A 70,503-nucleotide genomic window follows, 5' to 3' on the forward strand; every position below is an offset into this window, starting at 1 on the left:
ACGCTAGCCACAACATCTCCGTAGATCAGGTCTGCAATTGAGCAGCAATCTTACCTCGATCACCTGCCCTTCACTCGGGAGGGGACACACTGCCAGCAGTGGATCACGCCGAGGGAGGAACCAGGTACATACTGTACGTGGCCGGACGGGTGGCCGGAACAAAACGATCAGGAGCTTGCGGGGCGATCATTGTCAGCTGTAATGACATATCGAGCGGAGCCAACTGGAGCGGGCACATGTCATACGCCAGCTCGTCACCGACGACCACGGAAGCGGAACACTTAGGGCTCCTCATGGGACTCAAGGCGTGCGAGAAGAAGCGGTACTGGCCGCTATGGGTGGTGAGCACGAACAAGATGCTGATTGCACAGCATCGGCAACGCAAGCCCCCAAAGGCACGGCATTTAACACAAGTCTACTGGAGGAGTCGGCGCATCGTGGATCGGCTCCGGGAAGTAGAATGGCTACACCACGCCAAAGAAGCCAATCGTATGGCGATGGAGCTGACAAACACAGCGCTCGAAAGCAGAACGAGCGTACAACAGTACACGGCTGACACGGGCACCGATTCAGGGAAATGGAGGAAAGTACTCCGCCACCTAGATGGAGACATGATACAATGGAAAACACACGAGGACAACGCGGCGCAAGCGGACGTCGTGGCCGACAGCCAGTTAGGACACCGGCACGTAACGGGGAAGCGTAAGCTAGGACCTGGAAAAGGCTAACTACCGACATAGGGGCGATGGTTAGAACGGACATAGGAAGTCGTTAGCACCACTAAGTGACATCAATGTACCTCACTGAAAAACGAAACTTACCTCGATCACCTACCTCAGTTCGCTCTGGAAACCCATAATGGAGCGAATCCCGCAGCCATTTGAACTGGTTCTGATCCAAGATTTACCCTACCCGATACAAAGAAAAACCATTCTATTCTTCATAAACATCAAATAGAAGGCCACTTAACCACCACAAGTGTTTAAAGGCAGCGGTTCAGACTCAAAATCTGAACGAGGGGGGGGGGGGGGGGGGCACTTTCAGATCATGGATCTGGGTTTTGGAGGAATAAACCTGCGAACATGGATAAAATGACCTTAATTAAGCGCTCTACCTGTCAATCTTGATAACTTCAACTAACAAGTCACACTCTTTTTCCGCATCAAGGTCTGTCCCGCATCAAGCTCAAGACCCCAGACTGCCCACCACGGACGCGGAGGTGGACACAGAGGCCGGGCGACAGCAGTGGAGCGAGCAGGAGCTGGGAATTCACAACTTGGAGGCGCGTAGACGAACCTATTCAAGCCTTTGAGCTGTTATCACCATGCGCAAGCATCATGACAAGGCGCGGGAGGGTCGCAGGTGTCGAGAATGACAGTCCCCAGGATGTGGTCGCCCTCCTGGAGTTCATTGGTGACGTTCTGCCGACGGGTGCGAATGAATGGGAGTCAGTGCGGCACAGATATGAAGACTATGCGGTCGAAACCGCTCAGAGCGCGAACTGGTGTCGCTCAAGAAGAAATTGCAAGCGTTGCTAAACATCAAGAAACCAACTGGGGATCCAAGGTGCCCTGAAAATGTTCGGGTGGCCCGTCAGATCCAGCGCTGGACTGAAGAAAAGGTGTCTATGGAGAACGACGTTGGAGACGAAAGAACTTTGAGCAATGAAGAGGACAGCCACTCGACAGCATCCCACACTCCTCCGGCGTTAGGTGAAAATGAAGGTGACAACTCATGACATTGCCTGTTTGCACCCTACCTGAGTTCATAGTGCGAAAGCAAGTAGTGAAAGCAGTTAACATCAAATCCGGTCGTGGTGATAAACGCTCAGTCATTTCCAGCACCGTAAATCGCCTCTCATGCCATTCCATATCATGGCTCAGGGTGGAGGTCGGCTCTCGTGAGGTAGTGTTGGCCGCGCTAACGATCACGCTTCTCTCTCTGGCCTTCGGCGGTGATTGCAAGTATCAGAATGAGCACAATGCTCTCGTCGTTGCCCTCGTAACTCATATTGCTATAGATGCGGAACAAAGTGCTGCGGGTGGGCACGTACTTTTCTAAATCTGTGCGCACCAGCTAAACCTATGTTTTGGCATCCCAGAATGGCTGCGGGAATCGCTCCAATTTGATACCTGCCAAAAGCTAAATCTGATAGCCCATTTGGCAGATTTAATACTGTCTAGTGAGGTCGCAAGATGCTCGTGATAGATGTCTGAGTAGCTTTCTCTCCTTTCTCGCAACGTATTTCCTCCCACTCACGATTTCATCTTTTGAAGATTTTTCAGCAGCTTTTCAGCAAGACCAGGGTGTTCTATTACCAGCAAAAAAATCACCTGCGTGTCATTTGTTCCAGGAAAACAATCTCGACGCTCTCATTCTCGTTGTCGAAGGAAAAATTGGTTGGTTGGGCACCTCCAACAGTCTCGATAAAAGCACAGTTACTCGCGTCTCTCACATTCTGTTTCGTTTTCGTTTTGGCTTCCTCAAGTGGTGGTTGTAGCTTTGGCTGGCGTTATCGTCTACTTCCCAACCTGATACTACTGCTATATCTGACATAACGCTTGTCCACGGATAAAATCAGACGTGCAAGGTCAATCTGTAATGAAAGATGCCCATTATTAGTAACATACATGTATTATAGTACTAGTAGCATTCAGTCGATGGTGCATAACCATTCAAGGCCCTACATTATCAATGGCGGTCTAATTAGTGTCACTCTGGTTTTAAGAGCATACATCCGCTCGTAACGCCTTGCCAAAGTGGTTCCCTCAAACGAAGTCCCCAGAAGTTTGGACAACTCTGCTGGGGATGTCTTCAAGGACAGCCATTTTCGGATGAGATCATCCTGCAACTCTCGAACAGTGCTGTTTATTCTCGTTTGTCTCGACGCAACGAGCTTCTGCACCAACGTTTTCTCTCCAAGAATCTTCCACAGCGCCTCAAACGAACTCGCCTTCCCTTCGCTGGAATTATCGACAAACTTGATCCACACAGCGAAATTCGGGTTCTCGAAGAGGTTGCCACTCGTGCGGTCAAGACGCAGCAACCGCCTAAAGACAAACTCGGCGTCCAGACCCATATCCTTCCAGAGATCGATCTCCTGGGCCTGCAGTCGCGTCGCCATAGCCTTGGTGTCGTCAACTTTCATTGCTGCTTCCAGCATCTCCCTTACTGACAAACCACCGTAGTGTCTGGTCAACGTCTCGACCATAGTCGTCGACTTTCCGGGGTTCCACGTGTTGAAATCGACCAGATACTTGTTGAACGTGAAAAACAGCGGGTTCGTCAGGATGTCATCTAGTCCGGTGTTGAGGCTCAATCTCCTGAAAACATCGTCGACAGATAGTCCGGCCTCTTTCCAACTCTTCAGCTGCTGAGCTTGCAAACTCTCTGCGAGCCGCTTGGTGCTTGGAGATCGCGCCGCGACTGCAAGTATTTTTGCTAGACTAGCGTCGCCGAACTGTTTCGTCAAAGTCGGAATCATCGACATCGCCTTGTCCGGGTCCTTCTGCTTCATGTTGAAATCGTCCACGTACTTGACCCAAGCGAGGAATTTCGGGCTCTCGAAGAGTTTGTCTCCTGTCTTGGCGAGGTTCAGCTTCGAGAAAACGTCATCGGCGCTCTTTTCTTTCTTCAGATACGCAGCGAGTTGTTGCTTGAGTAGCAACTTCTTAGCCTTGTCCACTCCAGGAAGCGACTTCAGAGCACTTGTGATTCCCCTCTCTTCATCTACTGCGGAGTCAGCTCGGAGAAGTCTTTTGTACCGGTCCGACGTAAGTGAACGAGCTCCCTCTGCGTCTGTAGTCATCGTCTTCACCGAACCAGCTCCGGCATTGGCAAAGAGCACGCCAACGACTAGTAATGCCGCAAAGTGGAGACGCATCTCTTAGTGTTGATAAACGTGAGTAGTAGGCGAAATGCAAAATGAGAGACTTCGCGAAGAGCTGGAAAATCGTTTGGCCGACCGTATGTGGTGCAGGATGGGTGAAATGTCGCCGTGTGCTCGATACAGTCTCCTACTTTATAACTACTCTTTAGACTGGCTAGAAGGTATCAGTATAGCATCGATAGATATCTATACCCACGACCGCATCATCTTGCGATTTGTCACCGTGAACAGTGACTCCCCACAATCAACACTGCTCGTTCGTGCACGAGAGTCTTGCGAGTGTAGGCGTACATATGGCTTGGGAGTCGATGTGAGAGGTAGGAAAGAAATCCGAAAGTGAGCTCCATTGAGTTAGGCGTCCTTGTCCTGCTTGCTCTCTCTTATACAGGTAGTTCTGAAGCGCGGTAGGGTCACGTAGATGAAAAGTTTTCGGTCGTGTATAATAAATATTTAAATAAAAACCCCAGTCGGGGGGACAGATTAGGTTAGGTTTGGAATGCTGTTGTGCATTACAAAAACAAGCAAGTCAAATGGCTACGAATGCAACTGAGGACAAGATATTGTAAATCTAACGTAATGCAACCAATGATATGGCCACTCAAGATCCACTCCACAACACCCGCCAACACTCCAGCTCAAACTTCGTCCTGTAGAGTTCCCACGAACCATCAGTGCTGATTATGGGGAGCCCCTGTTGACGGCGACAAAATCCCAAGATGAGGTGTCAAGTGCGGGTCACCAAACGGGTCAAGAACTGGTGACCAGTACTTGCCTCAGGTGCCGTCACCTTCCGTATGTTCGTGGACCAGCTTCGGACCCTTGCCACGTTAATGGCTCTTTCATTCTCAAATCTGCTGACCAGCACCCAAGTCGAACGATGCGCTACTGTTTGTTTATAGCGGTAGCTATATCCTCTGTGCTCCCAAGTCTCCATGTTAGTGCAGCCGTACAATATTCAGAAACAAGCCTCGGCAATTTTTCCAGTTCTCATAAATTCTCAGCTCTAAGAAAGGAAAACGAAGGCGACGAGAGAACGGGACTCTCCGTTTCCGCTATTGAGAAGGCCAAAACGTTGTTCTCCTCGTCGACAATCACCACCACAAAGCTCCAGAAATGGCTCAACAACGGCAAAAACGCAGATACCGTTTTCTCGCGCATGAAGCTTACCCAGGCTGGGGGTTATCTGTTTTATGACCCGCAGTTCGCCGTGTGGGTCAAGTACGTGGATGATTTGAGTGCCAAGCACCCGGCCAAAGCGACGTCGGCGATCTCGACGCTGACGACTCAATACGGCGACAAAGCACTGTATAAGTTGCTTGAATCCGGGAAGAGCGTCCCAGGACAAGGACACCTCGTGAAGAGGCTACAAACCGAGCAGATGCAGCATTGGGCTACCGTTGGGAAATCCCCCGACGACGTCTTTCGTCTGTTCAGTCTCCAAAAGGCAGGAAATTCCCTTCTGACAAACCCGAAGTTTATCTCATGGGCTACGTACGTGAACGACGTCAACGCACTGAACCCAACGAAAGCAAAACCGATGATCTCAACGTTGAGGAATCACTACGATGATGATATACTGTTCAAGATGCTTGATGCCGCCAAGAATTCGGACGCAACAAAGAGCATCGCCACTAAGTTAGAGGCCCAGCAGCTTCAGGGATGGCTGAGGAATGGGAAATCGCCGGACAATGCGTTCGTACAGATGAGGCTGGGCAGTGTGGCGGATGATTTGATGGCGAGACCGCTTTTCAGCACTTGGGTCAAGTACACGGATGAGTTCAATGCACAGTACCCCGCGGAGAAAACTACTCTGTTTCATGTTTTGACGAAGAGGGTCGAGGATGAAGATCTGGCAAGGATTATTGCTGTCGGAAAGACATTTGACAGTGCGAAGGCAATCGCAACAAAGTTGGAGACCCAACAGATGCAGGTATGGCTGGCCAGTGGTAAATCATCGGACAGGGTGTTCACGTTGCTGAAACTTAACAAAGCAGAGAAGAACTTCTTCGGTAATCGGCTGTATAAGACGTGGAGCTCGTACATGAACCTCTTCAACAAAGAAAACCCGGGGAAGGAAACGAACTTGTTCAAGACTTTGGCAGCCCACTACAGAGACAAGCCATTGATCAAAATCCTCGAAGAGGCGAAGAAATCCCCGCATCTTAAAAGCACTGCCAGCAAATTGCAGACGGAGAAGATCCAGAGTTATCTCGCCAGCAAGCAATCTCCCGGTGAAGTCTTCACGCTGCTCGGACTCGGCGACGCATGGGATAATGTTGTTGGCAACCCGCTGTTCAAGACTTGGCTCGACTACGTGAAGAAGTTCGACCGAGAGAGCCCAGGGAAGAAAACCGATTGGTACTTTACACTCCATAGGGCCTACGGTGATGATGGAGTCGAGGCGATGGTTCACAAGGGGCTGCAAAATCCAAGCACCACGCAAATCGCCAAAAGGGTGCAGGCGAGACTGCTGAAGTCAATGCGTGTCATGCCGAATCACCCGGCCTAGACAAGGAATCTCCGGGCTTTAAAATCCCCCAGGGATCTCGGGCTTCGACGCCCCCGGCGACACAGGAGTCTATAGCTAGCAATGACGAACGAAATAGATGGCCTTCTTCCCCCCCAGTTGTCGATGGACACGCCAGCTCGAACCATCAGTGGTGATGATGGGGACCGATGATGACGGGGCCGATATGACTTTTGTGCCTGCAGGGGCACGAGTAGTTTTGTGCTACGTGTAGTATGCACGCTCTCTCATTTCGCATTTCGCCTGATACACCACCTCAAGAACGTTTGCAAACACTAGGATATGCGTTTCTACTTCACGATTGTACTTCTCATTGGAGCGTTCTTCGCAAATGCTGGTGCTGATTCAGCGGCGATGAACGCGAAGGCAACGACTACCAACTACGCGGAGATGGCTCGTTCACTCACTGTGAACCAGTACAAAAGACTGCTCAGAGCCGACGATACAGTACATGAAGACGTGGAGGAGAGAGGAATCACAAGTGCTCTGAAGTCGCTTCCTGGAGTGGACAAGGCTAAGAAGTTGCTACTCAAGCAACAACTCGCTGCGTATCTGAAGAAAGAAAAGAGCGCCGACGACGTTTTCTCGAAGCTGAACCTCGCCAAGACAGGAGACAAACTCTTCGAGAGCCCGAAATTCCTCGCTTGGGTCAAGTACGTGGACGATTTCAACATGAAGCAGAAGGACCCGGACAAGGCGATGTCGATGATTCCGACTTTGACGAAACAGTTCGGCGATGCTAGTCTAGCAAAAATGCTTGCAGTCGCGGCGCGATCTCCAAGCACCAAGCGACTCGCAGAGAGTTTGCAAGCTCAGCAGCTGAAGAGTTGGAAAGAGGCCGGACTATCTGTTGACGATGTTTTCAGGAGATTGAGCCTCAACACCGGACTAGATGACATCCTGACGAACCCGCTGTTTTTCACGTTCAATAAGTATCTGGTCGATTTCAACACGTGGAACCCCGGAAAGTCGACGACTATGGTCGAGACGTTGGCCAGAAGTTACGGCGATATACCAGTGGCGAAGATGCTGGAAGCAGCAACGAAAGTTGACGACACCAAGGCTATGGCGACGCGACTGCAGGGTCAACAGAGGGACGTCTGGAAGGATATGGGCCTGAACGTCGACGACGTATATAGCCAGGTGCTGCGCCTTGACCGCACGACTGGCAACCTCTTCGAGAACCCGAATTTCGCCGTGTGGACCAAGTTTGTCGATGATTTCAGCGGTGGGCAGACGAGTTCATTTGAGGCGCTGTGGAAGATTCTTGGAGAGAAAACGTTGGTGCAGAAGCTCGTTGCGTCGAGACAAACGAGAAGAAACAGCACTGTTCGAGAGTTGCAGGACGATCTGATCCGGAAATGGCTGTCCTTGAAGACACCCCCAGCAGAGGTGTCCAAACTTCTGGGGACTTCGTTTGAGGGAACCACTTTGGCAAGTCGGTACAAATGGAACTTCTCGAACCAGTAGCTGAATCGTGGCGGTTAGTACGTCTGTAGTTGGTGGACTTTACTCACGTGGTCGAGATCAAAGTGCAATCTGGTTTAGCACTTGAGTAGTACATATCATACTTCGCGGTTTTCAACATGTGCATGTAGAAGTATACTTCACCCTAAGCAGCCAATGCACCTGTCCTGAATGGACGAACTTTGAAGTGAACTGGGCTGAAAACGACAGGATGTCGATGATATTGATGCTAGCAGTGTGAAAGCAGCGTTCGATTTGCCACTATCCGTGTCGACACCAAATTCGGCGTGATAATGTTTTCCCCCAGCAGAGACCAGCCTTTTCGCCATAGATTCCTCACAGTAACTCCTTGTCACTTTCAAACATACCCGTAATTGCGTCGTGGGCTCGCAAGGCGCAGATACAGGTTGTACTACCGTTGCACCATTGGAATACTCTAAGGTCAGGTTTTGCTTTACCTTAATGAGTCATGTGGATGACGGTTGGTCATTGCAACACAACCAAATGAAAGGACTATCCTACCGTAGAATAGTAGGATTCCTACGAATGCCACTGACCGTTCCTCTGGTTGTAAAACTAACGTTAGCTATACCCGTTGTGACTCACAACGCAAGAAGTTTATCTGTTCCACTCGTGAACTTTCCTCGCAGGGAACTGGCCCACGAGCCAACTCTCCAGCACGAACTTCCTCCTGTAGAGTTCCCACGAACCATCAGTGCTGATTATGGGAAGCCCCTGTTGACGGCGACAAAATCCCAAGATGAGGTGTCAAGTGCGGGTCACCAGACGGGTCCCAGCAAAAGACTCGGCTTCAAACTATTTTTTCCGAAGACGCTGATAGTAACAATTCTAACGCTCCACGCAAGCAGTTATAACTGAAACTCATTCATCTGACCGAGTTGTGCATGTTTCTTTTGCGCGAGCAGAATGCAACATCTTATAAATTCGGGTACGCGCACGTGCATCATACGTCGTAGTATTCAATGACAAACAGTATATTGAAGTAGCGCTTGTTGATTATAAGGGCTACAAGAGAACTAGTTGTGTGGGTATACGCATTGTAGTACACGCACCAGATGTTCGCGTTCGGGTTGCTGGCCGTGGTTGCCAAATCCGGCATCAGTTCGTTTTTGAAGAGATAATCCGGAGATTTTCAAATAGGAATGACCCCAGCGCTAAGCAACTATGCTTAATTAAAGAGGTATGGTGCGGAAGGTCTGTTCAAGTTTCCCGCTTCGGGACAAAATACCAAGAGATGAAAATAGTGGACGAGATGATAGAGGGCTGGTTGGAATTCTTCAAGTGTTTTCAAGGTGCTCAGCCTCGACAAGATTTATCACGCTTCTGAGCACCTGATTTACGTACAGGAACCAGTTCAACGAGAAACTACCCTCAAAAGAAACAAAACTGATCGAGACGTTCTTGAAGGGCTACCGTCTTCATTTTCTACCATCAAAGCGGGTACTTGTGGATTTATCAAAATCTGAGCTGATAATGCTTCAAGATCTTGTGAGGCTGCCGAAGGGGGCCAAAAGTGGCGAACAGGGAGAGTAACGAGGACGGCGAGGACAACAGACTGCAATCTTCGTCTTTTAGATTGATTGTAGAGCTCAAACAATCAGGAATTGCAATCTCGACAATCTATTGCAACCTCAACAATGACAATACCGTTATAGGTATATATTTCCACAGCTCTTCTATCACAGCCTCACGAAAGCCCTGCTCCGCTGGGGCCCCCGACGTCTGCGTCTGTAGATTTTATCTACTTCCAATCTGCAGTTTGTTGCTCACGTTGAGCCAGCCCCCGATACGCAGTGGTCAAGGAAGGTGGCGCTGTGAAACTTCACGAAAGTCTGTATTTAGGCAAAAATGTATGTACAAAACAAACGAGCTGCTGCCACGACAGTGTGGGAAGCTTGAAGACATACGCCCTACGAGCTTGGAATGTGCTTGTCCCTTTATGCGCGTGCGTGCGTGAGCGGCGGCGCAGCGTGCGCGGGTGTTTCGTACATTTGGTAGCCGGCACCGGGCGTCGCGTTGCCGCGCTGGCCGCCAGCGTTGGATTTGGACCGCACGCGGCTGAGGTTCCGCTGGCGCGCACCTGGCGTACGAGAAGCGCGAGTCGCGCGATCGGCCCGCATACGAGCAGCACGCTCGCGGTCACGCTCGCCTTCAGCCTTGGTCGAGATGACGCCGTTCTTCTTGGTACCAGCACCCAGCAGCAGGACGAGTACAACGACGCAGAGACCGGCGATCGCGTACAGGTACAAGTACTCGTTCGCCATCATCGAGTCGTGCGTGTGCATGTACACGTATCCCAGGTTGGGCAAGTAGAACATCGCGAACAGGAACGTTGTCGACGAGGCGCGACCTCGCGTCGTGAACATGCCGACGCACGCCGTCCAAGGGGGCGAGCTCGTACCCAGACCCATGAAGAAGTACATGAGCATGACAACCAGGCTGACGTACAGGCCCGAGCCCTCCGGGTTGCCGAGGAGATCCGACGACTCGTTGAAGCCAAGCAAGCCCGCGCAGCCTGCCACGGGGATCAGCGTTGCGAACAGGATCGACTTGTGGTCCAGCTTGTCGATGAAGAAGAAGGAAATGACCGCGCCGGAGATCTGCAGCGCCATGCCGTTCACGAACAACTGGTCCTGGTCGGTGTACTCGCTGGCACCCTTGTAGCTGATGAAGGCGTTCAAGAAGCCCGTCGTGAGCGCCGAAACCAGCATGAGGAACAGGCCGATCAGGAACTTGAACGGCCCCGAGCCACCTTCGTCAGCGGTCTCTTCCTCGCGCATGATCTTGAGCTCGTCGTGCACGTCAGGCTTACGACGCAGAATGACCAGGCAGGCCTCGCACGCGTCCCAGCCCTTGCGGTCCAGCACCCAGTACGGACTCTCGGGGAACACGTTCACCACCGGAGTGACCAACGCAATGACGATGCAGGCAGCGAACGTCTGCCAGATCCATCCCAACTGGTTCACAGTCGCGAAAATGCCACCAAGCAGACTACCGGCAATGAAGCCGATGCCCAGCAGCAAGATAGCCTTGCCACGCATCTCCTTGGTCGAGATCTCGTAGATGTAGATGGCCAGTGACGGCAGCAGGATACCGCAAGACGCGCCGAGCAGACCAATGCCAGGCATGAGCAGAGTTGAACGAAGGTCGTCGTTGGCACTGACAGCCACCATACCGAGCGTGCTGAACAGACCACCGGCAACGATGGACAAGCGGCGGCCGAGGAAGTAGTTCAAGAAGCCAGCAATAATCGTGCCGACAACGCAGGCGCCGTACAGCATGAAGGTGGTCGTGCCGTCGCCAACATTGCCACTGAGCACGCCGTCGTACGTCACCACATAACTCGCAAAACTTGCCGACTGCTCCAGCGTCGAGAGCAGGTTGAACAGCCAGCCAACACCAATACCACCCAGAATGCCCATGAAGGCGGCCAGCGAGAACGCGTACTGCGACGATGCCGACATGACCTTCGAGAAGCCTTCGTTGTACATCATACGCGTCTGAATAACGTTCAAGAACGGGATGCAGGACAAGATCACCAGCGGGATGATCATACCCGTGCAGAAGATAAAGTCGAACAGGAACTGCAGCTGCTGGAACATCGGGATGCTGGCGATCGAGGAGCCTGGGAAGCTCCACATGCGGAAGCACTCGTTGATGCCGTACAAGGCAGCCACGTAGGCGAAGAACAACGAAATTGCGTACGTGAAGCTCCAGTCCAAGACAATCTTAGTGGCCAAGAAGTACGCCGTGACCCAGATGGTCATAGTACCTAAGTAAATCATCGCGCGAGTTACAGGGCTCATGGAGCGCATGCCCACACCGATGCCATGGAAAACACCCAGCAGAACGACAGTCGCAACGGCAGCACCGAATGAGTAGGCGACATACATCACGTCAGACGTCTCGAGTGTAGCCACGTAGAACATCAGCAGGAAGTGCCGGCACTCTCGGAGGATGACGGTGACACGAGAAATCATGTTCGAGGCGTGCAGCTGCTCCAGGTCGCCCTTCCACCAGCCTACCCAGCCACCCTTGTTTGCCGGATCGTCGTCCTGGAAGTCTTCGGGAGCGAACATCCACATACACCACTGCTGGATATCCACCTTCGTTTTCCTGTAGTCAAGACCATCACTGTTGAACAGGAAGGGACCGACAACCCACAGAATGGAAATGAACCACACCGAGAACGTCTGCACACCGTAAGCCTGGGAAGTATCACAGTAGTCGGACGCGAAGGTGTTGTCGTTGGCCGAGGCATCCGTCTGACAGATGTAGAAGTTACCAAACGTCAAGTACACGAGACACAAGCCAATAAGCTCCCAAGCTTTTCGGTAATGTGAGCTTGCGTACGCCTTGTACAGCAACACCAGTGTTTCACGAGAGATCTTGAAACCACGACCCGTGGCCTGGTACTTGGCACCACCGTGGACGATGTTGTTGTCGAAGTAGTGCATCGTCGTACCGACTTGGAACACGAAGAACGCAGGGCCGAGCGTGATGATCATGTCGATGAAGCGCGTCATACCACGGACCAGACCACCTTCACCGAAGTACACGCACATCAGCGGAAGCATCAAGAAGGTACCGGCTTGGATGTAGAACTGAGTGTTCAACACAGCCTTCAGGTCCGTGAACACACGTTCGTCGAAGTTGTTGGCAATGTTCTCGGTAATCACGGAAGTTGTGTTCATGTCGTATACAATCTGCTGCTGCACACCAGCCAGAGCCAGGTACACCTTGCAGTACATGTACACGAAGGTCGTCACAATCGTCATCCACGTTGCGAAGTAGAAACCCGTGTGCGAGTAGTACATCGAGTTCAGACGGAAGAAATCCATGAACTGGCCCATACGGTGAGCCTCGCGCGCCAGCGCAGTTTCACCGGCACCGTTAGCCAGCTTACCCTCGAACATCGAAATCTGAGAGAGCGCCACATCACGACCCTTGCCACACTGCATGAACTCCACGTGGGTCACCACACCACCTCGAAGCGTGGCATTGAATCCGGCAAACACATCCTCGGACAAGTTGATACCCTTACTAGCCTTGGACACGCCACCACGAGGCATGGCGATAATCTTGTCGAAAATATCAGGGTGACCGTAGTGCATACGGACGTACAGCGGGTCGGCCAGCACACGCTGCGACAGCGTCACGAACACCAGCTCCTGCCACGACTTGAATTTCGACAGCGACGAAGCGTTACCCGTGAAAATGTGCTCACGCATACCAATAATCGACACAGGTTTCTTCGAAGGGTGCAGGTCAGCGGTCACCAGAAGCTGCGGCATCTTCAGACACTCCTCAAAGTAATGCTGCTGGTTCATATCAATTGTCTGCAGGTACTCGCCACGTGTGAACGGAAGTGCATTGTTCTGGTTCTCGGGCTTACCCTCACCAAGAATCGGATCGCCGGGCAGCTCGTAACGGTACACCTCAGCAATTTCGTTGCCCTCGCTCTTGATCAACACACTGTCGAACTGCTTGCCTCCGTCAGACGCAATGGTGTCGACGTACGCCACACGCAGGTTCGGGTACGTCTTCAGAAGATAGTCAATGTCATCGGCCTGAGGTTTGTTGTCAGCACGGTGTTTACCGTACACTTGACAGGCACAGATGTACGAGAATTTCAGGCGCACCATGTCCTCCAGTTGAGCCTGCTTCTGCTCGGCCGTCTTGCCGGGGCTCGAGCCAATCTCCAGCCAGTGCAGAATCTTGATGGCATCTTCGTACAGCATCATACCCTGGACGGTACGCGCCAGCGTCTGACCACGGTACGAAGCCCAGAGACGAATCTCCAGCGGGTAGTTTGCCTGCGCTTCTTCAGCCGAGCCCACATCAATACGCTCCAAGAAGTTCTCCCACTCCTCCGGGTGAATCGTAATAAGGTACTTGAGAATCGTAATGTTCTTGCCCTTCTCTTCGACCTTCTTGAAGACTGGGTGGTTCACTAGCGGATCGTTCAGCTCCGACAGCGAGATCAGCACACTTTCACTGTAGTAAGGGGTCACGACAGAGAACGAATGCATCTCCTTCACCGAAGTCAGCTGCGGGATGTCCATCAGAAGCGACTTCATGAAGAAACCAAGACGACGCTGAGCCTCAGGGACGCGCGGCATCGCATCAGCCTTCTCAAGTGACATCAGCAGGTACGCGCGGGTAGCAGCACCCATGGCCGTGTCGTTGTGGAACAGGTTCACCAGACCACGGGCAGCAAACACGTAGCCGTTCGCGCTCGAGCAGAACTTGGAGTTGCTGAACTTGGCAGCAAGTTCAGGGCGGTTGGCTAGAATGCGGATGGCGTTGAGCAAGTTCTCCATCTTCGTCACGAAGTTACGCACGACACCCATTGTGTGCACCCTGGATGTCGTCAAGTGCGAGGACTGAGCATCCGGGTCAGGCAGATCCATCACGGCCTCCAAGAACTCCATGGACACAGTGCGCAGTTGCACAAGGCTCTTGGCATCGAACGTGCTCATGAAGCTACCGTTGGCAGCAATCGCCTCCATTTGGCGAAGCGCGTCGAGGATGTCCGCATCGTCGCTGCCGAGCAAAGCCTCCATCACGTACATGCTGGCCGTGAAGAAGCTGCGCACCGCAGACAGGCAATCCTTCTGCACCATGTACACCTGAAGCTGCGAGTCACCCTTGCCCTCCTTAGCCAACTTGACTGTGTAGTCGAGGGCCTCCACCAGTTTTCCAGCAGACAGGAATACAGGCTCGAACACATCGCCGGAGCTCTGAATGTCGTACTGCAGGATGGCAGCTTCCTTATCGTCCACCAGGTCTCCCTCGCGGAACGAGTTCACGATCTCGTTCCACACGACCACGAAGCGCAGCATCATCTGCGACTGGTACGCGGCAGCAGAGCCATCGGCGGCAGCATCGTTCGAGCGAGCGAGGTTGGTCACCACCTTCTGGTCGAAAAGCTGAGGCGCGACGCGGAAGGCCTTCGTGATCTCCTTGATGCCGTGAATTTCACCTGTCTTCATGATAAGGCCCTGGATACCACCGAGAGTAGCCTGGAAGATCGTGAAGTAGATCTGGGTATCGTAGTTGAAGATGAACACCACCGGCATCCACAGCGCCAGGATCACGCCGAAGTTGTGGAACGACACAACGTTGCTACCGTACTCGAGATCCATCTCGTAGATGGCAAGCGACGGCAAGACCAGCGGACGCACCAGGATGAAGTACGAGACGAACGCCTTGAGCGCCCACAGAATCACCCAGAACGTGATATACTTGATCTGGTAGCTGAGCGGAGGCGCCATGTTGCGTCCCACGAAGCACGACTCACCTTCACGGATGAACTTGGCCGCGAACGTCTTGGTGACCATCGACGGGGCAAAAGCCTGGACAGTCATGATCAAGGCGCCAGGCATAATGTAGGCAATTGACGCTGGAGCAGCCTTGTCCAACAGCTCAGTGTTCTTGCTCGTGATGAGTGGAGTGTAAATCATCAACCCGAAGATGCCAGCGAACGCTCCGTTCCAGAGCATACGAACAACCAGTGCACTTCCGTAGTTGAACGACCGTGACGACGTAGCGGAAGCCTCGCTGGCTGTGAGCAAATGCCATCCGTGACACGCCTCTAAGACGGTCTTGCAGAACCCCATGGTGGAGAGCGCGCACACAATCCCCACGTACGTGAGCTTGACGTCCTGCTGCTGGTAGGGCTCCACCACCTCGCCCATGGAGCCAAACTGGGCAAACCACTGCTGGCCGCCACTGGGCGAGATGGCCGAGATGAAGCCAATAGCCATGAGCACCATCATGAACATCATGTTGAACTGGAAAATGCGGTAGTAGTTGAGCACGAGCGTGAAAATACTACGGTGCTCGTAGTACGTCTTGGTGTGCTTCTTGGTCAGTTCCTCGCCAATGTGGGTGATATCCACATTCAAACAGTACTTTTTCCAAAAGTACTCGTTGATGTCGTCGTAGTTGCGCACCTGCGTATGCTCCAAGTTCTTGCCCAAGCTGTTCTTCCGCTGCATGTTGCTGGCCTCCTTCCAAATAGGACGCACCACCTGTCTGAGGTACCATCCTTCGGGTACTTTTTGCTGTCCGAGGAAGTCCTGGTTGAGCATATTGACCGCCTGGTGGTACAGGTAGCAGAGAGACTCGGGCATGTGCCGCAGATTGGCAGCCTCCCCCCATAGCAGAAGGAAGAGCATAATGTCCATATGCAGCGGGTTCTTGAGGTCTCCTTGGGCCTGTCCCGTGTACGTGACGCTCCCCGCGCCGATGAACTGGCACCACTCGGTGTAGTTGCTCATGAGCTTCTTGTGCAGCGTCACGACGTGGTGGCCCGGCGGGTCCTGCGGCTTGGAGCGCGCCTTGGCGTTGGCCAGTAGCAGCAGCACGTGCTCGCGCTGGTTGTCTACCGAGCCCGACTGGAAGCCGAACTTGTTGTACAGCACCTCGCAGCAGAAGTCCACCGACACTTCGTCCGCGAAGTCGCCCTCGAGGCCGCCGCCGCGCAGCTGGTTGCCCCCGTGCGTCGTGGGCGGCAGCACGTCCATCATGCTGAGCCGGTCGCCGAACGTGCCGCGCCCGTCCCCGTTCAGGTGCGACCGGTTGGCCGACGTGTTGCGCTTGCGGTCCGCGTCGAGCTGGAAGTAGTTGGAGCCGGCGCGGCGGCGGTCCATCTTGCCACCGGGCGTCATGGCCATCCCTGCGTGCGGAGTGATGGTCGATTCCGCACTAAACGCAGCACAATGCGGAACGCGACGGCCCGTTTGGTTGTGAGGGAGGGAGGGGGGACGACACTTTGGAGTGCCGACTCGTTTCTGACTCGCTGGCGTGGGCCAATCGGATGGCACAGCCCAGAAACGGCGGTAGCCCTATCCCCAGAGCCAGCTCCCGCTTAAGTTTAGCAGGGACGTTAGTCGATGGCTGATTGCCGAAGCCCAAGCGGGGCCGACACCTCGACCATGCGTTATAAGCAGTTCTGAGGTTGTGGACTTGAGGTATGGAGTCGACGCCACGCGCATGTCGGCCGGCGGATTGGCGGTGCTCGTTGTTACGTATGCCGCGTCTCGTGCGTTGATACAACAGGCTGTTGTCAACAGCACCGCCCTGCGACAGACCCACGGCGATCGGACGCGCGCAAATCCTTTGGTGCCGCCTGGCGTGCCCGCGATGCGAACGAAAGTTGCCTTTGTTGAAATGAACGGGAGATCTGAGGTCATTTTATACGCAGCATCCGCTTTCTGTACTGGCGATCTTACGACGGTGGTCTCGCGCCATGATGGACTTGCTTGGCTTCGCTCGCGGCATCGGCCTCACACTGGAAAGGCCAAAGGCTCCAGTTCCACCAACGTAGAAGACCGGCGGCGGCGGATATGAGTCGAGCTGGTGGCTAAAGTACAGTAGATCCGATCTTGGCCAAAGCCTCCTGCCACCCGAACGGACACCTTGGTGTCAGTGCTGGTGGTGACCAAGTTGCCAGCGCTCTCTCTCACTCTATTCCTCGCTGTGATCCATCTGCTCAATGGGGATCTCTTCTGCCGCCATCGAAACGAGCGTTATCGCTCGCCAGTACTTGCTGGCTTCTGCATCTGAGCAGTCAATTTTGAACGGCGAGAATGGGACGCTGACCCTGCACCACTAGACTGTAGTTATTCATGTATAGAAGACCTTTGCCCGGGGCACGTTCACAATGCAATGGACTGCTATCGCTAAACACGTTGAGTATGCTTTCTCAATGGTACGATGCCGTATCGCGCTTGTTTGTTTGTTCCGCTGGTGCGATCGCTCTAATCTGGTGGGAAGGCTGTCGCACTGAGCAGCGGAGTCCAGTTAACACCTTAGGCGCTCCGACACAATGAAAGCCGGCAGTGCAAGTGGCGCTTCCCAACACTTGGAAAGCACCACATTTAATTTCGTTTTAAAATAATTCAGTGACATCGTTGGGATGCTAAATCGTCCTTCGCTGTGGCTGCTGCGGTTTGGAAGAAGATGCCAGACAACTGATCACATGTACAGATACAAAGCCGTGTCTGAAATGCTGGACTGGTTAGACCAACCTACCAGTTTTGGAGTACGATGGCTTTCATCAGCGACTCGCAAATATATGTTTCTTGTTCTTCTTTTCTGTGTGCATGCTTCAAATTTGGGGGGGGGGGGGGGGGGGTCATCTATTTTGTTAGTCATTGCTAGCTATAGACTCCTGTATCGCTTGGGGCGGCGAAGTCCGAGATCCCTGAGGGCTTTTTAAGTCCGGAAATTCTTTGTCTAGGCCGGGTAATTCGGCATGGCACGCATGGAAGCAAGAGGGCCACCAAGTCCTCTCGAAGTGGTGGAGAACAGGTGCACAGGAGGGCTCACCCGGCCCCAAGCGCTGTCGGTGTAAGATCTTGGACACGAAGAGGACACCAGGCCCTCCGTGCGTTGGCGTTGAGCTGAGCGCGAGGGGTCACCTTGTCCGTCGCGCCTTGGTAGTGAGTCTTGAGCACTAGAGGGTTTACCGGGTCCTCTGTGCCTTGGCAGGGATATCTTGAGCGCGAAGGGTCCACCAGGTCTGTCGCGCCTTGTTGATGATCTTGAAAACGCGCAGGGGTCACCACTCCACACGCCCAGGCTGATTCTTGTGTGGCAAACGCCAGGCAGATAGCCGACATCGTGCCCGTCGCACAGAGATCACCTCCTCTCTCCATCTCGGCACCACGCGGGGGAGTTCGCGCCGAGAAGAAAGATCCGGATCCGAAGGCGCCGAAGATGATCCCTGAGCCACTTGTGCACTTTGGCGCTAATTGCGAACTGCGCATGCTTCAAATTCTAGCCGTTTTCAGTCGTCATGTGGATCTGACCGAAATCTAACAGTCGTTCTCGCTCACCAACGTCGGGATCATCACGTTTGTTTCTTGTGGAGGGCATTCCAGCTCGTAGAAATCGTTATGGCGTGAGATTATCGGCGAATACAGGAGTACTTTTGCTTGTTCCTTCAACCCTTTACTGCTGCAAGAATCTCCAGCTTCCGTTCATCGTATCCGGATAATGGTTATACACTGACCATTTGATTATAATACATGTACATGCAATTCGGTTTGTAGGGTTGGCTTGTACACTCTCCTTCCCCAATGCGCGCTCGTGCGTAGCTCGTAAGGAAATAAACAGCAAGCGAGTACCACGTTTTCCATCGCTCGCAGTTTACTCATTTAAGTAGCCCACATCGTTTCTTCTCTTTGCAGACCAGTCGTCCTACTTGAGTATAAGAGTGCGATTTTTAAGGAGCCTGCTTTACCAGTCTCCGAACATTACAAAAGTAAAGACGTCGCTCAACCACGCTGAATGGGGGATCTAATCTACTTTCTTCTTGAAGAAGGCCTGGTAGCGCTTTAGCATCGGCGCGTAAGGCCGATTGTTGTCGTTCAGATTGAGCACATTCTTCGTGACTTGACCTGGCTTCAGTCCTTCCTTAGCCCATTTCATGAAGAGTGCCGTCTCCAATTTCTTCGCCATGGTCTCGGAACCATACATATACTTGGAAACATAAAGCAGCTTTGCTACACCTTTATCTCCACCGTAGGCGGTCGAAAATGTCTGCAGCATAGTCGTTTTCTTTTCAGGGTTCAGTCGATTGAACTCGGACATGTAGTTCAGCCATGCTGTCAAGCGCCGGGTCCCAAGAGGGTTGGCATTTGCGTCGTCAAGCAGCAGGATTTTGAAAACGTCGTCTGTAGACTTGTCATTTTTCAGCCAGCCCGCGACCTGTTCAGCCTGCAACTTCGTGGCCAGGCTCGTCGTAGCTTCAGATTGTTTCGCCTTGACGAACATCCTAGCCACGGCTGCCTCTCCCCCATAATGAGCCGAGAGCACGTCAACCATCGACACTTGGTTGTTGGGGTTCTTCTTGTTGTACATCGAAATATACTTGGCCAAAACGTTCATCTTTGGGTTCGTCAGCACGTCATTTATCGTGTCGTCGATCTTCAGGAGTTTGAAAACCTGAGGCGCAGACTTTCTCGTAGTTAGCCACAATTTTAGCTTGGCGCTCTCCTTGAACGCTGCCGTCTTCGACTTAATCGCGCCGGCCAGACCGGAGACGCTGACCGCTCGTTCTTCGCCATTTGCATCGTATGCGCTGTCAGCCCTCAGGAACCTCTTGAGGGGGAGCTCGTTTCGGTTAGCCTTGAGCACGCGAGCCACCGTCTGAGATTTTTGTGCGGTCATTTTCGAGATTGTTGACGCGGAGGCGAAATTGACGCACGCGACGAGGGCCAAAGCCACGATCCAGTGCAGACGCATGGTGGTTTGGATTTGGGTGTGAACTGAGCGTTGCGAAGCGAATTGAGGAATGAAATACTGAAAGTACAGTGTAAAGCTTTTGCGGGAGGAATGGCCACCATAAACAGCAAAAGGGTCGCACCATCACGAGACGTCGCACCATATGTATGCTTTCACGGTATCACTGCCACTGATCCACTGGAAGGTGAGAATAATCATTCACATCCATTACAGTACATGTACCGTATTCCCCCTGTTACAATCGTCGCTTTGTCCCAAGCGTAGTCTCAGTTATAGCCAATGAAACATCAGGAATAGTACCAGCGATATGAGCGTCATATCTACCTTTTCATATGGCAAGTAAATCGGTAGCAGTCAGCAACTTCAGCTATAAAAACCATGAACATCGCCGCGAAGTTATATAGAACAAGAATATGCTGTACAGTAGCTAGGAATGGGTTGAGTGAGCTATTTCGTTACAAGTTGAGGTAAGTACGAATATATGAACGCTATCCCGATTACAGATTGACCACTCTCCTGACGGGGGAGTACGGTAATAATAAATATTAAAATACTTCTATTGTGCGTTGTAGTTGTTTAGTGGACTTTTTAGGAGGTAAATATGGCAAGCAGTTCTCGTGAGAGTGTGTTACAAGCGATACAAATAGCTAACTCCATCTGCATGGAGGATGGATCGAATTGAACTCTGCAGTTTCCCCTCACTTGAAAGCTTGTCATGTGCTGCAGGCACATGCATGACTATGACGAATGGCCCTAGTAATGCAGTCGATCGCATTTTCGATTGGCGTGAGATTTAACGATGCCTGGGGCTGACAACTGAATTGTTGCAACCCTGCCGTTATTGCCCTTTCAAAAGCACAAAAATGGCTGTTTTAGCGTAAATATACGCCAGCCCGATTTTATGCACCTTGGTTTATCGTAAATCAACCACATGGCACGTTTGAATCCACCAAGTCCTATCTCGTTTTCCCAAAACGATTGCAAAGCACAATAATACTTCGAAGTATAATAATGCCGGGCGACAACTCGGTCATGCATTCGGACCGAAGCAAGCCCGAATGCCTGTTCTCTACTCGAATCGATCCTGAGTGCGTTCAGCTCACCCTTTCCATGACTTCGCACACCGGTACCTTCGTTCCACACAATACCCACTGGAAGCACAATTTGGACATCAAATCGAGATTAAACTGCAGGTGGGTCTTGCATGCATTTGAGTGAGTAAATGGCCAGGTAACCGGAATCGCCCATTTTGCCTTCCTAAGTAAGATAGAGCAACCTGTCGTCTCAATAAATATTATCATGCCTGCATCGCATAAAGATCTCAAACCCTAATAACATAACCAGCTTGCTAAATACAGGTCAAAAAGTCGTCAAAATGGGCGCTCGTTTTAGGTCCACCCGCTATTTTTTCCACCAATCGCAACCGCCCAATTTCGAAAAAATGGCGCGGAGCTTGAACGGCGCGTCTCTCTGGGCGGCCGTGGGCGGTCTCTCGGACGTGGAGCTGCGCGGCATCCAGCACAGTGTGCGCCAGTTCCACTGCGTCGATTCCGCGCGGCCCCTGGCGTCATGCGAGGCCCGCACCAGCGCCAGAAGCGTCTCCGTCCAGTTGCCGCTCGGGCGCGTGCGCGTGGACGACTTTGTACCCATTTTCCTGGACTTTGTGCACGGGCAGACGCAATTGCACGCAAACGCGCGGGTCTCCGAGGACCATTCCGCACCAGAAATTGGTCCAACGACCAAACCTGAGATCGAAATGGATGCGTTGCAGTCATTCGAGCACGAGTTCCCGCAATTGAAGCCCGTGAAGCGGAGGATCACGACGACCCTGTTGACGACCACATCGGTGGCGCGTCCGGTTCCTGCAACCATCGCGTTCCCTCCTTTGGGTTCGTCAGAGAGCACGCGCCCGCCCGCGTGGGCCAAGAGGTCGCTACTGGAGAAGAGGATGGGCGGGACCAACGTGTGGGGACAGCAGGTGATTAAGGAAGGAGTGATGCAGGTGAGACCCAAGAAGAAAATTCCGGTGTCGCAGGAGAAGACATCGAACCAAGAGACCCATTTACGACAGGAGACCCATATCCAGCAGGAGAAGAGGGAGGCCCCGTCTAATCAGGAAGAGGAGAGTCCCGCCAAGAAGACAATTAATGTGAAGAAGGGAGCTTCGTCGTCGGACTTCAAGGTGAACCGACAAGCGGCGAGGCTGTACGGGTTTTTGATCAGAGAGCGGTTTGTGAGCAGTACGTGCGCCGAGCTGCAGGTGCTCATTAGTCTGCTGTATCGGGCCAATTGCACGGCTTGCAGCAGCAATGAGGAGCAGCCGGGGAGTGATGGTGGTAACAACTGCGAAGCTCCGTCGGAGTTTTGCTGGCGTGACCACTGTCTCGACTTCGCAGAGATCGTGTTTCATGAGATTGAGCCGGTGCTGACACATCTTGGCTCGGACCTGCTCAAGTTAGTCGAGCACAGCCTGCACGACGCCGAGGGCATCTGCTCGTCCATGTTGGAGCGACTTGACCAAGTGTCTCGCCAGCGCGAGGAGCTCCGAGTGGCTGAAAGTGCTCGAGTCGGCTGTCAGCTGCCAGTTGAGATGAAAGCAAGTGCCGTGCGAGACTTCGCACTCCCTTTCAACGAAGAGACCGACTCGCGCCTGCACTACCGGACGCCGGCGGAATCCCTCTTGTACACAAACCGCGAGAAGGTCCGGGACGGCTTTCTCAGCTTACTGCGTCAATTCCAGCAGAAGCAGCACAGTCTCGTCGGCATCGAGAATGCAGGTGTGGCAGCAGCAGCTATTGCGTCTGCGCGGGAGCTGCTAGCTGAGGTCTTTCCTGAGAACAGGTGGTGGTTCGCCAAATTCTTCGTCCAGGAATTACTGCAAGTGGGTTCCAACCCCTTCGGTGAAAGCGATAAGGAACTTGTGCTGAAGATCATGGAGGATAAACTCGTGGTGAAGAACCCGGACCGTTTGCGCAAGCTGCATCGGCGCTTTTCAAACCAAAAGCCTTTGAATAAGTCACCGCAGCCGCAGCTGCGTACCAGTAGTGACAACGCCGGCTCGAACGGCTCAGGCAATAGCAACAACAGGACTGGCGCCAAGGGAAACAACAATTCGCCATGGAAATCCCGGCAGGACACCAGAGTTACCACCAACGAAGACGACGCAACCAAAAAGTTCACGGCAACGCTTGATCGGATGAAGAGTTTTTTTACGGACAACCAGCTCTTCTTCTTTCACTTCCTGCACAGCTGTGATAGCTACGAGTTCTCCGAGCTTGTCAAACACCAGTTAGAGCGGCAATTCTACGCCATTCGAGAAAACACCTCCCCCTCTGCTGATGCTCGGAACAACTTCACAGAACTGGTGTTAAGACTCAAGGTGATGGCAAAATTCCTCGGATATCTGCGCTTCTCGCCGCAATGGGAAGTCACGTCTTCGATTCGCCAGCTCTCTGAGCAAAATGCTGCGTTCAAGGCTGTCGAGCGTGAAGGCATCAGCACACTAGAGGTGGCGCGCGACTCCAGTCTCGACGTTAAGAAGTTGCTGGAGAACAGCATCCTCCAGGCATCCATCTCCAAGTGCATCCCGTGGCTGTGTGACTATCTGACGATGCTTTCGCTGGATAAACTGTCTTCAGGAACGACCTACTTCAAGCAACTTGTGGTGTTGCTGCAGCTCCTGTATCGGTCGCCGCGATTGAACTCCCTGGGCGAGACAGGACTCTACATTGCGATGCAAATCGAGCGCATCTTCCACGTAATGAAGCTGGACGCTGGCTTCATACATAACGGCGACTATCTGTCTGAAGAACTCCTTCCGCCGTCTAACGTGCGTTTGGCGCTCACAAAGGAGGGTGGAGTCTCGTCAGAGGATGGAGAAGGAGAAGACCACCTGCCATTCCTGTACAGCCAAGTGTTTGTCCAGAGCTGCGTGAGCGAGCTGGAAGACTTGCGTGGGTTCATTCAGACTCGTGCGCAGCCATTACCACGCAGGAAACTCTCGACTGGCACCGGACGAATAACTAAAGGCCAGCTGGTCACACCCATCCGCAAACTCCGACCCTTGCAGGTGGTGATCCAGGATGACCAGAACGGTGGTATCTCGTCTTTCACTTCAAAGCATGACAACGATGGGTACTCAGCCACTTCCGGAGTGAAGTCACCGACAACGGCGTTCCCCGGCACTTTATCGCCGCTCCAGGAAGAAAACGACAAGCTTTCCGAGGCGGTTTTCAAGGTGCATCCGAAGCTGAAGGCGGTAGTGGAATTTGTTGTGGGAAACGTGACGACAGACGTGTGTGAGCACGTCATGGCCCAACTTGTAACTCCACGAGCTGATGTGCTGGTCGATCGATGTGCGTCCGAGAGCGGGCTGCTCTCCATTGGACGGACAGCCACACAAGATGAAGACGCTGCAACCGCCGCCCGTGCTTCGTTCCAGATGCTGATCACGTCAAAGACTCGTCAGGAGGTGAGGTCAACTGTTGTCGCAGCACTTCAAGAAGCTCTCCGTCTCGGAGAAGATCGTGTTACTGCGGCCATTCCTCCGTTCATGCCGCCATCCTCACACCCAACGCTGACCAGTTCAATCGTGTTCGTGGCGCTGCAGCGAACTCGCGGAGCTCTGAGAACCTTAGTACCGAGAAGCTCCCAGACTGAGTTTGTGAAGCGACTGGCGTTCAGGAACAAGAGTCTCCTGAAGGAAGCAGGCTGGGGTCCCAAGACAACGGTGAACGCTCTTCGTTCTTCGTCGTTGCTTACGACAGCTGCCACGGCTGCGATTGTAGCACCTGTCACTGGCGCTGCCAACCAAGAAGAGACACAGCTACGCGAAGAAGAGCAGCGGTACCGCTCATTAAAGAGATGCATTGCTACAATGTCGAAGCACGCCGGCAGTGAGTCCAAGATCCCCAGTGTTGCAGAGTGGGAGCTCCAGACGACTGGACTGTTGCAGTGCTTGTCAGAGTTCACGAGCTCTTTCTCCGAGTGCGTCGCTGCTGGTGACTTGAGCTGTACAGCAGCTTCCCCGTTGAAGATGACTGGTCTCGTGCTGTGGGATATCGTCTGGCAAGCTACCACATGCTGCCTGAAGGTTTTGGGATCGTCACTGGATGTGTTTGCTGTGTGCGAATTGCTCTCGATGAAGGAGGGACGCATTGAAACTGTCGAGAAGGTGTTCACTCAGTTCGTGGCCAAGTTTGTGGCGGTGCTCAAAGTGACTGTGCAGTCTATCGGACAAAGCCTGAGCGATGACACTGCAGCGTCTCGGCTGCGGTCCATGCTTGCCTTCGTACTGGCCTACGTGGTGGAACTGCCGTCCGGGCGACTTGCTGCGTGCGCTGACGGTGATGATCTCGCCAGGCGCTTTGCCGTCCCGGCAAGCTCACAAATCGTAGCAGCATTGCGAGATGTCGTGAGCCTCGGAGAGCGGTCACGAGACCCATCTAGACTAGCGCCTTCGCCCTCCTAGGCCGCAACATGACAAACTAGAAGTGCACAATAGAATACATGTAACAATTACCCTATCGAGATCCAGAACTAACAAGCGTGGCTTTCACTACAGTGGACAAACCTACCAAGCCGTCTTACCAGCGCATTAAGCAAACATATCTGTCTCCCACAACATGGAGTCACTGTCGACCTGCCCGAGTTCTTTGAGTACCTGACGAACTTGAGCGAGTGCGGCTCGCCCTCAGCAGCGACAGCACATTGCTGAGCCACCACATCTCGCCAGTAAACGTCCGTGTGGCAAATCGCATCCAGCCGATGTCCGTTTCGATCGGTTGCAAAAACGGATGAAGCCTCTTGCTGACTCCACCGAGATGGCACTCCAGCCTGTAGCTCCATTCTCGATTTACACGTGGCGATGACAGAGACCCCAAAGCGACAGGAGTTCCCAGAACTCACGACAGCTCTCGTTGTCTGTCGCGAATGTCTCTCGAAGCGCAACGTGGGATCGCTGCCTCACGCCGTGACGCTTGTGGACCAGTACCTAGATCCGTTCTCATCGCGCAAGAAAGTTGGGCGTGCGTGCAGATTGGGGCTGCCGAGACGAGCACTGGAATATGCAGCAGCTCGCGACCCGGACTGGGCCAATGGTCAGTACATGGCAGCGGCCGCTGTCACTCGAGGGTTCGTGCACGTCCTCGAATGGCTGAACGAGTGCTACCCAGGACGCACTTCATGGGGTGAAGGCCACGAAGGATCGAGTCGCTGTGGACGATTCCTCATGGACACGGCAGCGGAACATGGCCATCTCCCTGTTATGCAGTGGTTGCATGCGAACCGCAGTGAAGGTTGCACGTATCGAGCCATGAACTACGCAGCAGCCAGTGGTCGACTAGATATGGTGCAGTGGATCCATGACAACCGCAGTGAGCCTTGCAGCACGGAGGCGATGGATTATGCTGCCGGGAAGGGCCACCTCGATGTTGTGCGCTTCCTACACGAAAACCGACCAGAAGGATGCACCAAACACGCCATGAGCAGTGCAGCGGCCAACGGCCACTTGGTCGTTGTGCAATGGCTCTACGCGAACCGGAGCGAGCGGATGCCGGCGAATGCGTTGCGTAGCGCCGCCAAGTACGGGCATCTTGAAGTGGTCCAGTGGCTGGTTGAGATTGTCTGTAAAGAGTCCAGAGGGGACTCGTTCATTCAAGATGCGATCCGAATCGCATGTCAAGCAGGTCACGTCGAAGTGGCACGGGACCTTGAGCAAACACTCAAGCAAATGTGACTCGAAGCTACCATACAACTTGACTATTAGCCAGAATCTCGTTTCGACAAGGCGTGGCCAGCAACGCTATGACTCGAGAAAATAGAGGCTCAAACTTGAACAAATAAGGGAGATTGTATCATTCTTTATTGCGCCACTGATGTAGCTCAATCTCCAACATATTACTAGCAGTAAGCCATGTCACATCGGTTTCCTCTCTGAGTAAAAGCCATCCTCCATTTACTTGTTCTTCTGGTGTGGTGCTGTTATGGTATTGCAGTCTCCATTTGGCGAGAGCTGGAGCTGGGTTTGTCGGTTCGATGGTCGTCATAATGCCGAGGCATAGACCTTGGATCCTTTTGGTGTCGCTTCGTTTCCACATGCTTGCTATTGCCATAACTTGGTACGTTCCAGCTGCTTCGTATCCTGGATTGAGATTTCTTCATCCTCAAATTCAACGGTACATGTTCATGTTCAAGCTCAAGCGCGTGCACTGCGTTGACACCGCTGCTGTGACCCCCCTCCAGCACAGCCACGCCCGTGTATCTCCGTACATGCTGACCAGCCACACCCCGCGCGAAAACAGCCCTTCTCGTCAACCCGAATGGCCGCCAACGAGCGAAGGGGTGTCACGCCAGAGCAGCCCTTCTCCTCAGTCCGGATTGTCGCCGACGAGTGAAGAAGCGCCTGCTCCAGCGGGACAGACGGTAAGTTCAATGACTGTACCAGCCACAGTGGTTCTGTGCAACGGCGGCTCCTTCGGCGACCCAGGCAACAAGTGGCTCCTACGACAACAGGATATATTATACAGCTACACATGTTGGGCTTTACCAACAGCTTGAACGGCCCATCGTGAAGTCATCGACCATCGTGAAGTCATCGATCAACCAGCGTGATATGTCAGCTGAATGATATCACTTTTAGCGGAAGCTCGTTCAGTGGGAACAGTTCTCTCCTCGTGTGAAGATGCAAGCAATAAAGAACGACGGGGTCTGGAGTGTGGAGACACCTCAGTTTGCTGAATGGCCTAAATTGATGCCGTTTAAGGTCAAGAAGCGCGGTATAGATTCTTCAAAGTCTGAACTAACGTGGAACCAGTGGCTGGCTACAATGCATGGAGCAACGGTGACTCTCATGGTCTATGAACATGGTATGGGCTCGGAAGAGATCAAATCGCTAAATGAGCTAGTTTCCCAGCTAATGACCTGGTATTTCGAGAGAGACTGAGTTTTTCCCGTCGATCCTGCTCACACTATCCCTTCAGACAGCACAAGGTAGATCCTGATGATCCTGTAGAAACGATGACCAACCTTTGGATTGGTAATTTGGGCAGCATCAAGCATCAGGTTCCCGACCCAAGGAACCAGACAAGCCAACTGTGACGGGAGTCACACAGCACCTTGCGCTCGAGGAAGTGCTAGGAGTATACAAACTCCAAGTGAACGACGGTTCACTAGTTCCCGGTCTTGGGGAACGGTTGACTTAGACAACGTAGTTTATAGACTGATATATTTATAGTTAGTTACCTAGAGATCGTCTTGCAATACAATTCCTAAGTCAACTATAGTTTATCCTATATGTTTTATGTATGGGTGGCTGTGAGCCACCACCACGTGTCAGTGGTGTTGGGTACACCATGCACCCAACCCGGAAGAGTGACGGGCACTCTTCAGGTAACCCCGTTACATCCTCCCCCACTTAGACTCGATCTTATCGACCAATCGGGGCGAGCGGGAAGTTTCTCTTACTTCCTCGCTCAGTCGATAACCATCGACAAGAGGTCGAGCGTTTCCGCTCGCGCTCTCCGCTCTTCCGGAGCGCTGGGGCATTCCCAAACGTGCTCCTTGGCCTTCACGTCGGCCTGGCAAGATGCCTCAGAGGAAGACACCTCGCGACGCGAAAGCGTCCAAGACTAAGCCCGCGAGGGCAAAGTCAAAATCGGCCAAGCCTCGCGGCAAGGCCTCCGCGTTGGGGGAAGCCGTTGATGCGGCTTCCCAGGCGATTTATTCACCTGGCGACGCGCCCGTATCCGCGTCTGCGAGCACGCGCTCGCGACGCCGTGGTTCGCCCGATGTACCACCGGACGACCGTCCAAACCCTCGGTTTGTACATCGGGACCGCAGTCCCGAGTCGCCGAGCGACCTTGAGCACTGCTCCTCTCCTGGAGCAGTCTCACACGACGAAGGTGACGCGCCAAGTCACAAAGGCGCGTCTGAGGACGTGTCCTCGGTCCATGAGGACCTGAGTGGAGATGGGGACAACGTGCCCAAGTCTCCTGCGGACACTGGGTCCACGAATGCCAGCGCCGCGGGTGGACAGAAGGACGGCGACGCTAAGGCAGCGTCGCCAGCCAAGCGCTTGACGCTCGGCGAGGGTCTCCAGCGAGCCCGTGACGCCAAGGCCAAAGAGGCCGCGTCGAAGAAGCGAATCGCTTCTCGGTCCCCTCCCAAGGGCCGGACTAGGGGGCTTGATGTTATCAAGTCCCTGTTTGACTCCTCGGAGTCAAACTCGGAGGATGAAGAGGGACAGGTACATGTCCCGGAGGAGGTCGCTAGTGCGCTCGACGAGCAGCAAGAACGCCTCCAGGAGGCCCGGATGCGCCAGCGCCTCTCGCCTCCGGCGCCGCAACCGACTCCTGGCGGGGGTGCTTCGGGAGAGAGGGATTCCAAGCACCCCAGGGGCTACTTCCCGCCCGATGAGAATACGGGTTCTCCGTTGTTCCTTGAGAGGCTCGGCGCCCCTCGTGGCCTCATTGGAGGCCCCACCTCCCGAGGCGCGTATGAGCGCGACTTGATCCAAAAGGTGGACTTGTTCACCGAGGATATTGAGGCCGCTCGGTGCGTCCTCCTGGCTCCGCATCGGATGCCGCTCAAGGAGTTCACCACCCTTCGCAAGAAGGATGAGAACAGGGGTGGTCTACACCCGGTGTGGGGTTACCCTTGGGTCCAACCCGAGAACACTTACACCGTGGCCCAAGCGGAAGACCTGTTCTGGCGGTGGGTTGGCCTGCGTGGGCATTCTGCCCAGGAGCTCGATGAGCTCAAGGAGGATCGCCTGCTGCATCGAATCCTCGATCAGCGCGACCTCCGGATTCGGTTTGCCCACCTCGTGAGTAAGCGGAAGCTGTACTCCGAGATGGAAGGACTGAAGCGTAGAGCTCAGTCCGGCGCTCGAAATGAGCGCGGGTACGGTGTTCATGCGTCTGCCACCGTACCCCGTCCGTCGGCTAAGAAGCCGCGGACTACTTACGAAGCTGTCGCTGCTTCTGTTCCCAGATCGCGACAGCCTTCGGGCAGTCAGCCTGGAGCCGCTCGATCGGCTCCCATGAGTTCTGTGACGAGGGATACCCTCGCCACTTCACCAAGAGCTGGCGCATCCTTTGGCGGCGCCGCTCACGGAGCACACGCTCCACGTGGTAGTGGGTTTCCCCATTACGGTCGAGGAGGGCCGGCGGAGGCCTTGCTCGACTATGCGTACGAGGCTCCGCCACAACGTGAGGCTCCGAGATCGTCGGCACGATCTCCCGATCAGTCCGTGCTGCTTCAGCAGCAGGAGATCCACGATCTCCGTGATCGAGTGTACACTCTGGAGATCGCATTGGGTCTCGGCCCTGGTGGGCAGGCTGCCGCTCAGTCGGGAAAGCCGGGGTCTCTTCCCCTCCTTCGTGGGGATGTGGACCGACTGAGCCAGGAGTGTGAGGATCTCCACTCCCGGGTCGATCGTCGTGCGTCGTCGTACGACGTCGACTGTCTTCGCGACGAGGTGGCTCACCTCCGTTCTGAGATCCAGAACCGGCCGAGCTATCCGGGCTATCGGGAGCCGCAGTCCTATGCGTACTCCCAGCCGTACTACGGTTCCTACCCGTACGGCGGGGCATCTTCGAGGTCACAGGCTTACGCCTACGACCAGTCCCCTGCGCCGGCTTCCGCGTGGCGGTCGCCACAGCGGGAGGCGGGCGCTCGGTTCGAGGTGGTGAACTCGCCACCTCAGAATCCCCTTTCGCTTCCTGCGGGGGATCAGAAGCCTGAGGGTCGTGGTAGCGCTTCTGTAATGGGTCTGCTTAGACCCACTACTTAAGCTTACACGTGTGCGCACGTGTATGAGGAAGCGTAGGAGTAATTTACTTAAGTTCAGTATACTTGTATCCACAAGTATACTTAAACCTAGATAAATGAACCAAACGAAAGCTTTGGTGGTAAATGAGAACTGTATTGATTGTAAATGGGGTTTCCTCCTAAAACTGATATTTCTAATGAGAGGTTCTGCCATTGGATGGCTGGCAGAACCCCTATCTATTGAATGACTCTCATTGGTAGAAAGGTGTTACTTTCTACCAGTCATATGCCTTTTGCTATGAATGTGGACCACCCTGTGGTGGTCACCTGAATGTATGCCTTAGTGCATGTTGCACTAAGGTGGGAGGTGAACCGAATGTGTAGCCCCGCTACACCATCCCCCCGTTAGGATTTGACGTGCCGGTCTCGACACGTCAATCCGTATTTTCTTCGGGAGAACACGTGCTCATTCCCAATGAGCACGCCAACGACGTCTTCGTCCAAGACGCCGGCCGCTTCGGCAACAGCAAGTGCTGTCGTCGCCTCCAAGGCGACGACGGCCGCTGCCTCAGCCACGACCGCTACTGGCATCGCCTCGACGGCGATGCCGACAAGCGCGGCAACAGAGAGTCGCCTCTCTGTTGCTGGATACCACTCGAGATGGCATGAGAAACATGCCATCCGAAACAAGACAGGCAAGATCATTGCTGTCGAAACCGGAGTGGGTATCTACTCTCCGGGTGGAGAGGGAGTTCCCCTCGACTACGGAAGTGAAGTCGAGGAGGGGGAACTCGAAGGAGACAAGGACATCTTGTCTCCGGGCCACACTGACCCCAATGTGGGTCTGCGTCGTCCACGCGAGGACGACCCGAACGCTTCGAGCTCGAAGCGTTCGCGCAGCGGCAGTGGAACACCGCTCGCTGCCGCTGGAGCCTTGTCGACTCCGCGGGATGGAGATGACTCCACTCCATCCGCTGCTGTTGCGGCCTCGCGCACTGAACCAGTGCGCGAGCCGTGGATGCCGTCTCAGTCTGAGATCGGCAGCCGATTCGGTGCGACCGCGCCACCGAATCTGTACGCGCTGTATTCGTGCAACGCCATCGTTGACGATGACGTCGCGAAGCGAGTACACTTTGATCCGTTAACGAATCAAAGGCGCGACTACTACATCGGGCTCTTCCATGAGCTCCGATGGTTTGCGAGCAAGAAGACTTCTCGCAGAAGCAAAGTGCCCGAGTGGCAGGCACTTTGTCAAAGTTGGAGTGCCTTTGTTGAAAACTTCAACAAGAACCCCGCTGGCTATCGCGACCGGATTAGCCAGGCGCGGGAGCGCTACGAGAAGTTCTCGAAGCGTGGTAAACTTGAACGACTGCACCATGGTGCAGTCGGTATTGGACTTCCTTGCGCAGTGCCTTATGACACTGCTTGTGAGTACTGCTACCCTGGAGCAGTACGCATCACCGAGCGGGACATCAACGGGTACACGTCCATGTGTGTACCTGACGACCTCAAGACCCTGCGCGCCAGTTTTCAGGCGCAGGCGTCTTCTAGTGCTGCGGATAATCGCAGCACTTATCCGAGTGCTGTAGGCGACTACAGCGCTCGCCCAAGTTTTACGCCCTTCGGCGGAGGTGGCGGTGGCGGCCTTCGTACGCCGTCACCATTTCCGGAATGTCCTCCATCAGGACATTCCGTGATTCCCACGTATCGTGTTGGGGAGGAAATCCTCTCCAACGAATACGAAAATGAACCGGACCTCGGGTCTGGTTCCGATGACCAACAATTCGCTGGACGATCCAGCGAGTTGCCCCGCGTGCGTCTCGCAACGGGGGTGGGGGGGGGGGTGGGGGGGGGGGGGGGGGCGAGAAGACGCCCCGGGTTTGGTCAACCAAACTTTGAGTCTCGCTTGGAGGCTGTTGAGCGTCTCCAAGCGTCGCAGTTCGCTGCTCTGCGTCAGGAGCTGAGCTTGTTAAAGGCTCAGCTCGCGGAGGTTGCGCAGACGACCTCGAACGTAAAGGTCGAGGTCGGGACGAGGCTCTCTGCCGTCTCGAAGCGCGTCGCCGCGCTCGAGAGCGCTTTGGCGAGTCACCAGACGTAGGTGACTCGTGCTGCACGTACGGCTTCAGTCGCCCAACGTAAAACGTTGGGTGCAAGCGCATGCTGGACGGTATGTCCAGTGTGTACGCGTTGCCATGCTTCGCCAACACGGCGAATGGCCCAATGAAGCGCGGAGCAAGCTTGCTTGCTCCGAAATCGGAAACTGCATGTTTAGCTAGGTTCTGAGTAGCTAACAGAACTAATGAACCAACTTTGAATTCATGTGTGTTTCCCCTGCCGATGTTATCGGCATTCAGCTTCTGTCGATCGACAGAAGCTGCTATTGCATCTTGGACAAACCGAATTACGGCTTGTCGACGCTGGACAAAGTCCATTGCATCCGAGCTGAACCCCTGGTTCAGTTCGTGCTCCTTGTTCGCAGCAGGCCCGGCCTGCGCGTGATGTTCGTTGTCGTTTAAAGTGTCTACGCCCGTCGTAGACACTGTCTTGTCGTCGCCATGACTGCGCGCAGTACGTGCGCGAGTCGTCACAGCTGATACATTGCTTGTATCAGCGTGCTTATCCGGTTGTTTTGAATTAACCGGATATCCTCCCCCACTTAAGGAAGGAGCTACCGCACCGAGTACGCTCGGTACGCGTGGGTGCCTCATGGCATTCACGTAGAACGGTGTGTGTCCTGTCGAGACATGCACCGAGTTGTTGATGGCGAACTCCGCCATCGGCAAGCAGTCGCTCCATTGATGGAACGAGTGCGCGTAGCTCTTCATGGTGTCAACCAGCACGCGGTTGACACGCTCTGTTTGTCCGTCGGTCTGCGGGTGATCCGCAGTCGACATGGACAACTGCGTCCCAAGAAGTGTAAACACTTCTTGCCAGAATCGCGCTGTAAAGCGCGGATCCCGATCCGACACGATGTCGAGTGGCATACCATGGTGTCTAAACACCATGTCGACAAACAGACATGCCGTCTGTTTGGCTGTCACCTCGGCTGGCACTGCAGCAAGATGCACCATCTTGCTGAAGCGGTCAACAAAGACCACAATACCAGTCCTCCGCTTGTTGTCTTGCGGAAGACCAAAAACAAAGTCCATTGAAATGGACTGCCAGCACTCCGACGGAGTCGGTAGTGATTGAAGCGGAGCCTGCGAGTTGGGCGCAGGCTTCACGCGCTGGCATACCTCGCAAGCACGAACGTACTTGCGTACCCACTTGTACTGGTGACTCCAATAGAAGTCACGCGTGAGAAGCAAATATGTCTTCTCACGGCCAGGATGTCCCGATGTCGGGGCATCGTGGTACTCATACGTGATCTTGAGCTTCAGCTCATGATCATCCGGCACGACAATGCGATCTGCGTTGTCGTCGACTGCGCTGTAAAGCAGCAGACCATTGTGTACACGATAACGGTGTACACGGGCACGAAGGTGTTTGGCCAGCTTCTGACGAGACTTGTCAGAAGGTGTGGAGAAGTACTCCAACAATTGCTTCGCATCCGCATCCTGTGCGTATGCGGCCTTCACTTCGTCCAGCAAGGACGACGAGGGTGTAGTCGTCCTGACGACGCCAACTGCGTTGGCGTCGGCCTCTTGCACCGCATAATCTGGTCGACGCGAAAGCGCGTCGGCCACGACATTCAACCTTCCAGGTTTGTACTCAACCTGGAAGTTGTATTCAGCAAAGAATGACAGCCACCGTGCCATTCTTTGTGATATGTGCGGCGACTTGATCGCCGTACGCAACGATGCGTGGTCGGTGTAGACCACGAATGGTCTACTCCCAAGTAGATACACTCGAAACTTTGCGAGTGCATACTTCATGGCAAGGAGTTCCTTGTCATGTACCGGGTAATTGCGCTCAGCTGGCTTCAGCTGACGCGATTGGTAGTAAACCACACGATCACGACCTTCGTGATCGAGTTGCATCAGTGCGCATCCGATCGCGAAATCGGATGCATCGCACACAACGTGGAATGGGCGATCTTGGTCGGCCACCGCCAAGATCGGCGCCTCAGTCAAGCCCTGCTTGACTGCTTCGAAGGCCTACTGACAATCAGCAGTCCATTCCCATGCAGCCTCTTTCTTTAAGAGCTGCGACAGCGGGCGAATCTTGCCCGCGTAGTTGCTCACGTACTTGCACAAGTACGTGGCGAGTCCAAGGAACTGCCGCAGTTCCTTTACGTTTGAAGGCGTAGGCCATTCATTGATCACTCTGACCTTTCCTGGGTCAGGGCGTACGCCGTTCTTCCCCACGAGACACCCAAGTACGGGTATCTCGGTCGCCCCGAAGATACAGTTCTTCAGGTTCGCGTAGAGCTTGTGCTTTCGCATGAGCTCAAGCAACTTGCGGAGATGCTCTGTATGCATCTCCACATCCGATTTCCCATTCACAGCCCGGCTGTGAATGAACACGTCGTCGAAATAGCTCGGTGCGAAGTCGCGCACCGAGCGCAACAAGTGCGTGACGCACCTGTTGAACGTCGCTGGGGCGTTCTTTAGCCCCTGCGGCATCACGAGCCACTCCCAGAGCATGCCGCTCGGAGTGCTTACCGCCGTGAGAGGGATATCACTCTCACGCATGAGGATCTGATAGAACCCGTCTCTCAGATCCAGAGTACTGAAGATAGTACTCGAGGTCATCGAATCGATGATCACATCTTTTCGAGGTATCGGCGTCTGCGCCGGTACCGTCGCATCGTTCAGCTTGTTGTACGCATGAACGATGCGCCACCCGCCCTGTGGTTTCTTCACACAGAACGTAGGTGCGCTGTGCGGGGACTTCGATTCCCGCACTTGTCCTGCATTGCGACGACTTTCAAAGAAGTCGTCGATTGCCTTGACTTGCTCACGCGGCAGTGGCCACTGTCGCGTGACGCAGTACTTCGTTCCCGGCACGAGATCAATCTCGTGCTGAACACCCTTGTCCTGCGGTAACTCCGCAGGAATGTCGTCCGGGAGTACATCCTTGTACTCACGCAAGACCTTGTAAAAGGGGCTCGCCTTGAGCGAGTCCCAGCCTTGCTCGTCGAAGCGTTCCTTCTTCGACTTCGCGCTGAGGGCGTCCGCGCCCTCAGAGATGAGCTGATTCAGCTCTTCTGCTTCACACGTCATCCTCTCGACGTCCGAGAGGATGCAGATCTGCTCGATGCGTCCATCGTGCAGTTCGCGAGCGAAACGCTTCCAGCTTGTGACTGGGAGCGACATCAACTCCGACGCTAACGTCGGAGGATTATCCAGCCTCATCTTCTTGTATTGGAGACCAATACTCGTACGCGTCAAGACATTCAATGTCTCGACGGTCGTCTCCAACTCCTGTGTCTGCCTGGCAGACACTGCTTGTAGCGTCTCGGTCCCTGACCGAGACTTGCGCAGCTTTTCTTGCTTGCGCCGTTCACTTCTCGTGCGGAGCCCGGCTCCGCGAGTTTCTTCTTGTCCAGGCCCGGCCGTGGACAGTTGTTCCTTGTATTCGCCGGCGGGTTCTACCCGCGGGCGCACGCGTTCAAGCCCGGCTTGATCGCGCACCGCTTCGTCGTGCAGCCTGGCTGCACGCGAGCTCGCAAGCATTTCCGGTGCGGGACGTTTGCAACCGTCCGCACTGCTTGCAGCGTCGGCTCCCAGAGCCGACGCGTCTTCTTTACCTCTACGCCTAACGGCGGAGTGTCTTTCGACCAATTGTGTGTCGACATTACCTGTCGACACTACCGCGTCGCCCCGGACGCTTCGAGACCCTCTCGAATCGGATTGAACCAGGCCCTGCTGATTCGGTCCACATCTTCTCCCAACGACTCTCGCAGTCGTTGGCGTTCGCTTGGGGTGACCGGAGACAGCCGCATTCCGCGCTGTCTCTAGTGGAGGGCCGCATGCACCACGTGGTGCATGTGCTGCGCCGACAGGGCCATCGCTCTCTGTCGCGCTGCTGCTGCTCCCGAAGCGCACGATCGTGCGCTTCATCCAGTCGATCACCGGATCATGCCGTGCAAGCCACGGCATGCCCAACACCATATCGAACTTATCGTCCAGTTCCAGGACGATAAGCTCGTCGACGAACTCCTTCTCTTGGTAAGAGAAGCGTACGCGTACGATACGCTTCTCGGTTCTAACAACGACACCCGTTGCTAGTCTCACTTCCAATAGACTTCGAGGTGTTTCCACTTCCTCGAAGTCAAGCCTTGGAAGGCTCTGCAGTCGAACAAAGTTGTTCGACGCTCCACAGTCCACTAGAGCACGAAGAGACTTCTCTCTCTTCGAGCTTACCTTCAGGATGACAAGGTTCGGCTTGTCATCTTGCTTCTTGCAGTGAGATTGACTCTCACTGGGGGCAGCGATCTTCGTTGCAGCGTGTCCGATGTCGACACGCTCGATCGCATCACCAGCAGGGCGCCCCGCGCCTGCTGGTCCCTTTAGTTTTTTGATTGCCCGTGACGATACCCAGTATCGCCACGACGGCTCCTCGCCGCGTGCACAGGTGCTGTGCACTCGCGGGCATAGTGACCGATGTTTCCGCAGCGGAAACAACGCACATTCGTTGATCCACGACGCTGCTGGGAACCAGCAGCTGTCGCACTCGAGAGGTCCATTGGTTCGGGACCTCCCGACGGCCTTACCACCGGTCGTGGCATCAGCCGTGGGGCGTTCACATGCAGTTTAGCCTGCCGCAGGCTAAACTCTTCTTGCATTGCAAGCGCAATTGCAGCCTCGAGAGTATTTGGATACTCTCGGAAGAGATAGGTCTTCACAGGCCCATCTCTAAGGCCCTTCATGAACGTGACGACCTTTGTCGCCTCGTCAATCGGGTTGGTCACGATGTTCGAGACCAAGTACCGTGCCCTTTGGGCGTAAGCATGCACGTCATGCTAGCCCTGTTGCAGATCGAGGAACTCCGCCCTCGATCGGAACTCGTTTTGCGGGGGCTCAAACGCTAGTTTGAGCTCCTCCTTGAACTCTTCGTATGTGCTAAAGCACGTAGGATCTGTGAGTCGGCGTCCGTACGCCCAACTCCTCGCTCGTCCGCCAAGACATGACATGGCGAACGCAACCTTCGACAACGGGTCGACGATACGTCGAGCCGCGATGGCAGTGTCGACCTCGACAAGCCAACGGAGGAGAGGTTCGCCCTCTCTTCCAACGTAACTGCTTACGTGGAGTTTCAATGACTCCACGCGCGGTGTGGCCGATGGCGACACCGAAGTTCGAGCAGCGGTTTCACGCTGTTCCTTCACGATGAAACCCAGAGCAACACCGTGTTGCTCCGTCGGCGATAGCGTTCGCAACATCGTTGCTACCGCCGCTTCCCCAATGACTGTTGACAGTCGTTGGAGGGCCTCCCACTCTGGTTCCGACAGGTGGGGGCAGTCTGCACGCGCAACATGCGTTGCAGACGTGTTTGGGCTACCCACGGACATGTTACTGTCCGAGGGCAGGTTCTCAGCCCCGCGTTCGTATTCCATACGAACGTGTTAGTCGGTCGTTGGACGGACTACAAAGTGCTACCAGGTGTAATGGGTCTGCTTAGACCCACTACTTAAGCTTACACGTGTGCGCACGTGTATGAGGAAGCGTAGGAGTAATTTACTTAAGTTCAGTATACTTGTATCCACAAGTATACTTAAACCTAGATAAATGAACCAAACGAAAGCTTTGGTGGTAAATGAGAACTGTATTGATTGTAAATGGGGTTTCCTCCTAAAACTGATATTTCTAATGAGAGGTTCTGCCATTGGATGGCTGGCAGAACCCCTATCTATTGAATGACTCTCATTGGTAGAAAGGTGTTACTTTCTACCAGTCATATGCCTTTTGCTATGAATGTGGACCACCCTGTGGTGGTCACCTGAATGTATGCCTTAGTGCATGTTGCACTAAGGTGGGAGGTGAACCGAATGTGTAGCCCCGCTACAGCTTCAGACGACCCACATAAAACGTCGGGTGGGTCGTCATCGACTTAGGCAAGTCGATCGTGTAGGCGGAGCCATGCCTGCTCAGGACCTCAAAGGGTCCGATAAACCTGTGCTTCAGCTTATTGCTGAGCACGGAACTGACCGAGTTTAGTGGTAGGTTCCTAGTGTCGAGTAGAACTAACTCGCCCACTTTAAACACGTTTAAGTTTCCTCTTCCATATCGGTCAGAGTACTCCTTTTGTTTATCTTGGGCGGCGGCCATTGTGTCGCGCACCCGGCTTATCACATTAAGCCTGTTGTCGACAAAAGTCGACAACTGCTTCTTTAGGGAAGCCGGTGTCACGTCTGACACCTGGGAGGAAAGAGCTTTCCGAGCCTCTCCCCCACTTACGACCGAAGCCGCGGTGTCACCACGGAGAGTGAGTGGCACCAGGGGGTTCCGGAGCCCGTTGAGGTAGAACGGGGAGAACCCCGTGGACGCGTGTACCGCGTTGTTGAGTGCAAACTCAACCATCGGCAAACTGGCCGACCATGTGCCGGGAGATTCGGCACAGACACTGCGTAGAGTGTCTTCGAGGACGCGATTGACGCGCTCCGTCTGGCCGTCCGTCTGTGGGTGGTCGGCCGTGGACATGAGCAGCCGTGTTCCAAGCAATTGGAACAGCGTTTTCCAGAACGCAGACGTGAACCGTGGGTCACGGTCAGAGACAATAGTCTCAGGGAGGCCATGATAGCGGAAGACGCCATCCAGGAACAGCCGTGCAGTCTGTTCACCGGTGACTGAGTCAGCCACCGGAGCAAGGTGTACCATCTTGCTCAAGCGGCAGACAAACACCAGGACGCCGGTGTTGCCCTGGGCATCAGCCGGCAGTCCGAAGACGAAGTCAAGACTCATCGACTTCCAGCAGTCTTCCGGGACTGGCAGGCTCTGCAAAGGAGCCGAGGCATGACCAGCAGGTTTCACTCGCTGGCATGTCTCGCAGGTCCTTACATACGTGGCGACCCACTTGTACATGTGGGCCCACCAGAAGACCTGGGAGACTGACAAGAAGGTCTTTTCGCGGCCAAGGTGGCCGCTGGAAGGCACATCATGCGCCTCCTGAAGTATGTCATACTTCAGATCCTCGTCGTTGGGGACGACTATCCGCGGAGGATCGGCCGGATCCACGCGGTAGTGGAGGAGGCCATCGACCCACGCATAGCGATGGAGGCGGGCACGATGGCGGGGCGTTAGCCATGCATGCTTGGCCTCCTTGCCAGCGGTGAGGAACCGCACGATGGGGAAGAGATTCTCATCATCTCGATACGCCAGGCGTATCCGATCGTACAGATCTGTCGTAACCCGACTAATGTGCGCGAGCTCATAGTCGGGTCGACGGGATAACGCGTCGGCAAGCACGTTCAGCTTGCCCGGCTTGTATTCGACGCGGAAGTTATATTCCGCGAAGAATGACAGCCAGCGGGCCATCCTCTGAGACAGATGCGGAGAGTTGGTGGCCGTCCGCAAGGACGCGTGGTCTGTATAGATCACAAAGGGCTCAGAGCCCAGGAGGTGTACCCGGAACTTGACAAGGGCATACTTCATTGCGAGGAGCTCCTTGTCATGGACAGGGTAGTTCCTCTCGGCGGCTTTAAGCTGCCTGGACTGGAACGAGATGACTCGCTCGTGCCCGTCCGCGTCGTGTTGCAGCAGCGCGCAACCGATGGCATAGTCGGAGGCGTCGCAGACAACGCTGAACGGTTTTGTCTCGTCCGGCAAAGCCAGGACCGGCGCGCGCTGCAAGCTCGCCTTGATGCTGTTGAATGCATCCTGATGACGGCTCTCCCAGCGCCAGTCGGCATCCTTCTTAAGGAGATCCGACAGGGGTCGTGCCAGCCCGGCATACCCCGCACTATACTTGTGCAAGTAGTTGGCGAGACCCAACCACTTGCGAAGATCCTTTTGGGATCGTGGTGTGGGCCAGGCCGCAATGGCCTTGACCTTCTCAGGGTCGGCTCGAACGCCGACGCTGCTGACGAAGCAGCCGAGAACTTTGATCTCTTGTGCCGCAAAGACGCACTTGTCGATGTTGGCATAGAGCTTGTTTGCTCTCATGACCATAAACACTCGACGGAGGTGCTCGAGATGCACCTCGATAGCCGTCTTGCCTTCCCCGGCACGGCTATGGACGAAGATATCGTCAAAGTACGTCTGCGTGAACGCACGCAAGGGTCTAAACAACTGTGTGACCAAGCGATTGAAAGTCGCTGGGGCATTTGATAGGCCCTGTGGCATCACTAGCCACTCCCAGAGCATGCCGCTCGGGGTGCTCACCGCCGTGAGCGGGATGTCGCGCTCGAGCATCAGGATCTGGTAGTATCCATCCACCAGATCCAGCGCGCTATAAAGCTCGCAGCCCGCCATGTTGTTCAACAACACATCCTTGCGGGGAATGGGTGTCTGGGCGGGCACCGTTGCGCTGTTCAGCTTGTTATAAGCATGAACCAGACGCCACTTCCCGTTCGGCTTGCGAACGCAGAAGGTGGGCGTCGAGTGCGGAGACTTCGACTCACGCACCATGCCTGCCTTTGCCTTCGCGGCGAAGAAGGCATCAATGACCTCGCACTGTTCGCGAGGCAGTGGCCATTGCCTGGTCACACAGTACTTTGTGCCTGGCACGAGATCAATCTCGTGCCTAACTCCTCGGTCAGGTGGGAGTTGGGACGGCGGGTCCTTGGACACCACGTCCGAGAACTCCTTCACCAAAGGATACACTGGATCCTTGGGGTTCTCGAGGATCGCAGAGCCCGTGCGCGTTGCGCGCTTCTTGCCAAGCTCGTCCAGGACATCCTTGTCCATAACGGAAGAGGAGCTCAGCTCTTCTGGAGAGGCCTCCGGCTTCAGGAGCACCATCTCCGCGATTGCCTCGGCTTTCAGTTGTGCCAGGAAATCGTCCATCGACATTTCCTCGAGGTTCAGTAGCTCTGACACCTCAGGCAGGGCTGCCAACGTTGTGGAGCCCGCCTTGACCGTACACCCGGTCTCGCCGTCGAAGAAGTGATAGCATTCTTCGGCCGGCCGTGCCTGAGGAGAGTTCTCTCTCTCCGAGTCGCTTGTAGCGACTCCAGTCTATCTCACCAGACTCGGCTTACGGCGGCGGCGACGTCGTCGATGCCCACCACGGCATGATCCTTTGTTACCCACAGCCGGTGGTGACTCAAGGGTGGAGTCGGGAGTTCCATCGACTCCGTGTGGCACATTGTTACCCACACCAGAGGTGCTCCCAGCAACCTCGACCCTGGCCACGGTCTCGACCTCCTTGGTCTCACGTGGGCTCGTTTCCCTTGGGGAGTTGACTTTCCCCGGCGTCAATAAGGCCGAAGGCCGTACGGTGCCATAGTCAGGAGCGGTGGGTACTGCTGGCATTGCAGTTCCCCTCGCTGGACTCGACGTCCTGTCCACCGGCATTGCCTGTGGCGGTCCGTTGCCCGCGGTGGACGGTGTCATGACACCTGTTGCGGCTCCTGCCGTAACTATTTCTTCGGAGTCATTTCCGACTCGGCTCCGGTGGTAGGCCCGGCTGCTGACAGAGGTGGGAACATGACTCACCAATGCTCTGTCAGTAGCAGCAGGCCGGCTAGCCCCGATGGCTTTGCCGCGCCAGTCTATCCAGGGCTCATGCTTCTCAAGCCATGGCATGCCCAGGATCAAGTCGTACTTGTCCATATCAAGAACGAGGAATCGTTCAGTGGAATTAAAGTCCTCAAACTTGACGGACAGGTCCATAAAGACCTTGGGCACCTCCACTACAGTCCCGTCAGCCAGTCTGACTAGGACATGCCCGTTCCCTTTGCTTTCTCGTAAAGCATCGGTGAACTGGTCGCTCTTGCGAGCGACCGTCCGGCGGCGTGCAAAGTTCTTTGACGCCCCAGAATCGATCAAGATTCTCATGGGATGATCGTATCCCCGTACACTTGCATGTACTACAAGCAGCCCTCCGCTGCCCTTCTCCGCTTCGAGAGTACAGAGACTCTCAGGGGCTAAGCCTTCATGGTGCGCACCACCCGCGCACCACTCATGAAGACTTAGATCTTCCCCAGTAGGGCGCCCCGCCCCTACTGGTTCCCTGCGTTCCCCTGGCCACGGGGTCGCGGCTTTTGCCAGCGACCCCTAGGACCAAAGGGCTTGGGAGGAAACCGCCGTGTTGTTCCTCCCGCGGGGCACGCACGTTTCATGTGCCCCAGTTTGCCACAGCCGAAACAGCGAATGTCGTGCTGTTCGGCAAGGCTCAGGTCCATCGGCACAGGACCGTTGAAGGGGCCTCTACTTTGGGGCCCGCCCTGAGTGGAGCCCCCAAGCCACGCAGTGGCAGGAGTGCGAGCCTGTCGATGGCTGTACTCCTCCTGAAGAGCGATTTGAATCGCTTCTTCCAGGGTGCTTGCTTGCACCCGAAACAGCTGCGTGCGCGCTGGGCCTACTCGCAGGCCGTCCATGAACACCGTCACCTTGATGTGTTCATGGAGTGGGTTTCCCACCAGAGATGCGGTGAGCTCCCTCATCTCCTGGATGTACTCGTGCAGCTCACGTCTCCCTTGCTTGCACGCAAGGAAGCGTGAGCGCTGGCGATACTCGTAGTTCGCCGGGAGGAAGGCGGCTCGAAGCTGTTCACACAGCTGAGCCCAGGATGCAAAGCATCCAGGCGTTGTCGCTTCACGCGTATACGCCCAGCTCTTTGCTCGACCACTAAGGTGGGAGAGAGCAAAAGCGACGCGGAGTCGCTCGTCCGAGACGAGAGCCGCGTCCATAGCGAGCTCGACCTCTCGGACCCAGAAGTGAAGGTTTTCCCCTTCCTTCCCTTCGTAGGGGTTAACCTTCAGCCTCAAAGGCTTGGGCTGAACTGGTTTTTGTTCAGCCACAGGGGCCTGTAGGCTCCCACGTACATGGGCGATTAGCCCTTGCTCGTACGTGTCGAAAGCGCTTACGCGCTCGAGCTGCTCGGCAGGTGTTGCTGCCGCCAAGCTCTGGAGGGCATCCATCCCGAAGATGCCCGCCATCTTCCGAACGGACTCGAACTGCGAGTCGTTCAAGTGAGGAAACTCACTGCGATCCATGGTGGCTCAATGTTTGAGACCACAGAGGATTCAGGTAGTCCAATCTTACCCGCGTAGGCGAGGATTGACTACAAGTGCTACCAAGTGTGACGGGAGTCACACAGCACCTTGCGCTCGAGGAAGTGCTAGGAGTATACAAACTCCAAGTGAACGACGGTTCACTAGTTCCCGGTCTTGGGGAACGGTTGACTTAGACAACGTAGTTTATAGACTGATATATTTATAGTTAGTTACCTAGAGATCGTCTTGCAATACAATTCCTAAGTCAACTATAGTTTATCCTATATGTTTTATGTATGGGTGGCTGTGAGCCACCACCACGTGTCAGTGGTGTTGGGTACACCATGTACCCAACCCGGAAGAGTGACGGGCACTCTTCAGGTAACCCCGTTACACCAACGGTGAAAATCCTGGGCAAAGCGCTCCAAGAACTCAAGAATCTCGGAGGCGCAGCAGAGACGTACCTCCACATTGACAGTGTGGATAAAACAATCCAGAAGGCCCTCAGTGCAAAACCAGAGACAACAAAGAGCGACAGTCCCATCCAGGAACTGGGCCACAAGCTACGGCGTTTCTTTGGTGTGCAATGGAGCACACCAGCAAAAGCAGTTCGGACACTGACGAAAACACACCCGACTCGACAATTCAACTTTCAAAACCCCAGATACAATGCTGGAATACCTTCTATAGGAATAACATAAATATCAAATAGAAGGCCACTTAACTCGGCACATGTACCCCTGAACCATCGGCCCCGACGAGACACCGTGTTACACGTCGTCTTGAGACCTCCATTGGAAATCTAGGCGGTGAGGAAGATGCGAGTGACGCCTCCTTGGCTCAGTATTCGTCGGAGTTATGGAAGCAAGAGGGCCACCAAGTCCTCTCGCAGCGGTGGAGAACAGGTGCACAGGAGGGCCACCAAGTCCTCTGTGCTTTGGTGCTTGAACGGAAACGCGACGGGCTCACCAGGCCCCAAGCGCTGTCGGTGTGAGATCTTGGACACGAAGAGGACACCAGGCCCTCCGTACGTTGGCGTTGAGCTGAGCGCGAGGGGTCACCTTGTCCTTGCGACTTGGTAGTGAGTCTTGAGCACTAGAGGGTTTACCGGGTCCTCTGTGCCTTGGCAGCTATATCTTGAACGCGAAGGGTTCGCCAGGTCCGCCGCGCCTTGGTGATGATCTTGAAAACGCGCAGGGGTCACCACTCCACACGCCCAGGCTGATTCTTGTGTGGCAAACGCCAGGCAGATAGCCGACACCGTGCCCGTCGCATAGAACTCACCTCCTCTCTCCATCTCGGCCACACGCGGGGGAGTTCGCGCCGAGAAGAAAGATCCGGATCCGAAGGCGCCGAAGATGATCCCTGAGCCACTTGTGCCCTTTGGCGCTAATTGCGAACTGCGCATGCTTCAACTCCAGCCGTTTTCAGTCGTCATGTGGATCTGACCAAAATCTAACAGTCGCTCTCGCTCACCAACGTCGGGATCATCATGTTTGTTTCTTGTGGAGGGCATTCCAGCTCGTAGAAATCGTTATGGCGTGAGATTATCGGCGAATACAGGAGTACTTTTGCTTGTTCCTACAACCCTATACTGCTGCAAGAATCTCCAGCTTCCGTTCATCGTATCCGGATAATGGTTATACACTGACCATTTGATTATAATACATGTAGTGGAAGTATCCAGGAAGGATACTCCTATTTCCGGAAGCATAAGAAGCGGACGACGTGCTGCTTCATCGCAGACTGCGACAAGGTCGCCAGGTCAAGTTTAGAGTAGAGCGTGTAGTTATCGTAGCTCACTTCCGTTCGCACATCGTTCGCAGCACTCGAACCCGCCTCACCACGTCCTCCGACTCGACCGCAGCAAACAATACATCTTTTTGCCCCAAGTGACTTGCGTGATGGAAACATGCAATTCTTCTACTAAAGAATTCTTTGTCGTGTTTCCCGGGTAGAAGTACCGATCTGTAAACACACGACGATGCGGGAGCCACCCCGCACGGAACTAAGCCGAGTGTATTGATGGATTGGTAGCTAGATGGAAAGTTGAGAAGTGAGGTCCGGGTCCGATGCTAACCAGCCCTTCGCTCTGGTCTACTTCGGTCGGCTTGATTTAAGGGCGTCCCCATGGAGCTGACGAAGTAAGAGCCGGAATGTAGTGGACAGAGTCCTGGATGCTACATGCACTTCGATATACTAAGTTCCTCATGTAGGCCGGATCTGGCACTGACAGCCAGACCGGTTAGAATATGGCGACACATTGCCTGAGGCTGGCGACCGTCAGACACATCTGGGTCATCTGTGATCACATGCTAGGGTAGCTTGTCCGCAGGCGTGGTGACACCAAGATGAAATATCTGGCATCCACTACAGTTGGCTTGTACACTCTCCTCCCCCAATGCGCGCTCGTGCGTAGCTCGTAAGGAAATAAACAACAAGCAAGTACCACGTTTTCCATCGCTCGCAGTTTACTCATTTAAGTAGCCCACATCGTTTCTTCTCTTTGCAGACCAGTCGTCCTACTTGAGTATAAGAGTGCGATTTTTAAGGAGCCTGCTTTACCAGTCTCCGAACATTACGAAAGTAAAGACGTCGCTCAACCACGCTGAATGGGGGATCTAATCTACTTTCTTCTTGAAGAAGGCCTGGTAGCGCTTTAGCATTGGCGCGTAAGGCCGATTGTTGTCGTTCAGATTGAGCACATTCTTCGTGACTTGACCTGGCTTCAGTCTGTCCTTAGCCCATTTCATGAAGAGTGCCGTCTCCAACTTCTTCGCCATGGTCTCGGAACCATACATATACTGGGAAGCATAAAGAAACTTTGCTACACCTTTATCTCCACCGTAGGCGGTCGAAAATGTCTGCAGCATAGTCGTTTTCTTTTCAGGGTTCAGTCGATTGAACTCGGACATGTAGTTCAGCCATGCTGTCAAGCGCCGGGTCCCAAGAGGGTTGGCATTTGCGTCGTCAAGCAGCAGGATTTTGAAAACGTCGTCTGTAGACTTGTCATTTTTCAGCCAGCCCGCGACCTGTTCAGCCTGCAACTTCGTGGCCAGGCTCGTCGTAGCTTCAGATTGTTTCGCCTTGACGAACATCCTAGCCACAGCTGCCTCTCCCCCATAACGAGCCGAGAGCAAGTCAACCATCGACACTTGGTTGTTGGGGTTCTTCTTGTTGTACATCGATATATACTTGGCCAAAACGTTCATCTTCGGGTTCGCCAGCACGTCATTTATCGTGTCGTCGATCTTCAGGAGTTTGAAAACCTGAGGCGCAGACTTTCTCGTAGTTAGCCACAAATTGAGTTTGGCGCTCTCCTTGATCGCTGACGTCTTCGACTTAATCGCGCCGGCCAGACCGGAGACGCTGACTGCTCGTTCTTCGCCATTTTCATCGTGTGCGCTGTCAGCCCTCAGTAACGTCTTGAGGGGAAATTCGTTTCGGTTAGCCTTGAGAACACGAGCCACCGTCTGGGACTTTTGTGCGGTCGTCTTCGAGATTGTTGACGCGGAGGCGAAATTGACGCACGCGACGAGGGCCAAAGCCACGATCCAGTGCAGACGCATGGTGGTTTGGTTGGATTTGGGTGTGAACTGAGCGTTGCGAGGCGAATTGAAGAATGAAACACTGAAATTATACTGTAAAGCTTTTGCGGGAGGAATGACCACCACAAACAGCATCACCACGGGACGACGCACCATATGTAGTATCACTAGAAGGTGAGGGAGTCCCAATCCCCAGCGAATATGTTAATGCATACATGTAGGAGGTGCTCCAATCGGGCACAATGTGTCATATGATTGCATGAATTCCGTACATTAATAAGGTCCATGTATTATAAAAGAGCAGCTATGCTTACGGCACTTCCCTCACTTCTCAACTTGCCTAATTTCCGGGAGCGACTACGACTTCACTGCCATGCGTTCCCTCTTCATTGCGTTGCTGCTTAATGCCGTTCTACTCGTAGCCAGCGAAGCTACCTCGGCGACTACGGATTCGACGGTGGGTTTGGGTGACTTAGTCTCTGCCGACCAGTACGATCTTGACGTCAAAAGAAAACTACGAACGCGCGGTGAAAACGACGACGGAGAACGGACGATAAGCATCTCAAGCGTCTCGACGGTCTCAGGGAAGGCCACGACATGGACGTTTCACTATGGCGATGAAGCTCTTCAAAAAGTTCTCGAAGCGGTGAAGAAGACCTCCAGTGCAAATGATATCCTCAAGAAATTGCAGGTGAGACCGAGGAATCAGAGATCTGTCGACAACATGTTCGAGCTGCTCAAGCTCGACGAAGGAGTGAGTAAGCTGCTAACCAGTCCGAATTTGAACGCCTTCGTGACCTACATGAACGTGTTTAACCGGGGAAATCCTGCGAAGGAAACAACTCTGGTCAAGACTATGACGATATCTTACGGGGACGAGCTGCTCGCGAAAGCGCTTGAAGCTGCGAAACACGTACCCAGCACGCGTAAAATGGCTACCGACTTGCAGATGGCGCAGTTCGCCATGTGGCTAAGTGAAGGCGCAAAACCGTCGCAGATCTGGAAAATACTGAAGATGAACAAAGCGACTTGGATGACCAACCCCGATGCGCAGATTTGGCGCGGATACAACGAGTTCTTCAAATTGCACCAGTAATGGCATCGTCAAATACTGAAATGTTGACAGAGTTCAAAGTTTGGGGACGCTGACGATTTGGTAGCACTTCTCGATAACAGTTTTCTAATGCTTGCTTTCAGGATCGTGTTATTATGTTCTCTGCTAAATGCACGAAATACCAACACTGAAATATCTGCTTGCTGAGGTACACTGAGTATAATAGCGACCATCTTCATATCGCTCGAGAGTTTTGAATGATCAAAATTAAATTCGGATGACCGGCGGCTGGAGACCGACGGCAGTTAAACCTGTCAGAAATTCGTTTCTGTGTCGTTCAAAAGCGTTGCTTTTGATGGTCTTGCTTCGCTCAAAATGAGCAATTGGACATAAATTTTGAGAAGAGGATTCAGTAATTAATCAGTCTCATACAAATTCGGACTTCTGCCATTTCAAGTGCTCCGAAATCAGACTTTGTGGCCACATTCTTCGTGCATGAGTTTGGGTCGCTCTTTCCTGGATTGTATCACAGCTTCATCGCTGTTGACAACATTTACATACATATATATAAGTCTGAAGAAGCTCACAGAAGGATAATAATCTGCTTGTTAACCCAAAGTCCACCGCTTGGTCAAGTACCGGAACGAAAAAAACTGTACGATTACAAGATGTGACCCAACCGTCCAAGTTGGGGTTCGTAAGGAGGTTGTCTCCGGCCTGATCCAGCTTGAGAAACTCGAAGACGTCGTCCGAAGATTCTCCACCCACGAGCCAGGCCTTGAGTTGTTTTGGGCTGGCAACGGTCGGCCCGATCATCGACTTGAGATAGTTCGTGGCCGTCTCGAGCCCAGGTATGTACAGTCTCTCCGCTTCGTCCGAGTCTTCACCCTTCTCCACCGTCTGGTCAGTTCTTAAGAACCTCTTCGCGGGTTCGTTGTTCTGGTGAGTAATGTCCGTACAAGCACGGGTGGAGGTTGTGAACGTGGAGTGTGCAACCTCCGAAGCAAACCACATCAAAGCTTGGAACAAGGGCGACAGTAGCCGATAACACGAGAGCGCATGGTGGCCCTTGAAGTCGTTGCTGGCGAGCAAACACTGTTAGAAGGAGATCATATAGACATCTCCAGCTAAAAATCGCCAACTGTAGCAGCTTACCATGCGTGACGTACCTACGGATTGCGTGAAGATGCATCAGCTCCCGATAACAATATGAGATGGTGTTGCTGGAGCATTCGACGATTGCGTGACCGTCATCGTGTACCGCGTGAATCTGTCGGGTGGAATGATTGAAAGGGGAGGGTGACTTCATGAACCCAGACAACAATATAATGTAGTACATGTATTGTAGGTTGCGATTAGAAACAGGCTCCCCACTGCTCATGCTTTCGTATTGACCCCACAGGACCAGCTGGTTCTTGATCTCGCATCTTGTATGTCTCTCTCATTTCCGAACTTGATCTCTGTGCCGGAGATCAAGTGACAACGGCACGTGGAAGGATGCGCTGCTGTATGCTTATTGCATTATTAACTATATCCTGCGTGCTTCCAAGAACCGATACCAGTGCAACAGCGCAATACTCTAAAACCGGTCTCATCGATTTTTCCAGTTCGCGTACATTATCAGGTCCAGATAAGGGCGAAGAGAGAGCGGGACCCTCCGTGTCCACTAGCGAGAAGCTTAAAGCGTTGATATTCTCTTCCACAATCACCGATGGAAAGCTCCAGAAATGGCTCAATAGCGGCAAAAATGCGGATACCGTTTTCTCGCGCATGAAGCTTACCAAGGCTGGGGGTTATCTGTTTTATGACCCGCAGTTTGTCGGGTGGATCAAGTACGTGGATGATTTGAGCGCCAAGTACCCAGCCAAAGCGACGTCGGCGATCTCGACGCTGACGACTCAATACGGCGATGATGCACTGTATAAATTGCTTGAAGCTGCCAAAGAGGTCCCAAGGCAAGAAAATCTCGCCACCAGGCTGCAAGCCGAGCAGATGCAGCACTGGGCTACCGTCGGAAAGTCCCCCGACGACGTCTTTCGTCTGTTTGATCTCCAAAAGACAGGAAGTTCAATTCTCACAAACCCGAAGTTTACCTCGTGGGTCACGTACGTGGACGACGTTAACGCACTGAACCCGGAGAAGGCAGCATCGACGATCCCAACGTTGACGACTTACTACCATGATGATATCCTGTTCAAGATGCTTGATGCCGCCAAGAAGTCGGACAAAACAAAGAGCATCGCCACCAAGTTGGAGGCCCAGCAGCTTCAGGGATGGCTGAAGAGTGGGAAATCGCCGGATGATGCGTTCATTCAGATGGGACTTGGCAACGTAGAGGATAGTCTGATGACGAGTCCGCTTTTCAGCACTTGGGTCAAGTACCTGGATGATTTCAACGCACAATACCCCGCGGAGAAAACTGCTCTGCTTCATCTTTTGACGAAGAGGTTCGAGGATGAACCTTTGGCAACGATTATTGCTTTCGGAAAGACACTTGACAGTACGAAGGCAGTCGCAACAAAGTTGGAGACTCTGCAGATGCAAGTCTGGCTGACCAGTGGTAAATCATCGGACGACGTCTTCACGCTGCTGAAACTTGACAAAGCACCAGACAATTTCTTCGGCAATCCGCTGTATAAGACATGGGGCTCGTACATGAACGTCTACAACAACAAACATCCGGGGAAGCAAACGAACTTGTTCAAGACGTTGACGACCAAGTGCAAAGACAAACCATTGATCAAAATCCTCGAGGAGGCGAAGAAGTTTCCGAATCTCGAAAGCACTGCCAGCAAATTGCAGACGGAGAAGATCCAGAGTTACCTCGCCAGCAGGAAATCTCCGTATGACGTCTTCGAGACACTTGGACTGGGCGATGCATGGGATAATGTTATCGGGAACCCGCTGTTCAAGACTTGGCTCAACTACGTGAAGAAGTTTGACCAAGGAAACCCGGCGAAGAAAACTGATTGGTACTATGCACTTCATAGGAGCTACATGGATAATGGCGTTGAACCAATGGTTGACAAGGGGCTGCGAAATCCAAGCACTGTGAAAATCGCTAAAATGGTGCAGGAGGGACTAGTAAAGCGTTGGCTCGTAAACCAGCAGACTCCAGATGCTACTTTCAGATGGATTCTATATTACCCCAAGATGGACGAAAATGTTCTTCTTAATCCACGTTTCGAAACTTGGGTCAAGTATCTGGATGACTTCAACCAACGGTACCCCGACAAGAAAGCAAATGTGATCGATGGTTTAAGAACCAGCTACAACGATCGATCTCTTTTGGAGATGTTCGATGCGGCGAAGAAGATCCCGAGTACGGAGAAACTGGCCACGGACTTGCAGAATGCGATGCTCAACACGTGGGTGCATGAGAAAAGAAGCCCTGCAGAACTTTCCAATATGCTCAGTGATGTGGCTCCAGCTGATGAAATGATCCAGCGATACATTAAGATATCCACCGGAAACATCGCTTAGAAGGGTTAAGCACTCATTGACTGGTGGTGCCAGTGGTAACATTTCGACTCCAATACTATTTTTCTGGTTTAAAAATACAGAATGTTTGTCTCTAGCTTTACAAACTTTATAAACGTCAGACCCGATGAGCTATCATAATTATGGAACGATCTCAAAGATCTACGCCAACGAATACACTTCCTTCTGCTGTTCATATCTCTTATGAATAGCTTTGAGAAGAACAAAAGCCCATGCATTAGCCAGAAGATAGCGTTGGGGTCGAAATAGTACCGATATCACAACTCATTACGTAGCAAAAACAAGATGCAATGCTGATTTCATCGACACTGCGAAAGGGTTCCAAGCGTTCAAACACCGCGAGGTAGCAGCAAAAACGTATGTTCGAATTGACACTGTGGACAAAACAGTCCAGAAGCATTTCAACGCCAAAAGGAAGACCATATCCCAGAATAACAAATGGACCAAGAACTCCATCAGTTTTTTGTCGTCCAATGGGGAACTCAAGCCTCGAAGCAGTACGTATATTGGCGAAAGCGCAGACAGCAAAAAACTACAACCTACGAGACCCACCAGGAACATCAGTCCCGCTACCCGCATATCTCCGCCGATTCGAATGCCACGACCAAAAGCAAAGCGCTCCAAGACAGACAAAAGACATCAAGTCGCGTCTAACACATTACAAGGCTTCTATAGGAAAATAACATAACACCAAATAGAAGGCCAATTATCATCATTAATTTCATCGACACTCGATGAAGCGAGGTATTTCCAATGGAGAACTGGCCCATGTCCTCGAGCATTTGTGGAGTATAAGTACCATAGCACTAAGAGTTTTAAAATGGGTTCTCTATCCGTATTCAAGTACACTTGAGATTAGCTGCCTGGATTACTTATAAAATCGCAATCCCTTGATACCTGTTATCCGATTAAAGACACTTGAACAGCTTTCATTGTACCAAGTTTAAATTACTCGTTGTAGATAATTCGGTGAATTCGATTGGCAATGCCTATGGTGGTGGTAAGGTGGCCTTCTATTTGATGTTTATGTGTTTTTTCCTATAGAAGCCTTATAATATGCAAGACGTGACTTGATCGCCGAGGGAGGAACCAGGTACATACTGTACGTGGCCGGACGGGTGGCAGGAACAAAACGATCAGGAGCTTGCGGGGCGATCATTGTCAGCTGTAATGACATATCGAGCGGGGCCAACTGGAGCGGGCACATGTCATACGCCAGCTCGTCACCGACGACCACGGAAGCGGAACACTTAGGGCTCCTCATGGGACTCAAGGCGTGCGAGAAGAAGCGGTACTGGCCGCTATGGGTGGTGAGCACGAACAAGATGCTGATTGCACAGCATCGGCAACGCAAGCCCCCAAAGGCACGGCATTTAACACAAATCTACTGGAGGAGTCGGCGCATCGTGGATCGGCTCCGGGAAGTAGAATGGCTACACCACGCCAAAGAAGCCAACCGTATGGCCATGGAGCTAACAAACACAGCGCTCGAAAGCAGAACGAGCGTACAACAGTACACGGCTGACACGGGCACCGATTCAGGGAAATGGAGGAAAGTACTCCGCCACCTAGATGGAGACATGATACAATGGAAAACACACGAGGACGACGCGGCGCAAGCGGACGTCGTGGCCGACAGTCAGTAAGGACACCGGCACGTAACGGGGAAGCGTAAGCTAGGACCTGGAGAAGGCTAACTACCGACATAGGGGCGATGGTTAGAACGGACATAGGAAGTCGTTAGCACAACTAAGTGACATCAATGTACCTCACTGAAAAACGAAACGAAGACGTGACTTGATGTCTGTCGTCTGTCGTGGAGGGGTTTGTCGTTTTTGATCTTGAGTCGTGAATCGGCTGAGGTAGGCGTGTAGCGGGTCTTGTGCGACTTGAGAGTTGTGTAGAGTGAAATGTCGTGTCTGCTTGGTATTTGCGAGTATGCGTACGGCTTCCAGACTTGCTTTCGCTGGAGTGCTCCATTGGACTGTGAAGATGGCAATGCCTATGGTGTTGTGCCTGAATTCGTTCTGAAGTTTAATGTGTACTTAGTACACCAACATTTCAACGATGGAATTAATATGCTACACTCCGCGACAAGATAAATCACCCACCCTCGTTTGAGGGCACAGCTCTGTCAATATTACGAGTTAGCTATTGCTGTTTAGATCAATTGCTTCTGTCACCAATAGACCAACGTGGTTTGTGCTAACGATTGCAATTTCGCAGCGTGCGGGGAGCCTCCAATACAAAATTCCATTTAAGCATAGCGACACATTAGATCACCCACTCGAAGCATACAAAAATCAAGTATAAAAGAATGACGGTAATTTTGGAAAATGAGCGGCGTGCAACTGGCATTTTGAGCGACTGGCGCGCGAGATCGCTACTCAGGGTGCAGTGGAGTGGATCATTTTCCAAAGATGAAGAAGGCGAGCAAGAAGAAGCCTGGGGTGACCGAGCGCGAAAAGGGCAGGATCCAAGGGCTACGAGAAGCTGGGCTGAGCACCCGTGCTGTTGCGAAGGGCACAGGGCGCTGCACACACTCCATCACACGCGTCACGACGCCCACACCGCCACACCAAGAAGCCAAGCGACCTGGGCCTGCCCCGGCACTCTCTGACCGCGAGACCCGCCGTCTCATCCGCGCTGCTGCCAAGGGCATGTTGTCGGCTGCCCAGCTCAAGACGGAGCTCCATCTCACCGTTTCAGTGCGCATCATCCAGGTCACCCTAGCAAGGGTGGACTGGTTGGTGTACACCAAGATGGTGAACACGCTCCCCCTCAAGCCCGAGGACATGCTGAAACGCAAAGCGTGGGCCAGCGCCATGCTGTTGTGCAAGGACACCGGGGTCATCTGGGACTCCATTGTCTTCTTGAATTTGTGGTCCACTATGAGTAGGCGAGTGTATGCAAATGGAAGACAATTTGATAGTGTGCCTCAATTGAAGGCTGCATTATTTGAGGCTTGGGAATCCATTCCTCTTGCACTGCTGATGTCACTCATTGAGTCCATGCCACGCAGATGCATCGAAGTCTTAGATAAGAAAGGCAATAAGAAGCACTATTGAAATTACCGTCATTCTTTTATACTTGATTTTTGTATGCTTCGAGTGGGTGATCTAATGTGTCGCTATGCTTAAATGGAATTTTGTATTGGAGGCTCCCCGCACGCTGCGAAATTGCAATCGTTAGCACAAACCACGTTGGTCTATTGGTGACAGAAGCAATTGATCTAAACAGCAATAGCTAACTCGTAACATTGACAGAGCTGTGCCCTCAAACGAGGGTGGGTGATTTATCTTGTCGCGGAGTGTAGAAGCATAAACATCAAATAGAGGGCCACTTAACCTTGGTATCTACCGCAGTCTAATTCCAGCTCGAGGTTCCAGTGGAATTATTATGCTAGAGTTTTAGTATCAGGACTATAACGTTAAAGATAAGCTGTGCAGTATTCAAAATTCGTTTTATTGGTGGAAACGACTAATGAATTTGACTCGAACACGTTGCTCCGTATCTTCAAGCGATGCATGTGTAATGAAGTTGAACAGCGGTGGGGCATGGTGACAGCACACGGTGAAGCAGGACGTGAGCGAAAAGACAATGGGTACATCGAGGGCGTAAGTGGTCGCACGCTACCAGAGTCGAGAGCCGCACCAACGAGATCTTTGGCGCAGAGGGTCGCTTTGAGGGGCGGTGGCGAGTCCACGAACAGGCGTGAAGAACGAGTGGAGAGGAGGTCGAACCACTGGGGACAAATGAGATGGCGCTCACTTCTGGATTTGAGCTCGAGGGTCCAAGTGCAGTTAACACTTACGAAGTCGCGTTGAGGAACACATGAGGGCCAAGCGACAACAAAGGACGTGAGCTGGGGCATAAATGCGATATACGACGAACGAATTTAAGGTTGAAGACGGGTACGAGTTCGAGTTTTTGTGTGAGCTCAAGGCGATAGCAGGGAATTCACGACCTCCGTGTTCGACTAGTAGACATGTACGTGAACGGATTTGATATCGGAGACGTGATGGGGAATCCACACCTTCCGTGTTCGAGTTTGTGTACGTGTACGAGTGCACATACGGAACAGGACAAAGTACGAATTGAGGTTGAGGTTGAGTTGAAGTTGAATAAATAGGGACGAGGGTTCCGGCTACTTTGCAGTGGCCTACAGTGTGTTGGAGTTGTAACGAAGAGGACTACTGGAAGTCCACCGCAGCAAGCACAAAAGAGTACGATTCCGTCGGCGGGCAGATGTGATTAGACCCGTTACATGATGGTCATACATGGGCTGCAAAGAGTACGATCGACTATAGCACCGAGCACAACTATGACGACAACGATGAGTACGAGAACGAGAACTGGCAAGACGAGTGACACGAGACTGAGTGCAATTTCTCGATTGGAATCAATGGGTGACCAGTGACGTGAATATATGCTGATATTTGATTGGCTACTGAATTTTTTTATTATTGGTTATGTGCATTGCGCATGTTGAATGTGGAATTCGACTGTGTTCCGCGGAACGGATGCGGTCAGGCTTTAAGATGGGCCCCCAGATTTGAAAGGTCAGATTCGGCCTGAAATTGGATCTATATCTGAATCAACCCCGTCCTTAAGCGGGTTAACCCAATGGAGTTGAAAATGCCTATGTGAATGTATCACATATGGTGTCCCGCCTTGCCTAAAGCCTGAGCGTGTGAATATCCGTGCACATTAGTCACCAGACGCCAGACAAACAAAAAGTCCGTTGAAGAAATGCCATGTGGACCCTCACAATGAAGTATGATTTTGGTCATGAGACCTTGATCACATTAGATGTCTGAACGCAGATGTCTGAACGCGGATGTCTGAACGCGGATGTCTGAACGCATATATTATACGTGCTCAAGACTATCCCGTACTGTGAGGTCGTACACACTGGTTTCAGCTAAATATCCAAGTTGAAGAACCCTGAGCGTGAGTTTGAAGTATCTACGTTCAAGAAATTGGAACCTGAAAATGATGTTCAAGGTCAAGATACTTGAAAGTAGGTTTGAAGAACCCACGTTCAGACAACCCAGGACCCAATGCGAGGATTTGACTCCTTGACGATGGAAAGTGAACCCACGAAGTGTCAGCCAGTATACTCAAGCCAAGTCAAAGTCAGAAGGTCGCTAGGAAGAACACAGAAGAACACAAAAGAACGAAGACAAACAGATACCCTTTACGAAGAAGCTAGCGATCGGCTAGCAAAGATAACAATCAGAGTTCGTTTAACCCCCTACTACGCAAGTCGCTCAAAGTAAGTGAGCTTCTGACAAGCAGGACACGGGTCCGCCGTTCAGTTAAGGGCAGTTCGGTGCGGGGCTCTCTACAAGATTCAAGCCCAGTTGCGTGGGGATCATTCACGTAAGTATTTGGCGTGATCCTTGCTTTCCTTTTATTAGTTGGACCCGCTGCGCGTATGGTAAGGGCGGGGTTTTCATTTCATATTAACAAGGCCTTCTTGGGTGATAGTAGCAGTCATCCCCAGGAATATTTTATAGACTGCGTTTTAGATAGGATTGTATTGGTGTGTATTTCTTCCCTCATCTGAGGGTGAAGAAAAGGCTGCAGGATTGACCAGTATCCTGGATTCAGCCTTAGTTGACTGGTGTTCAGACCCACCGTTCAAGGGTCTATAAGAATAAGTAACGGCTGTGTGTTGGATATAACTCTGTATTTGTATTGGGTATCTGAAAGTGGTGTTTGTTCCGAGTTCTCGATACCGGTTCCAGACATTGGAGAAGTGCGTTCAGGAAGTGGACGTTACGCTCAGCATTTTCAAGGCCTATTTGTATTTGACAACCCATTGTGGTGATATATCCGGGCTTCCCCCCGAATCAATCGACGCCGATAGGGAATACACAAGGTGCCACGCCACTCTGAATCACGGTTTCAAGGAACTGCGTTCAGGGTTTACACCCCCCCCCCCCCCAGGCTAAAGTTTCAGGACTAAGTCTAGGCTACCGCTATACACTTGGGCGAGAATGTTTTTCATCGACTTCGTCACAACTGGTGCGTGTGCCCGGATTCGAACCAGGGATTTCACCGGAGTTGTTTTATATTAGTAGGAATTGATTAGTTGGGTCTCGTTAACCCCCTGATTCCCATCGTCGTATCTTACAACATCTTTTTTGCTATGTCGTAAGTTACAACATTGGAACGACAGGGACAGGGAATGACTCGGGCCATAATTTAATCAAGTCATTTTGAAAAATAAGATCGGAGAGGTCAGAATCGCTCGTTTAGAAACGGGGCATGACGGAGGAGGGGAAGGGGAACAGCGAGCACATCCAAAAGATGAGTGGACCGGATCTCCTCATTTCCGAATCTGCCCGATGGTGCGCATCCGTGCCAGCCGCCGAACGGCCCCCGCCCCCGCCGCCACCCACGACGTCGACTTCCCCCACCTGTGGCGGCAACTGCGCGCGGCTGGCTGGACGGCAAAGCGGCCCAGTGGACTGGCGAACGACTGGACGTACACCAGTCCTGATGGCAGCAGCCATTTCATTGGCGAGGCGGCAGTCTTGGCGCATGCGCTGACCTCTGGTCTGTTCAACGAGAACGCGCAGGACGACAACGCACAGGACAAGAACGAGCAGAACGATACCGCGCAGCACAAGCATGTCGATACCACGGAGCACGAGACCGATGAGAACGAGAACGCGCAGGATGAGATCAAAGAAAACGAGAGAGCGCTGCACCTGAGTGCATCGGACGACGACGAGCGCGACGCCAACACTTCGGACGACGACGCGCGGCCGTCCCAGGTCGACACGAGCGTCACGCTCACCCAGGGCACACTTGACACAGGCGAGCGACAACGAGGACGCCGCCGTGCCGACGCCGGTCGAGCTCTCGCAGGGAGAGGAGATCAGGGCATTCGGACTGTTGTAGAGCGTGCTCCAGCTGGCCGAGCCAGAGCGTGCGGCGACCGCCAGCCTGCGGCAACTCTCCGACCCGGACAGTAAGGAGGAGCAGAAGACGGACGAGCCGCGGGCAGTTCTGCGCCGCCGCGTCAAGGTTGACGTGAACTACTTGGCCACCAATGAACACTCCAGCGACTACGAGAGCTTCAGCTCGGGGGAGAGTGACGACGGACAAATCGAGGACGACGACCAAGAGCCAGATCGTGAATACAATAACCTTGATGATGATTTTGTCTCTGATAGTGACGCTGTCGAAATCGACGAGGCATTCATTGGGTCCCTGATGATAGGGGCCAGCGACCAGGACAAGCGATCGATCAAGGCGCGACAGGAGGCGCTTCGAGCCATGCAGTGGACTGCGCCGTCGTCCGAGTTTAAGGACGGGGGGATGACCGCGTACGACGACATGCGCGGCGAGGACGCGCATCCCGTGGCGGAGCTGCGGGAGGTATGCCACTCGCCGGTGCTGACGTTTTTGTACTTCATGCCCAAGTCGCTGTGGGTCGCCATCACCGAGCAGACTAACAGATACGCGGTCCAGCAAGTCGACCGACGAGCTGAAGAGCAGCACGCGAAGCAGCGGGAGGGTCGGCGCGAGACCGTCCAGCAGATCCGCAGGCGCCTCAAGTCCAAGAAGGGGTACGACACGTATGAGATCCTACACGAAGTAGGTCTGCTGGTCGCTCGCATGCTGTGTCCTCAGCAGCGGCGGTTCGCGGCGCACTGGTCGATGGTGGAGGACGGCGCTGTGCCCGTGGGCAACTTCGGGCGGTACATGTCCCGTAACCGCTGCACAAATATCCTCCGCGACCTGCACTTCGTGGACAACGAAGCCCCACGGACGCACGACAAGCTATGGAAGCTCCGTCCGGTCGTGAACAGCCTGCAGCAGCGGTTCCTGGCGGGGTGGTCATTACCGGCAGTTTTCAGCTTCGACGAGGGGTCCTTCCCTCCACATCTCGCCGGAACACCACCCGCATGTTCATGCCTGACAAGCCGCACCGCTACGGCTCGAAGATGTTCATGACGTGCGACTCGCGAACCGCATACTGCTATCGGTACGTGGTTCATGGATGCTTGCTTTTTCGCTTTGTCGTAACTTACGACTTTGACCACGGGATTTGAGCTATCGATGTCGTAACTTACTAGGTTCGAAATATACGCAGGCAAGCACCGTCATGACGCGAAAGGTGGCGCCGGCCGCCCTTATGACCACAAGACGGGTGCTGCAACAGTGGTGCGCAACCTCAAGGTCGTCCTCGCCAGCAACCTCCACCAGTGGCACGTTGTCATAGTCGACCGGTTCTACACGTCGGTGCTGCTCTGCGTCGAGCTCGTTGCTATGAACGTCTACGTGGTCGGCGCGGTGATGGCCAACCGGCTCGGCCTCGACCCGGCTCTCGGGCGACTCGCCTGGCCTCCATCCCGCGGGGCACGTTCAAGTTTGCCAGGTCCGTGGCCATCCCGAGCTTGGTCATGTTTCACTGGTGGGACCGTAAGCCCGTGCAATACCTCTGCACTGGCGCGATCATGACCGAGTCGACCATCGGCCGCAAGGTGAAGCAGCTGGGCGCCATCGCGGTGGCGTGTCCCCAAGCCGTCACGGACTACCAGCGGTGGATGGGCGGAATGGACGTCCATGACCAGCTCCGCCTCCAGAAGTACTCGCTGCAAGTCCCTCAAATACTATAAGAGCCTGTTATTTGGCTTTGTGACCTAGCGCTCGTGAACGCGTTCCTGTCGCACAAGGAAGCGGCTGCGATGGACGGCAAGCCAGTGATGAAGCGTGGCGCGTGGTTCGGCGTGCATCAAAACCAGTTGCTGCAGCTCAAGACCGAGGACTTCGCGGGTGTCGTGGCGACCCCACTGTCAGGCAGCCAGAAGCGCCAGCGCACCCCCATCCGCGTGACGCACCAGCTCGAGCAGCGCAACGACTGGGTCACGGTCAGAGGGGTCCAGAAGAGGCGCCAGCGGTCGTGTAAGGTGTGCGCGCTACTCCGGGTGGACGCGAAAAAGTCGTTCTCGACCACCTTCTGCAAGCGCTGCTCGCTGGATGATGCGAAGCTGTGGTTCTGCAACAAGATCCGTCAGTCCCCGTGATGATGGCAATCCAGTCTCAGGGGTACCCGGGTGCAGGATATGATGGTGGAGCGTTGGTGACGCGTACGGTGATCCCAGCTCGACCTGCCTCGGTGGATCAAGATGATGTCGACATGGCTGATTCAGAGAGTGCTGGCGCTCAGGATGCTGAAACCGCTTCTCAACCGAGACACTCTCAAGCGCGATCGACGGTCAAGTACGGAGGCTCAGGCTCGGCACCAAGCGAATCAAGTTTGAGTGCTAGGGCACCTGCACGTTCAACGCGGACGAAGTCCAGTTGCACAAGCAGATCGCGTCGGTCAGATTCACACTCTCCAACATCATCCGGAGCAGCACAAGTCGCCCTGAACGTCATGCGTCAGCACCAGGAAGCGGTTGCCCAACTCAAGGAGCAGCAAGAAGTGTTTCACGATCGGCAGTATAAAGCTCAGCTGGAAATGCAGCGCAACATGGATCGACAGCTTCAGGGTGCCGCGTTTGAGATTCGTTCGCTGAACGAACGCACAACTCGCGCCGAGGAAGCAAGACACGCCGCTGAACAAGCTTTGCTGAGGATCGAAGAAGCTCGGGTGGAGGCTGAACGTCGCGCTCAAGCAGCTGAAGAATCGTTAACACGACCCACTCCCAAGACGGAAGAAGCTGCACCTGAATCTCATGAAGAAGGGGCTGCCCGGCTGGAGGAAATCATCCGTCTTGAGCGCCAACATTTGCAGGCTGAAAATGCTGAACAGCTGAGGCGTGAACAGGATCTGGTCCAACACAACTTGTAGCAGACTTGGCAACAACGTCTTGCCGAAGTGAATGCTGAACGTGCTCACATGGAGAATGAGCGAGTTGAACGTGGCAAGGAACTGAATGAAAGGCTGAGTGCGAGCTTGGAACGTGTACAGCAAGCCATGGAGCGTTTGAACCTGGAGCGGGAGCAAGAACGTGAGTCTGCCCTGAATCGCCAGAAAGTTTTGGCTGACCAGAATCGCGATCTCCGAACTGTCCTCTCCCAGATTCAAGCTGGTAAGCTGACCACATCCCCTGAAGTGACAACCCCGACAATGGAGAAACCTTCAGCTGAACCCCATTCGGCAACCAAGAGTTCAGTGGTCAGTGGCGTAATCAAGGATGGCGTGCGTCCTGATACAGAGGCGGTACCGCCAAAGAACAAAGGGACGAGGGCTCAACTGACCACAACCACTTCAGTCGTCAAAGCGGAAGGTTCCAGCAAGGAATCCAAGTCATCTGTGCCTAAGAAGACTTCATCCAAGAAATCAGCGGTCAAGAAAAGTGCAATCAAGAAAACGAGTTTCAAGAAATCTCTGCTGAAGGAAAAGAAATGTGCAGATCCTCCATCTTCAGATCCAGATGAATCTGAGTCAGACTTGTCGAGCTCAGATGATGATGATTCAAGCTCAAGTGATTCAGACAGTAGCTCCAGTGATGAGGCGGGTCCAAACCTTACCACTATGTCCACGACGGGTAAAGACGGTCAAACGATTTGGACCTATCGACCGTATATTAACTACAATGCGGTTGAGAAGTTTGATGAAGATGCATCCCTCGAAGACCGAGTTGGATGGTGGGAGCGTTTCACTGATATGGCGGATCAAGGTTTGTGGCCGGACAAGATGAAATCAGACAGCTGAGAGGGAGAATGTCTTCAGCTCTCAGAGATTGGTATGCCCAGCTGCCTAAACATATTCGTCATGACTGGAAGAAGTTGACACACCGTTTCAAGACCTTGTATTGTCGCACAACTGGTTCGTACTCTGAGCGCTACTACACTATGAAGATGCGTTCAGGAGAATCCTCGCTCAAGTTTTTCTATCGGCTCAACGCTGCTGCAATCAAGGCTGAAGTGAAGTTTCAGAAGACCACCAAGTCTCGTGAAAGGCATATTCGTCGCTTCATTAAGAAGTTGAAGGATACTCAGCTGAAGACCGCATTGCAAGGTCAAACATTCAAGAGCATGAGTGAGATGGAATACGCGATGAGACGTAGCGAGGGCATTTGGCGAGAAGAAGGATATGACACGCCACCGGCCAAGCAGCTACATAAAAAAAATCTCAATCACCTGACACGTGGCGACTGGAAGTAAAATGTCCGTCGTTTCCCATTTCCCATGGAAGTACTCGCAGTGATGATTGGTCCAGAAGTGCAAGCGACAGGGAAGAACAAGGATGAACAGAGAACTGGTACAAGTTCCCACAGCATACTGAGACCAAGTGACTTCCAGAAGTCCCCTAAATATCGAGTTACTTCCGGAAGTCACGTGTGCCTTCCGAAAGTTCCTTTCTGATGCGACTCGCGGATGACCCAGACGTTCCGACCAGACGCTCCTGATATGTACCCACCAAGACCCTTCCAATTTTCCAGTATACAAAGCCCAAGATATTAGCGACCGACCAGGACGACCAGCCGGATATGTTATGCACGAAGAGCCGGCTTGCGACCAGGATGTGTCAGCCTCCCGGATGCTGATTACGCCAAAGGAACCCTATAGTGAAACCAAGACAAATGTGCATGTGGAAGACTTCCAGCAGAGGCCTTGACAGAAGACTTCTAGCAGAGACTAAAAATAACAGAGAGTTCGTTTTGCCACCAAGGGCGCAAGAGTTTTTTTTCCGGGCCTTTATCAGTTGGCCTGGGAGCACGCTAGGATAACGCCGGACAAGCCGCCGTGTATTTCCGGGGACCCGGGTTCACCCAGCCTGCGTTTGGACGCGTCGTGATCGCGAAGACCGCCGTGGAACTCTCCGAAAGGCTCAAGACCAAATTAGGCGGTGACCGAGTGACGCGCATTCGTACGTGATCTGTCCTATTTCATATTTCAGTTGGGAGTGTGTCCTCTAGACCCCCCCCCCCCCCCCCCCATTTCATAGTATTTGCCGTTTCAGGAGGTTGTTAGTAGTCACCCCCCGGAATTTGATCGAATAGACTGCTGTGTGATAGGACTGTATATTGAGTGATCCGGAAGTGGTTTTCCTTTTGGATATATTTGAAAGTTATCTTCTGGAAGGAGTTATAAATCCTCCTTACTGGAAGTGGTGCGCAACAAGGGTGCATCTGGAAGTGACCAGTCTTCCAGGTGAAACACAAGTAGACTGGTGTACGGACCCACTGCTCAAGGGTCCAAAAGAATAAGTAGCAGCTGTATATTGTGTATAACTCTCTGTATTATTTGGCCATCTGGGAAGGCTTTGCTAGTGGTCTAACCCCAGCTGTACTAATTGCGTCGGGAAGTGAACGTACGCACTCTGTATTCTTGTATTCATTTTGATTGTGTAGGAACAACTCATCAGGTGGAGTCCGGTCTTCCGAAGACAAACGACACCTATAGGGATTACACAAGGTCACACGCCAAGCTACTTCCGGAGGTCCCGTACTTTTGGAGGTAGTCTGATCCCATTGGGCTTTCCGAAAAGCGAAGTTGAAGCTTCCTGATCGGCCGAGTCTGCTCGCGCGCGTGCGCTATACACCCTGGACGATAAAGGCGTTCACCCGCCTCACCTCAGCTAGTGCACGTGCCCGGATTTGGACGTCTAGTGATTTCACCGAGTTGTTCTTATATTATTGATTGAGTTCTAGGGGACTGGGTGCTAACTAATCTTCTAACCGTGGTTATTATGGCTGGAAGTGAAAGCACATGCGAAGGTGGACGTGAGGGATTCGAACGCGGCGATGCGTCCCGATCATCACGTCGAGTGCAAGGGCTGCCTCCGGAGGAGCAGGCGACTTTGGATGAGGTCGTCAGGAATGCTCGGAAGGCGAACGCTGCGAAGCGCAAGACAGCCCAAGAAGCGAAGGAGTCGATGGCCCAAGAAGAAGCCACTTTTGGATCCGCCGTTCAGGAGGCGCACCAAGCGAATCAGGACGGTGATGTGGAAGTGCTTTCGGATGGGGAAGAAGACTCCGAGTGGTCCGGATCGGAATCCGGTTCGGACGACGAAAATGGTTCCATCTCGCAAGAGTCTGATGAGACGTCGTGAAGGTTGAGCCCCCGGCAGAAGATCGAGTTTCGGAACTTGAAAGCTTGTCATGTGCTGCAGGCACATGCATGACTATGACGAATGGCCCTAGTAATGCAGTCGATCGCATTTTCGATTGGCGTGAGATTTAACGATGCCTGGGGCTGACAACTGAATTGTTGCAACCCTGCCGTTATTGCCCTTTCAAAAGCACAAAAATGGCTGTTTTAGCGTAAATATACGCCAGCCCGATTTTATGCACCTTGGTTTATCGTAAATCAACCACATGGCACGTTTGAATCCACCAAGTCCTATCTCGTTTTCCCAAAACGATTGCAAAGCACAATAATACTTCGAAGTATAATAATGCCGGGCGACAACTCGGTCATGCATTCGGACCGAAGCAAGCCCGAATGCCTGTTCTCTACTCGAATCGATCCTGAGTGCGTTCAGCTCACCCTTTCCATGACTTCGCACACCGGTACCTTCGTTCCACACAATACCCACTGGAAGCACAATTTGGACATCAAATCGAGATTAAACTGCAAGTGGGTCTTGCATGCATTTGAGTGAGTAAATGGCCAGGTAACCGGAATCGCCCATTTTGCCTTCCTAAGTAAGATAGAGCAACCTCTCGTCTCAATAAATATTATCATGCCTGCATCGCATAAAGATCTCAAACCCTAATAACATAACCAGCTTGCTAAATACAGGTAAAAAAGTCGTCAAAATGGGCGCTCGTTTTAGGTCCACCCGCTATTTTTTCCACCAATCGTAACCGCCCAATTTCGAAAAAATGGCGCGGAGCTCATCGGACGGCGCGTCTCTCTGGGCGGCCGTGGGCGGTCTCTCGGACGTGGAGCTGCGCGGCATCCAGCACAGTGTGCGCCAATTCCACTGCGTCGACCCCGCGCGGCCCCTGGCGTCATGCGAGGCCCGCACAAGCGCCAGAAGCGCCTCCGTCCAGTTGCCGCTCGGGCGCGTGCGCGTGGACGACTTTGTACCCATTTTCCTGGACTTTGTGCACGGGCAGACGCAATTGCACGCAAACGCGCGGGTCTCCGAGGACCATTTCGCACCAGAAATTGGTCCAACGACCAAACCTGAGATCGAAATGGATGCGTTGCAGTCATTCGAGCACGAGTTCCCGCAATTGAAGCCCGTGAAGCGGAGGATCACGACGACCCTGTTGACGACCACATCGGTGGCGCGTCCGGTTCCTGCAACCATCGCGTTCCCTCCTTTGGGTTCGTCAGAGAGCACGCGCCCGCCCGCGTGGGCCAAGAGGTCGCTACTGGAGAAGAGGATGGGCGGGACCAACGTGTGGGGACAGCAGGTGATTAAGGAAGGAGTGATGCAGGTGAGACCCAAGAAGAAAATTCCGGTGTCGCAGAAGAAGACATCGAACCAAGAGACCCATTTACGACAGGAGACCCATATCCAGCAGGAGAAGAGGGAGACCCCGTCTAATCAGGAAGAGGAGAGTCCCGCCAAGAAGACAATTAATGTGAAGAAGGGAGCTTCGTCGTCGGACTTCAAGGTGAACCGACAAGCGGCGAGGCTGTACGGGTTTTTGATCAGAGAGCGGTTTGTGAGCAGTACGTGCGCCGAGCTGCAGGTGCTCATTAGTCTGCTGTATCGGGCCAATTGCACGGCTTGCAGCAGCAATGAGGAGCAGCCGGGGAGTGATGGTGGTAGCAACTGCGAAGCTCCGTCGGAGTTTTGCTGGCGTGACCACTGTCTCGACTTCGCAGAGATCGTGTTTCATGAGATTGAGCCGGTGCTGACACATCTTGGCTCGGACCTGCTCAAGTTAGTCGAGCACAGCCTGCACGACGCCGAGGGCATCTGCTCGTCCATGTTGGAGCGACTTGACCAAGTGTCTCGCCAGCGCGAGGAGCTCCGAGTGGCTGAAAGTGCTCGAGTCGGCTGTCAGCTGCCAGTTGAGATGAAAGCAAGTGCCGTGCGAGACTTCGCACTCCCTTTCAACGAAGAGACCGACTCGCGCCTGCACTACCGGACGCCGGCGGAATCCCTCCTGTACACAAACCGCGAGAAGGTCCGGGACGGCTTTCTCAGCTTACTGCGTCAATTCCAGCAGAAGCAGCACAGTCTCGTCGGCATCGAGAATGCAGGTGTGGCAGCAGCAGCTATTGCGCTTGCGCGGGAGTTGCTAGCTGAGGTCTTTCCTGAGAACAGGTGGTGGTTCGCCAAATTCTTCGTCCAGGAATTACTGCAAGTGGGTTCCAACCCCTTCGGTGAAAGCGATAAGGAACTTGTGCTGAAGATCATGGAGGATAAACTCGTGGTGAAGAACCCGGACCGTTTGCGCAAGCTGCATCGGCGCTTTTCAAACCAAAAGCCTTTGAATAAGTCACCGCATGTGCGTACCAGTAGTGACAACGCCGGCTCGAACGGCTCAGGCAATAGCAACAGCAGGACTGGCGGCAAGGGAAACAACAATTCGCCATGGAAACCCCGGCAGGACACGAGAGTTACCACCAACGAAGACGACGCAACCAAAAAGTTCACGGCAACGCTTGATCGGATGAAGAGTTTTTTTACGGACAACCAGCTCTTCTTCTTTCACTTCCTGCACAGCTGTGATAGCTACGAGTTCTCCGAGCTTGTCAAACACCAGTTAGAGCGGCAATTCTACGCCATTCGAGAAAACACCTCCCCCTCTGCTGATGCTCGGAACAACTTCACAGAAATGGTGTTAAGACTCAAGGTGATGGCAAAATTCCTCGGGTATCTGCGCTTCTCGCCGCAATGGGAAGTCACGTCCTCGATTCGCCAGCTCTCTGAGCAAAATGCTGCGTTCAAGGCTGTCGAGCGTGAAGGCATCAGCACACTAGAGGTGGCGCGCGACTCCAGTCTCGACGTTAAGAAGTTGCTGGAGAACAGCATCCTCCAGGCATCCATCTCCAAGTGCATCCCGTGGCTGTGTGACTATCTGACGATGCTTTCGCTGGATAAACTGTCTTCAGGAACGACCTACTTCAAGCAACTTGTGGTGTTGCTGCAGCTCCTGTATCGGTCGCCGCGATTGAACTCCCTGGGCGAGACAGGACTCTACATTGCGATGCAAATCGAGCGCATCTTCCACGTAATGAAGCTGGACGCTGGCTTCATACATAACGGCGACTATCTGTCTGAAGAACTCCTTCCGCCGTCTAACGTGCGTTTGGCGCTCACAAAGGAGGGTGGAGTCTCGTCAGAGGATGGAGAAGGAGAAGATCACCTGCCATTCCTGTACAGCCAAGTGTTTGTCCAGAGCTGCGTGAGCGAACTGGAAGACTTGCGTGGGTTCATTCAGACTCGTGCGCAGCCATTACCACGCAGGAAACTCTCGACTGGCACTGGACGAATAACTAAAGGCCAGCTGGTCACACCCATCCGCAAACTCCGACCCTTGCAGGTGGTGATCCAGGATGACCAGAACGGTGGTATCTCGTCTTTTACTTCAAAGCATGACAACGATGGGTACTCAGCCACCTCCGGAGTGAAGTCACCGACAACGGCGTTCCCCGGCACTTTATCGCCGCTCCAGGAAGAAAACGACAAGCTTTCCGAGGCGGTTTTCAAGGTGCATCCGAAGCTGAAGGCGGTAGTGGAATTTGTTGTGGGAAACGTGACGACAGACGTGTGTGAGCACGTCATGGCCCAACTTGTAACTCCACGAGCTGATGTGCTGGTCGATCGATGTGCGTCCGAGAGCGGGCTGCTCTCCATTGGGCGGACAGCCACACAAGATGAAGACGCTGCAACCGCCGCCCGTGCTTCGTTCCAGATGCTGATCACTTCAAAGACTCGTCAGGAGGTGAGGTCAACTGTTGTCGCAGCACTTCAAGAAGCTCTCCGTCTCGGAGAAGATCGTGTTACTGCGGCCATTCCTCCGTTCATGCCGCCATCCTCACACCCAACGCTGACCAGTTCAATCGTGTTCGTGGCGCTGCAGCGAACTCGCGGAGCTCTGAAAACCTTAGTACCGAGAAGCTCCCAGACTGAGTTTGTGAAGCGACTGGCGTTCAGGAACAAGAGTCTCCTGAAGGAAGCAGGCTGGGGTTCCAAGACAACAGTGAACGCTCTTCGTTCTTCGTCACTGCTTACGACAGCTGCCACGACTGCGATTGTAGCACCTGTCACTCGCGCTGCCAACCAAGAAGAGACACAGCTACGCGAAGAAGAGCAGCGGTACCGCTCATTAAAGAGATGCATTGCTACAATGTCGAAGCACGCCGGCAGTGAGTCCAAGATCCCCAGTGTTGCAGAGTGGGAGCTCCAGACGACTGGACTGTTGCAGTGCTTGTCAGAGTTCACGAGCTCTTTCTCCGAGTGCGTCGCGGCTGGTGACTTGAGCTGTACAGCAGCTTCCCCGTTGAAGATGACTGGTCTCGTGCTGTGGGATATCGTCTGGCAAGCTACCACATTCTGCCTGAAGGTTTTGGGATCGTCACTGGATGTGTTTGCTGTGTGCGAATTGCTCTCGATGAAGGAGGGACGCATTGAAACTGTCGAGAAGGTGTTCACTCAGTTTGTGGCCAAGTTTGTGGCGGTGCTCAAAGTGACTGTGCAGTCTATCGGACAAAGCCTGAGCGATGACACTGCAGCGTCTCGGCTGCGGTCCATGCTTGCCTTCGTACTGGCCTACGTGGTGGAACTGCCGTCCGGGCGACTTGCTGCGTGCGCTGACCGTGATGATCTCGCCAGGCGCTTTGCTGTCCCGGCAAGCTCACAAATCGTAGCAGCATTGCGAGATGTCGTGAGCCTCGGAGAGCGGTCACGAGACCCATCTAGACTAGCGCCTTCGCCCTCCTAGGCCGCAACATGCCAAACTAGAAGTGCACAATAGAATACATGTAACAATTACCCTATCGAGATCCAGAACTAACAAGCGTGGCTTTCACTACAGTGGACAAACCTACCAAGCCGTCTTACCAGCGCATTAAGCAAACATATCTGTCTCCCACAACATGGAGTCACTGTCGACCTGCCCGAGTTCTTTGAGTACCTGACGAACTTGAGTGAGTGCGGCTCACCCTCAGCAGCGACAGCACATTGCTGAGCCACCACATCTCGCCAGTAAACGTCAGTGTGGCAAATCCCATCCAGCGGATGTCCGTTTCGATCGGTTGCAAAAACGGATGAAGCCTCTTGCTGACTCCACCGAGATGGCACTTCAGCCTGTAGCTCCATTCTCGATTTACACGTGGCGATGATAGAGACCCCAAAGCGACAGGAGTTCCCAGAACTCACGACAGCTCTCGTTGTCTGTCGCGAATGTCTCTCGAAGCGCAACGTGGGATCGCTGTCTCACGCCGTGACGCTTGTGGACCAGTACCTAGATCCGTTCTCATCGCGCAAGAAAGTTGGGCGTGCGTGCAGATTGGGGCTGCCGAGACGAGCACTGGAATATG

At 53.5% G+C, this 70,503-nt stretch overlaps 9 protein-coding genes across 9 annotated transcripts; 4 read left to right on the forward strand and 5 right to left on the reverse strand.

Moving 5' to 3' along the window:
* Positions 1–2,683: 2,683 nt before the first annotated feature.
* Positions 2,684–3,883, reverse strand: KRP23_12678 (RxLR effector protein PSR2; the record flags this gene model as incomplete). Its single annotated transcript, XM_067895976.1, has 1 exon — positions 2,684–3,883. The coding sequence occupies one exon, from the start codon at positions 3,881–3,883 to the stop codon at positions 2,684–2,686; it is 1,200 nt and encodes a 399-aa protein (XP_067739586.1).
* A 2,815-nt stretch (positions 3,884–6,698) lies between these two features.
* On the forward strand, positions 6,699–7,886 carry KRP23_12679 (RxLR effector protein PSR2; the record flags this gene model as incomplete). Its single annotated transcript, XM_067895977.1, has 1 exon — positions 6,699–7,886. The coding sequence occupies one exon, from the start codon at positions 6,699–6,701 to the stop codon at positions 7,884–7,886; it is 1,188 nt and encodes a 395-aa protein (XP_067739587.1).
* Positions 7,887–9,841: 1,955 nt separating this feature from the next.
* On the reverse strand, positions 9,842–16,585 carry KRP23_12680 (Callose synthase 7; the record flags this gene model as incomplete). The annotated part of the gene is made up of 1 exon (XM_067883317.1): positions 9,842–16,585. The coding sequence occupies one exon, from the start codon at positions 16,583–16,585 to the stop codon at positions 9,842–9,844; it is 6,744 nt and encodes a 2,247-aa protein (XP_067739588.1).
* Positions 16,586–19,214: 2,629 nt separating this feature from the next.
* KRP23_12681 (RxLR effector protein PSR2) lies at positions 19,215–20,162 on the reverse strand (the record flags this gene model as incomplete). Its single annotated transcript, XM_067895978.1, has 1 exon — positions 19,215–20,162. The coding sequence occupies one exon, from the start codon at positions 20,160–20,162 to the stop codon at positions 19,215–19,217; it is 948 nt and encodes a 315-aa protein (XP_067739589.1).
* A 1,441-nt stretch (positions 20,163–21,603) lies between these two features.
* On the forward strand, positions 21,604–25,632 carry KRP23_12682 (uncharacterized protein; the record flags this gene model as incomplete). The annotated part of the gene is made up of 1 exon (XM_067883318.1): positions 21,604–25,632. One exon carries the CDS (start codon positions 21,604–21,606, stop codon positions 25,630–25,632), a length of 4,029 nt encoding a protein of 1,342 aa, XP_067739590.1.
* A 20,963-nt stretch (positions 25,633–46,595) lies between these two features.
* KRP23_12683 (RxLR effector protein PSR2) lies at positions 46,596–47,678 on the reverse strand (the record flags this gene model as incomplete). The annotated part of the gene is made up of 1 exon (XM_067895979.1): positions 46,596–47,678. The coding sequence occupies one exon, from the start codon at positions 47,676–47,678 to the stop codon at positions 46,596–46,598; it is 1,083 nt and encodes a 360-aa protein (XP_067739591.1).
* A 217-nt stretch (positions 47,679–47,895) lies between these two features.
* On the forward strand, positions 47,896–48,618 carry KRP23_12684 (RxLR effector protein PSR2; the record flags this gene model as incomplete). Its single annotated transcript, XM_067895980.1, has 1 exon — positions 47,896–48,618. One exon carries the CDS (start codon positions 47,896–47,898, stop codon positions 48,616–48,618), a length of 723 nt encoding a protein of 240 aa, XP_067739592.1.
* A 492-nt stretch (positions 48,619–49,110) lies between these two features.
* On the reverse strand, positions 49,111–49,590 carry KRP23_12685 (uncharacterized protein; the record flags this gene model as incomplete). Its single annotated transcript, XM_067895981.1, has 1 exon — positions 49,111–49,590. The coding sequence occupies one exon, from the start codon at positions 49,588–49,590 to the stop codon at positions 49,111–49,113; it is 480 nt and encodes a 159-aa protein (XP_067739593.1).
* Positions 49,591–65,879: 16,289 nt separating this feature from the next.
* On the forward strand, positions 65,880–69,905 carry KRP23_12686 (uncharacterized protein; the record flags this gene model as incomplete). Its single annotated transcript, XM_067883319.1, has 1 exon — positions 65,880–69,905. One exon carries the CDS (start codon positions 65,880–65,882, stop codon positions 69,903–69,905), a length of 4,026 nt encoding a protein of 1,341 aa, XP_067739594.1.
* Positions 69,906–70,503: the final 598 nt, after the last annotated feature.

The sequence above is a fragment of the Phytophthora ramorum genome, assembly GCF_020800215.1.
Source record: "Phytophthora ramorum isolate Pr-102 chromosome Unknown Phyram_PR-102_s0015, whole genome shotgun sequence".
Classification (NCBI taxonomy): Eukaryota; Oomycota; class Peronosporomycetes; order Peronosporales; family Peronosporaceae; genus Phytophthora; species Phytophthora ramorum.